At 35.3% G+C, this 72089-nt stretch overlaps 3 protein-coding genes and 3 pseudogenes across 3 annotated transcripts; all 6 read right to left on the bottom strand.

The window, feature by feature from the left end:
* Positions 1 to 12134: 12134 nt before the first annotated feature.
* LOC133092957 (olfactory receptor 5H2-like) lies at positions 12135 to 13183 on the bottom strand (annotated as a pseudogene).
* A 6206-nt stretch (positions 13184 to 19389) lies between these two features.
* Positions 19390 to 20310, bottom strand: LOC133093252 (olfactory receptor 5K1-like; annotated as a pseudogene).
* Positions 20311 to 23374: 3064 nt separating this feature from the next.
* On the bottom strand, positions 23375 to 24347 carry LOC133092956 (olfactory receptor 5H8-like). The gene is given in 2 exon segments (XM_061192715.1): positions 23375 to 24026; positions 24028 to 24347. Coding segments are annotated over 2 exon segments (972 nt in total).
* Positions 24348 to 38129: 13782 nt separating this feature from the next.
* LOC133093251 (olfactory receptor 5H2-like) lies at positions 38130 to 39063 on the bottom strand. The gene is given in 3 exon segments (XM_061193008.1): positions 38130 to 38668; positions 38671 to 38961; positions 38964 to 39063. Coding segments are annotated over 3 exon segments (924 nt in total). The 5' UTR covers positions 39058 to 39063.
* Positions 39064 to 52326: 13263 nt separating this feature from the next.
* LOC133092955 (POU domain, class 5, transcription factor 1-like) lies at positions 52327 to 55376 on the bottom strand (annotated as a pseudogene).
* A 2113-nt stretch (positions 55377 to 57489) lies between these two features.
* Positions 57490 to 58413, bottom strand: LOC133093250 (olfactory receptor 5AC1-like). The gene has a single exon (XM_061193007.1). The coding sequence runs from the start codon at positions 58408 to 58410 to the stop codon at positions 57490 to 57492; it is 921 nt and encodes a 306-aa protein (XP_061048990.1). The 5' UTR covers positions 58411 to 58413.
* Between the last annotated feature and the right edge of the window lie 13676 nt (positions 58414 to 72089).

The following is a 72089-nucleotide window of genomic DNA, read 5'->3' as shown; positions in this document are numbered from 1 at the left end:
CCCAGAACTGTCTGTAAATGACAAAACACTTAAAGATGACCACGGTTAAAGATTTGATGAAAGTTCATAATAATGCAATTGACAAGGAAATTTAGTTATTTCTGAGATATACATTTTAAAGTAATAACTAGAATTATGACATAACATTATACCAGAATATATAAGATTTTTAGAAATTTCATGTAATGTCTGAAACATTTATATTAACATATTTCCATACAAATAACCCAAAGAGAGTTTAGTATTAATTGTTTATTTGTTGTTTGTTGGTTTTTTTACACTGCAGGTTCTTATTAGTCATCAATTTTATACACATCAGTGTATACATGTCAATCCCAATCGCCCAATTCAGCACATAATAACTTTATTTTATTTTACTTTATTTTATTTTATTTTATTTTATCTTCTCTTCTATTTTCTTTCTTTTTTTTCTCCCTTTTATTTTGAGCTGTGTGGAGGACAGGCTCTTGGTGCTCCAGCCAGGCATCAGGGCTGTGCCACTGAGGTGGGAGAGCCAAGTTCAGGACACTGGTCCACAAGAGACCTCCCAGCTCCACGTAATATCAAACGGCAAAAATCTCCCAGAGATCTCCATCTCAACGCCAAGACCCAGCTCCACTCAATGACCAACAAGCTACAGTGCAGGACACCCTATGCCAAACAACTAGCAAGACAGGAACACAACCCCATCCATTATCACAGAGGCTGCCTAAAATCATAATAAGGCCACAGACACCCCAAAACACACCACCAGATGTGGACCTGCCCACCAGAAAGACAAGATCCAGCCTCATCCACCAGAACACAGGCACTAGTCAACTCCACCAGGAAGCCTACACAACCTGCTGAACCAACCTTAGCCACTGGGGAGAGACACCAAAAACAACGGAAACTATGAACCTGCAGCCTGCAAAAAGGAGACCCCAAACACAGTAAGTTAAGCAAAATGAGAAGACAGAGAAACACACAGCAGATGAAGGAGGAGGTAAAAACCCACCAGTCCTAACAAATGAAGAGGAAATAGGCAGTCTACCTGAAAAAGAATTCAGAATAATGATAGAAAAGATGATCCAAAATCTTAGAAATAGAATGGAGAAAATACAAGAAACGTTTAACAAGGACCTAGAAGAACTAAAGAGCAAACAAACAGAGATGAACAACACAATAAACGAAATTAAAAATTCTCTAGAAGGGATCAATAGCAGAATAACTGAGTCAGAAGAACAGATACGTGACCTGGAAGATAAAATAGTGGAAATAACTACTGCAGAGCAGAATAAAGAAAAAAGAATGAAAAGACTTGAGGACAGTCTCAGAGACCTCTGGGACAATATTAAATGCACCAACATTTGAATTATAGGGGTCCCAGAAGAAGAAGAGAAAAAGAAAGGGACTGAGAAAATATTTGAAGAGATTAGAGATGAAAACTCCCCTAACATGGGAAAGGAAATAGTTAATCAAGTCCAGGAAATGCAGAGTCCCATACAGGATAAATCCAAGGAGAAACATGCCAAGACACATATTAATCAAACTATCAAAAATTAAATACAAAGAAAAAATATTAAAATCAGCAAGGGAGAAACAACAAGTAACACATAAGGGAATCCCCATAAGGTTAACAGCTGATCTTTCAGCAGAAACTCTGCAAGCCAGAAGGGAGTGGCAGGACATATTTAAAGTGATGAAGGAGAAAAACCTACAACCAAGATTACTCTACCCAGCAAAGATCTCATTCAGATTTGACAGAGAAATTAAAAGCTTTACAGACAGGCAAAAGCTAAGAGAATTCAGCACCACCAAACCAGCTTTACAACAAATGCTAAAGGAACTTCTCTAGGCAGGAAACACAAGAGAAGGAAAAGACCTACAGTAATAAACCCAAAACAATTAAGAAAATGGTAATAAGAACATACATGTCGATAATTACCTTAAATGTAAATGGATTAAATGCTCCAACCGAAAGACATAGACTGGCTGAATGGACACAAAAACAAGACCCATATACATGCTGTCTACAAGAGACCCATTTCAGACCTAGGGACACATTCAGACTGAAAGTGAGGGGATGGAAAAAGATATTCCATGCAAATGGAAATCAAAAGAAAGCTGGAGTAGCAATTCTCATATCAGACAACACAGACTTTAAAACAAAGACTATTGCAAGAGACAAAGAAGGACACTACATAATGATAAAGGGATCAATCCAAGAAGAAGATATAACAATTGTAAATATTTATGCACCCAAAATAGGAGCACACCAATACATAAGGCAAATACTAACAGCCATAAAAGGGGAAATCAACAGTAACACAATCATAGTAGGGGACTTTAACACCCCACTTTCACCAATGGACAGATCATCCAAAATGAAAATAAATAAGGAAACACAAGCTTTAAATGATACATTAAACAAGATGGACTTAATTGATATTTATAGGATATTCCATCCTAAAACAACAGAATACACATTCTTCTCAAGTGCTCATGGGACATTCTCCAGGGTAGATCATACCTTGGGTCACAAATCAAACCTTGGTAAATTTAAGAAAATTGAAACCGTATCAAGTATCTTTTCTGACCACAATGCTATGAGACTAGATATCAATTACAGGAAAAAATGTATAAGAAATACAAACACATGGAGGCTAAACAACACACTACTTAATAACCAAGAGATGACTGAAGAAATCAAAGAGGAAATCAAAAAATACCTAGAAACAAGTGACAATGAAAACACAATGACCGAAAACCTATGGGATGCAACAAAAGCAGTTCTAGAGGGAAGTTTATAGCTATACAAGCCTACCTTAAGAAACAAGGAACATCTCTAATAAACAACCTAACCTTACACCTAAAGCAATTATAGAAAGAAGAACAAAAAACCCCAAAAGTAAGCAGAAGGAAAGAAATAAAGATCAGATCAGAAATAAATGAAAAAGAAATGAAGGAAACAATAGCAAAGATCAATAAAATGAAAAGCTGGTTCTCTGAGAAGATAAACAAAATTGATAAATCATTATCCAGACTTATCAAGAAAAAAAGGGAGAAGACTCAAATCAATAGAATTAGAAATGAAAAAGGAGAAGTAACCACTGACACTGCAGAAATACAAAGGATCATGAGAGATTACTACAAGCAACTATATGCCAATAAAATGGACAACCTGGAAGAAACAGACACATTCTTAGAAATGCACAACATTCTGAGACTGAACCAAGAAGAAATAGAAGATATAAACAGACCAATCACAAGCACTGAAATTGAAACTGTGATTAAAAATCTTCCAACAAACAAAAGCCCAGGACCGGATGGCTTCACAGGTGAATTCTATCAAACATTTAGAGACGAGCTAACATCTATCCTTCTCAAACTCTTCCAAAATATAACAGAGGGTGGAACACTCCCAAACTCATTCTGCGAGGCCACCATTGCTCTGATACCAAAAACAGACAAAGATGTCACAAAGAAAGAAAACTACAGGCCAATATCACTGATGAACACAGATGCAAAAATCCTCAACAAAATACTAGCAAACGGAATCCAACAGCACATTAAAAGGATCATATATTATGAGCAAGTGGGGTTTATCCCAGGAATGCAAGGATTCTTTGATATATGCAAATCAACCAACGTGATACACCATATTAACAAATTGAAAGAGAGAAACCATATGATCATCTCAATAGATTCAGAGAAAGCTTTCGACAAAATTCAACACCCATTTATGATAAAAACCCTGCAGAAAGTAGGCATAGAGGGAACTTTCCTCAAAATAATAAAGGCCATATATGACCAACCCACAGAAAACATCATCCTCAATGGTGAAAAATTGAAACCATTTCCACTAAGATCAAGAACAATACAAGGATGTCTACTCTCACCATTATTATTCAACATAGTTTTGGAAGTCCTAGCCACAGCAATCAGAGAAGAAAAATTAATAAAATAATACAAATTGAAAAGAAGAAGTAAAACTGTCATTGTTTGCAGATGACATGATACTATACATAGAGAATCCTAAAGATTCCACCAGAAAACTACTAGAGCTAATCAATGAATTTGGTAAAGTAGCAGGATACAAAATTAATGCACAGAAATCTCTTGCATTCCTATACACTAATGATGAAGAATCTGAAAGTGAAATTAAGAAAACACTCCCATTTACCGTTGCGACAAAAAGAATAAAATATCTAGGAATAAACCTACCTAAGGAGACAAAAGACCTGTATGCAGAAAATTATAGGACACTGATGAAAGAAATTAAAGATGATACAAATAGATGGACAGATATACCACATTCTTGGATTGGAAGAATCAACATTGTGAAAATGACTGTACTACCCAAAGCAATCTACAGATTCAATGCAATCTCTATCAACCTACCACGGGCATTTTTCACAGAAGTAGAACAAAAAATTTCACAATTTGTATGGAAACACAAAAGACCCCGAATAGCCAAAGCAATCTTGAGAAAGAGTAACGGAGCTGGAGGAATCAGGCTCCCTGACTTCAGACTATACTACAAAGCTACAGTAATCAAGACAGTATGGTACTGGCACAAAAACAGAAATATAGATCAATGGAACAGGATAGAAAGCCCAGAGATAAACCCACGCACATATGGTCACCTTATCTTTGATAAAGGAGGCAAACATATACAGTGGAGAAAAGGCAGCCTCTTCAATAAGTGGTGCTGGGAAAACTGGACAGCTACATATAAAAGAATGAAATTAGAACACTCCCTAACACCATACACAAAAATAAACTCAAAATGGATTAAAGATCTAAATGTAAGGCCAGACACCATCAAACTCTTAGAGGAAACCATAGGCAGAACACTCTATGACATAAATCACAGCAAGGTCCTTTTTGACCCACCTCCTAGAGAAATGGAAATAAAAATGAAAATAAACAAATGGGACCTAATGAAACTTAAAAGCTTTTGCACAGCAAAGGAAACCATAAAGAAGACAAAAAGACAACCCTCAGAATGGGAGAAAATATTTGCAAATGAAGCAACTGACAAAGGATTAATCTCCAAAACATACAAGCAACTCATGCAGCTCAATATCAAAAAAACAAACAACCCAATCCAAAATTGGACAGAAGACCTAAATAGACATTTCTCCAAAGAAGATATACAGATTGCCAACAGACACATGAAAGAATGCTCAACATCATTAATCATTAGAGAAATGCAAATCAAAACTACAATGAGATATCATCTCACACCGGTCAGAATGGCCATCATCAAAAAATCTACAAGCAATAAGTGCTGGAGAGAGTGTGGAGAAAAGGGAACCCTCTTACACTGTTGATGGGAATGTAAATTGATACAGCCACTATGGTGAACAGTATGGAGGTTCCTTAAAAAACTAAAAATAGAACTACCATACGACCCAGCCATCCCACTACTGGGCATATACCCTGAGAAAACCATAATTCAAAAAGAGTCATGTACCAAAATGTTCATTGCAGCTCTATTTACAATAGCCAGGACATGGAAGCAACCTAAGTGTCCATCAACAGATGAATGGATAAAGAAGATGTGGCACATATATACAATGGAATATTACTCAACCATAAAAAGGAATGAAACTGAGTTATTTGTAGTGAGGTGGATGGACCTAGAGACTGTCATACAGAGTGAAGTAAGTCAGAAATAGAAAAACAAATACCGTATGCTAACACATATATGTGGAATCTAAAAAAAAAGAAAGATAATGGTGAGAAGAACCTAGGGGCAAGACGGGAATAAAGATGCAGACCTACTAGAGAATGGACTTGAGGATATGGGGAAGGGGAAGGGTAAGCTGGGACAAAGTGAGAGAGTGGCATGGACATATATACACTACCAAACATAAAATAGATAGCTAGTGGGAAACAGCCGCATAGCACAGGTAGATCAGCTCGGTGCTTTGTGACCACCTAGAGGGATGGGATAGGGAGGGTGGGAGGCCGGGAGATGTAAGAGGGTGGGAGATGCAAGAGGGAAGAGATATGGAGACATATGTATATGTATAACTGATTCACTTTGTTATATAGCAGAAACTGACACACCATTGTAAAGCAATTATACTCTAATAAAGATGTTAAAAAAAAAAAGATAACAGTGGATCACTATTTTCAATAAATTCAAGGAAAAGAGGATTTTATATCTATTTAAGCTACATTTTGCAATTAATATGTGTAGAAAAAATCGGAAATAGAAAATTCCTATGAAAGTACAAAGTAATAATTGCTATAGGCAAGATCCACTGATGCAAAACTTAAAGGAGAAACAAGATATCTTATAGTCTGAAAATATCTCTACCAAATATTTATTAATTCCTGAGGTGGTGTTAACATATTTTCATAGATTTTTTGATTCTCCTCCTTCCAGGCGATAGAGCATAGTATCTCTTGTTCCTGATCTTAGTGGAAATGCTTTTAGCTTTTCACCATTGAATATGGTGTAAGCTGTGGGCTTAGCATTTATGGCTTTTATTATGTTGAGGTATGTAACCTCTATACCCACTTTCTGGAGAGTTTTTTTCATAAATTGATGTTGAATTTTTTCAGAAGGTTTTTCTGAATGTATTGAGATGATCATATGATTTTTATTCTTCAATTTTTTTGCTGTGGTGTATCACATTGATTGACTTGCAGATATTGAACCATCCTTGCATACTTGGGATAAATCCCACTTGATCATGGTGTATGATTCTTTTAATGTATTGTTGAATTTGGTTTGCTAATATTTATTTGAAGATTTTTCTGCCTGTATGTTCATCATTGATATTGACCTGTAATTTTCTTTTTTGTGATATATTTTTCTGGTTTTGATATCAGGGTAATCCTTGCAATGTAAAATGAGTTTGGAAGCTTTCCTTCCTCTGTAATTTTTTAGAATAATTTGATAAGAATGGGTGTTAACTCTTCTCTAAATGTTTGGTCGAATTCACCTGTGGAGCTATCTGGTCCTGGACTTTGTTGGGAGTTTCTTTTTTTTTTTTTAACTGATTCAATTTCTGTACTGGTAATTGGTCTGTTCATATTTTCTGTTTCTTCCTGGTTCTGTCTTGGGAGATTGTACATTTCTAGGCATTTATCCTTTTCTTCTAGGTTTTCCATTTTATTGGCATATAGTTGTTCATAATAATCTCTTAAGATCTTTTGTAATTCTGTGGTGTTGATTGTCACTTATTCTTTTTCATTTCTGGTTCATTGATTCAGGCCCTCTCTCTTTTTCTCTTGATGAGTCTAGCTAAAGGTTTAACAGTTTTGTTTATCTTTTCAAAGAACCAGTTTTTAGTTTCATTGATCTTTTCTATTTTTTTTCTTTTACTCTCTATTTCATTTATTTCTGCTCTGATCTGTATGATTTCATTCCTTCTAGTAACTTTGGTTTTTGTTTGTTCCTTTTTTCTAGTTCCTTTAGGTGTAAGGATGGGTTGTTTATCTGAGATTTTTCTTACTTCCTGAGGTAAGCTTGTTTCGCCATAAACTTTCCTCTAATAACTGCTTTTGCTGCATCCCATAGATTTTGGATCACTGTGTTTTCATTTTCATTTTTTCCTGTTTTTTAAAATTTCTTCTTTGATTTCATCATTGATCCATTGATTGTTTAGTAGCATGTTGTTTAGCTTCCACATGTTTGTGTTTTCTGGAGGGATTTTTTTCTCATTATTGATTTCTAGTCTCATAGCATTGTGGTCAGAATGCTTGATATGATTTCAACTTTCTTAAATTTCCTGAGGCTTGTTTTGTGCCCTACCATGTGTGATGTATCCTGGAGAATGTTCTAAGTGTACTTGAAACAATGTGTTTTCTTCTGTTATGGGATGGAATGTTCTATATACATATCTATTAAGTTCATTCAGTCTAATGTGTCCTTTAAGGCCAGTGTTTCCTTACTGATTTTCTGTCTGGATGATCCGTCCATTGATGTAAGTGGAGTGTTAATGTCCCCTACTATTATTGTGTTATTATCAATATCTCCCTTTATGTTCACCAATATTTGCTTTATGTATTGAGGTGCTCCTATGTTGGGTGCATACATATTTACAATTGTTGTATCTTCTTGGATTGATCCCTTGATCATTATGTTATGTACTTCTTTGTCTCCTATTACAGTCCTTGTTTTAAAGTCTATTTTGTCTGATATAAGTATTGCTACCCTAACTTAATTTTGATTTCCATTTGCATGGAATAACTTTTTCATCCTTTCATTTTCAGTCGCTGTGTGTCTTTAGATCCGAAGGGAGTGTCTTGTAGGCAGTATAAATATGGGTGTTGTTTTTGTATCCCTTCAGCCATTTTACATCTTTGGATTAGAGCATTTGGTCCTTTTACATTTAAAGTAATTCTTGATAGTATGTACTTACTGCTATTTTGTTAATTGTTTCAGGGTTGTTTTTGTACTTCATTTTTGTTCCTTTCTTCGTTTTCTTCCCTTATGATTTGATGACTGTTTTTAGTGTTATGTTTGGATTCCTTTCTATTTTTGTGTGTTGTATCTATTATGATTCTTGGTTTGTGGTTACCATGAGGTTTATATGTAGCAATCTATATAGGGGTATAGGTCTTGATTATACCACAACTCTGCCCCTGTTACCTATCTCTATGTGGTTCCTTCTTTATATCTTTAGTTGTAGTAGATATTTTCTGGTAGATTCTGGTCTTTCTCATCATGTTCTGTAAATAGATGTAATTTTGATGTGTCTGTGAGAAGAGGTGAGCTCAGGGTTTTTGTACTCTGCCATGTTGGCACAGGTAACCTATTGTCTCTGTTTGAAGTTTAAATATACTTTAAGAAATTATGTGTGGTAGCCAAGTTGACAACAGGTGGACTTGTGATGGTTAATTTTTTGTGTCAAGTTGACATGGCCTAGGGATGCCCAGATATCCAGTTAACATTATTTTCGTGTGTGTCTGTGAGGGTGTTTCTAGAACAGATTAGTATTGAACTAGTGGACTAAGTAAAGTTGATTGCAGCACCCTTTGTGGGTGGGTGTCATCTCATCCATTCTGGGCTTGAACGGAACAGAAAGGCAGAGGAAGGCTGATTGATCAGGAACATGAATCTTATTTTGCCCTCCATGCTCTTGTTTCTCAGGGTTTCATACATGTAGTGGAATATATACCATTGGCTCTCCAATTTCAAGCCTAAAACTACCATCAGCTTTCCTGGATCTCCACCTTGCAGATAGCAGATCATGGGTCTTCTAAGCCTCCATAATAAGGTGAGTCACATCTAATAATACAAGTCTTTAGATATAGGTGTAGATATGGTTATGGAGGTACATGTAGATGTAGATTTATATAGAGAGTGATATAGGTTGATCTCTATATCTGTCTACATGTATGTGTATATATGTGTGTATATATATTGTAGAGATAGATATAGATATAGATATATATCTCCTATTGGTACTATCCTGGACAATCCTGACTAATACAAACACTGAATATTTAGTGAACCACATTCTTTATATTGAAAAATAAATGGAAATATGCAGTTGTTAACTGTAACCCCCAAATGAAGCTGACTTAGAAGGTACCTTCTCAAGCAAGGTATCATCATATTTTTATAGCACAAGGAATAACTTGTATATGAAACTTCTTTGAGAATGATGGTCCAAAATTTGATCCAGCCTGACAACTAGTTTTTTCTAGTGAAATCAGTGTATCTCTCCTGGAAGTTGACCTGGTCTAATCTTGTGCCCACCTCCTGAAATATGTAATAATGACATTGTTGGAAATACTTTAATCCAAAATCTAACTAAAGGGCTTCTCTTGATATATCCCAGGAGCTAGTCTTCATGATAAAAAGAATAAGATTAATTCACTTTATGTGTATGATACTTGTGATTATCTTAAAAGAAACAGGGTGGTGAACTGACATGCAGTAGCCATCCCAGGCAAAGTGATCTCCCTGAACTCATTACAAGATTGAAAACAAGTGATGCACTCCTACTTCATCTGAAGCATTTTTTTTTTTTTAATTTATTTATGGCTGTGTTGGGTCTTCGTTTCTGTGCGAGGGCTTTCTCTACTTGCGGCAAGTGGGGGCCACTCTTCATCGCGGTGCGCGGGCCTCTCACTGTCGCGGCCTCTCTTGTTGCGGAGCACAGGCTCCAGACGCGCAGGCTCAGTAGTTGTGGCTCACGGGCCTAGTCGCTCCGCGGCATGTGGGATCTTCCCAGACCAGGGCTCGAACCCGTGTCTCCTGCATTGGCAGGCAGATTCTCAACCACTGCGCCACCAGGGAAGCCCCATCTGAAGCATTTTTGAAGTCATATTTATTTCAATTGTTTGTATATTTCATAAGTACTTATTTAGGACCTCATATGTGTAAATAGCTGTGCTAAGCACCACAAAAGATTGAAGAATAATCAGACTTGTAAGTCATAATCTGAAAAAAAAATGCTTGTAGGCCAAAAATAAGTATTACACAAGGTCATTTGTGGTCTAAAAGAACAAATAAACTACTCAGTGTTTCAAACGAGGAAGCATTCCTATTCTCTCTGAGGTAATCTGGAAATGCATCATGGAAACTGTAACATTTAAGATAGACTTTGAAGAAAGGACCATTTCAATTGTAAACGAAGACAGATGCACCTGTAGAGAGCATTCTCAGTGGACAGACCTGTATGAACAAAACCATGTACCTGAGAGGAAGGTTTGTCCAGAGGCTGTCAGTAATTCATTTTGGGTATAACATATGGTCCATTAGGAAAATTGTGGAGGCAGAGATTTCAGAATTAAATCAAATCTGGGGGGAAAGTCCTCAAATAATGCCAGCATAAGCAAATGCAAGGTAATATATTTAGATGTAGATGTGTTTATTATCATGTTATCTATACATAGATCTGAAAATTAAACATATGTTTATTCATATATGAAGTTCTGCATACAGGTACCATATATACACATAATCTGGTAGCAATGGCAATCCACTAAAATTTATTGAAGAGGAATATTATTTAATCAGAGTTTTGTTTATGAAGAATAATCTTACACTAATGTTTGGGAAGTAAGAGAATATCAACACAATATAAAGGAAGTAACAAGACTATTGCAAATGACAAATATGAGTAATTTTAGGGTGAGGGCCTCAGTGGTGTCAGTAGGAATGTATATGGAATCAGTGATGAGATTGGAAGGTCAGAGATGGACCTGAAGATGAATCACTTATTATTCATAGAGTATGGAGTGGGACAAAAGCTAACATTTAAGGACTTTGGGGGCACAAATCATGTAAACTCTCGTTCATTTTTATGTCTTTTCTAGCTACTCACTGGACTCTCCAATATCATATCATCTTAAAACTATTTGAACTTTGGTAATATGCATTTGAAGCCTCTTTTACTCAACAATATATTCTAATAACCTTTACATATTACTTCTTTTTTTCTTATCAGTCTCTTTATTTTTAAATTGTAGGAACGATTAATCCATTTCCTTCCTATTCTGTCATTTCTCTTTTCCTCTCTATGCCCATCCCAATTAAATCTGAAATCTCATCTCTTAGCTTTCTGAATTAGTAAAGCTTTTCAGATTACCATATAACATACAAGAAAACTGGACAGTGCCTTTCAAGGCATCATAGACAGTGAGAGGCAGCTTCCCTCTTATTATTTATAGACACACACTGAGCTAAAAGCATCCTCTTACAATTTGTTCTGACTTTCACTTATTTAACTCCTTTCTCATTTTTTCTTATTGCCTTCTCATTTCTGCTGATTTCTCTGTGTAATATGAGAATTAAGTCCCCACAAGAAATAAATTTCACCATGTCCCAAATAGAACGTAATGAAAGTCCTTTTGGTGGCTAGCAAAATTCCTGTAATTGGCCTGTTTCCTTAAACACAAACCTGCCTCCACTGTGGAGGTAAACATGATATGAGCTTCCAGGCTGCACAGCTGTTTTACTATCAAAAAAATCATATTCAGTTTTTTTTCAGAGCAATTGTGCTATTATAGTGCATCGTGCATTTATGGAGCCACATTGAGAACATATGTGTAAAATATATTAATTTATTTTCCTCTTTAATTAATTTGACTTGAACACGTGATTAAATTTTTCTATGGTTTTTATGCTTTTGACTAATATATGCACATATTTTAATATATTTATTAGTACTCCTACCTTAAGTCATAAAATCTCTAGGGCAATTGTAAGTGCAAAAACTTTGAACACTAATCAACACATATCTAATCTGCACACTTATGTGACTTTTAATGAATGGAGAACAGATATTAGTGTGAGATCTAAGTATTTTCTTTAGCATTTTTTCCAGAGAACCTATGATTTTCTTATTTCCCAGACTATAGATGACTGGATTTAACAAAGGAATTATGACAGTTCAAAATAGAGAGTCCACTGTATCTTGAGCATCTGCTTCTGCAGATCTAGGGAGCACATACATGGAGAATAGAGGGTCATAGTATAAAGAGATAGTTAATAGATGGGCTCCACATGTGTAGAAGGCTTTCCTTATGCCTTGTACAGACTTCTTTTTTAATATTGTAAAGAGGGCAACTTTATAAGGGACAAGAACAGTCAGAATTATGCACAACTGTATTGAGCCATAGAAAATAAATACAATCAGAAAATTAATGGAAGGGTCAGTACAGGGAATTTTAAACAATGGTACAATGTCACAGTATGTGTTCTCTATTATGATAGAATTATAGAAGGTTAATCTGAATTTAAAAACATTATGAAGTATGGCATGAACAAGGCCACCTAAAAATGACAAAACCAACAGCTGGATGCTTAGTCTATTGGTCATAATTACTGGATAAGGTAACGGTTTGCATACAGTCACATAGCGATCATATGCCATCGTTGCCAACAAAAACACTGATTACAAAGGGAAAAAATTGTATCTTCCATTCAGTGAGAGATATCATTTTGCTCTTGGCAAAGAAATTCACCAACATCTGGCTGGGGCCAGGAGGAGGTCACTGTGGATGATATCCAGGCATCCACAAAAGCCAAATTCCCAAGGAATAAGTACATGGGGATGTGAAGATGAAGGTCATTACATAAAAAAGCAATCAGACCAAGGTTCCCCATGACAGTGATGAGATATATCACCAAGAACACCAGTAACAAGGGGATTTGCCATTTTTGTTGATGTGTAAGTCCTATGAAAATAAACTCTATCAGTAACATTGCATTTTCTTTTTCCATCTCCTCACTGGGCAGTGTCTGAAATACATGGAGTAAATGAAAGGAATAGTCAGTAAGAAATTATAAAGTGAAACTATGGAGGAAGAGAGTTGAAATGAAACATGCACTTTGGAATTTCCTCTTAATTTTGTTTATTATACCTCCTTAATAGATGGGATCTGTTTTTCTGGGGGGGGGATGGAAATAAATGCAATCATTTAAATTCAAAAAATGTGAATCAATGGACAGACTTAGAAAAATGAAAAACATGCTAAGTATGTGCTAAATTTATGGACTTCATTATGTTGAGATATGTTCCCTCTATACCCACTTTGAGGAGAGTTTTTATCATGAATAAATGTTGAATCTTGGCAAATGCTTTTTCTGCATCTATTGAGATGATCATATGATTTTTATCATTCCTTTTATTAATATGGTGTATCACATTATTTGTGAATACTGAACCATCTTTTCATCCCTGGAATAAATCCAACTTGATCATGGTATATGATCCTTTTTATATTTGTTGGATATGGTTTGCTAATATTTTGTTGAGGATTTTTGCATCTATTTTCATCAAAGATATTCGCCTATTATTTTCTTTCTTTAGTGTCTTTGTCTGGTTTTGGTATCAGGATAGTGGTGACCTCATAGGATGAATTTGGGAGTGTTCCCTCCACTTCAGTTTTTGAAATGGGTTGAGAAGTTTAGGTATTAGCTCTTCTTTATATGTTTAGTACAATTCCCCAGTGAAGCTGTCTGGTCCTGTACTTTATTATTTTTTTTAATAGATCTTTATTGGAGTATAATTGCTTCACAATACTGTTAGTTTCTGTTGTACGCCAAAGTGAATCAGCCATATGCATACATATGTCCCCATATCCCCTCCCTCTTGAGCCTCCCTCCCATCCTCCCTATCCCACCCCTCTAGGTCATTGCAAAGTACTGAGCTGATATCTCTGCTATGCTGCTGCTTCCCACTAGCTAACTATTTTACATTCGGTAGTGTATATATGTCGATGCTACCCTCACTTCACCCCAGCTTCCCCCTCCCACCCTGTGTCCTCAAGTCCATTCTCTATGTCTACATCTTTAAATTGCCTGTTTCTTCTTGATTCAGTTTTGGCAGGGGGCAAATTTCTTGAAACATACACCCTGCCAAAATTGAATCAAGAAGATGCAGGACCATTGGTCCTGTATTTTGTTTGCAGGGACTTTTTAAAATTACAGATTCTATTTCACTGTTGGTGACCAGTCTGTTCAAATTGCTTGTTTTTTCTTGATTCAGTTTTGGCAGGGTGTATATTTCAAGAAATTTGCCCATTTTTTCTAGGTTGTCCAATGTGTTGGCACATGACCATTTTTAGTATTAAGATTTTTTGTATCTCTGTGTTATCAGCTGTTATTTCTCCTCTTTCATTTCTTATTTTATTTATTTGGGTCCTTTCTTTTCTTATTGGTTAGCTTGGTTAATGGTTTATCAATTTTTTATCATATCAAAGAACCAGTTCTAGGTTTCTTTGATCTTTTCTATTGTCATTTTGATCTCTATTTTGTTTATTTCATCTCTGACCTTTATTATTTCCTTCCTTCTGCTAACTTTGGGCTTTGTTCTTCTTTTTCTAAATCTTTTAGTTGGTAGGTTAGGTTGTTTATTTGCTTTTTGTTTGTTTGTTATTGAAAATGGCCTGAATGGCTATAAAGCCGCCTCTTAGAAATGCTTTCACTGAATCATATAGATTTTGGAGTGTTGTGCTTCCATTTTCATTTGTCTCAAGGTATTTTCTGATTTCCACTTTGATTTCATCATTGACCCATTGGTTTTTTAGTAGCATGTTGTGTCATCTCCACTTGTTTGTTCTTTTCTCATTTTTCTTCTTGTAATTGACTTCTAGTTTCATAATGTTGTGGTTGGAAAAAATGCTTTATATAATTTCTATTCTCTTAATTTTGTTGAGACTTGTTTTGTGGCCTAGCCTGTAATCTGTCCTGGGGAACATTCCATATGCACTTGAAAAGAATGTATATTCTGCTATTTTTAGCTGTAGTGTCCTGTATATATCTATTAAGTTCTACTGGACTTACATGTCATTTAAGACCACTGTTGCCTTATTGCTTTTCTGTCTGGATGATCTGTCCATTGATGTAAGTGGGCTGTTAAAGTACCCTACTATTATTGTATTATTTTCAATTTCTCCCTTTATGTCTGCTAGTATTTGTTTGATATATTTAGGTGCTCTTGTATTGGGTGCATATATGTTAATGAATATAATATCTTCTTGTATTAATACTTTGATCATAATATAATGCCCTTCTTTGTCTTTCATTATAGCCTTTGTTTTAAAGTCTATTTTGTCTGATGTGAATATTGCTAACCCCCACTTACTGGTCATTTCTGTTTACATGAAAAATCTTTTTCCAACCCTTCCTTTTCAGTCTGTTTGTCTTTATCCCTGAAAGCAGTCTCTTGAAAGCAGCCTATTGAAGGGTCCAATGAGCCATTCTTTGTCTTTTGATTGGAGCATTTGGTCCATTGTCATTTACAGTAATTATTGATATTTTATTACTTGTTTTCTGGTTGTTTTTGTAGTTCTTCTCTGTTCATTCTTTCTTCTTTTTTCTTCCTTTGTGGTTTTATTATTTTCTTTAAGATTATGCTTGCGTTCTTTGTGTGTGTGTGTGTGTGTGTGTATCTATTGTACATTTTTGATTTGTGGTTACCATAGGGTTCCTAAATGTTGACCTGTAATTATATCTACTTGCTTTAAACTAGTAGTTGTTTACACTCAAACACAATCTAAAAGATCTACATTTTTACTCCTCTACCTAACATTTTGTGTATTTGATGTCATATTTTATATCTTCATGCTTATCCCTTGAGTATTTACTATAGTTAAAGTTGCTGTTACAATTTTTTGTCTTTTAATCTACACACTGGCTTATTTAATTGATTGGTCCTCCCTCCTTACTATATATTTGCCTTTTCTAGTGAGATTTTTTTCCCTTTCTTACAGATTCTTATTTCTTTTCCATTTGGAGAAGACCCTTCACCATTTTAGTATTGATGAATTTCTTTAGTTTTTGCTTGTTTGAGAATTTCTTTATCTCATTCTATTCTAAATCATAATCTTGAGAGGTAAAGTATCCTAGGTTTCAAGTTTTTCCCTTTCAGGACTTTGAATACATTATGCTACTCTCTTCTAGCCTGCAAAGTTTCTGCAAAGAAATCAGCTGATAGTCTTATGGGGATTCATTTGAATATAGCTCTCCTTTTTCTCGCTGCCTTAGAGTTCTCTCTTTAACTTTTGTTAGGATATATCCTGGTATGGGTCTATTTGGGCTCATCTTCTTTGGGACCCTCTGTGCTTCATGTACCTGGATATCTATTCCTTCTTCAGGTTTGGGAGATTTTTAACTACAATTTCCTCAAATACATTTTTGTTCACCATTTTCTCTATTTTCTCCTTCTGGAACCCCTATAATGTGAATACAGAAACACTTCATGGTATTCCAGAGTGCTTTTATTTTTTAAACTTGTTTTTCTTCCTATTGTTCTGATTGGTTGATTTTCATTATTCTGTCTTCCAAATCACTTATGCATTCTTCTGTATCAGTTGGTCTACTATTCATTTCTTCTAGTGTGTTTTTTATTTCACCTATTGAATTATTCATTTTTGACTGGGTCTTTTTTATACTCTAGTTCCTTGTTAAATTGTTCAGTGTTTAGATCAATTATTTTCCCTAATTCCGTTCACGTTTTTACTACCAATGTTTGAATTTTTTATCTGGTAAATTGTTTATTTATGTTTTATTATTTATTTTTTCAGAAGCCATGAGGATTGGGCTTTGAGGGGGCCCTGTTCCCTTTAAGTGTGTCTTTTTCCCTCTCCCTGTGCTGGAACCTTTGCTCCAGCAGAGGGGAATGTTAAAATGAGTGGGTCACATGCACAGAGGTTCAGTGTGCTGCCTGTGTAGGTGTCCATTACTCTGCTAAGAGATCTGGGTGGCTTCTGAGGTGCCACTTTAGTAAGTGCCATCAATGGCCACCACTGTCCCACTCAGGCTCTACCCTGGTCCCGGATGACCTCTAAGTCCCATGATCAAGATTCTTCCCCAGTTGTGGCCACCCCAAATCTAATCTATTTTGTTTACTGTCCTCCAGAAAGACTGTATCAATCTTAGAATTACAACTGCTCCATTATATTCCCACAAATTGGCTATCATTATCCTTTTAAATGTTTTCCAAACTGATAGCTCTTCTTTCCCCTCACCCCATAGAAGTAAAATAAATAAAACAAAAAATTTTTAATTTCATTTATTTAAATTGAAATAAGTTAAATATATTTCTTAAACTTATTGGATATTTTTAATTCTTCTGTTGAATGTTCACTGGCCCTTCCTTCCATTCAGATCTTTGCATGTTTTAATGAATTGTAAGAGTTCCTTATATATTAAAGGTGTTAAACTTTTTCTTTCCCTCATAAATGTCTTAAATATTTTTTCTTGTATTTTTATGTGGCTGTTAACTCTTCTATTTTACTATTATATAAAAGTTTTTAAATTTTATGTAGTCATTGTAAGAGGAACAATTCAAGAAAACAAAAACCTTGCCCACTAGTTAAGAAGAGAAAATTTAATTTAGCAAACGGTTTGAAAGTGTTGTAAAATCAAAAAGTCAAACAGGGAATAGTAAGGCAGCCCAGAGATTACTAATGGTAGGAAGCTCCCATGAGGATGAGTGGTTAGTTAACAGAACCCATGATTTGACCCGCATGAGCATTTTCCCTGCAGGAGGTGGACTCAGTGATAAGATGCAGCTTGCGCTGGAGACACTCCCTACAGCAGTGGAACAGGGGAGAAATATTGTGGGTTTCCCCCCACTCTTTAGTTACAGTGCTCCTCATTGTCTGAATCTAGCCAGAAGACATTTGAAAGGGAGGGAGTCTGGGAAATAGAGTTTACAGTGGTCCTTAATTATAAAACAAAACACAGGAGAGGAAGTTGGAAAATGGATTGAGGCCAAAAGGCAAATGATCAGAGAATCATATACATCAATTAATCTGCTTATTATTTCTAGATTTGGTCTTTTGGTAATAAATCCTTTCCTTGATATTTCAAAGTATGAAATTTTTTACTGAGGAAAATCATGAAAAATCATGTCTAACTCTTTAGTAGGTAACATATATGAGTTCTAGCTTAGTGCCTAGCAGATAGTAGGTTCTCAGTAAATTTTTTTTTCTTTCATAATTGTACATGTAAGGATCAATAAGTGTTTTTGTTTATAAATGTAGAATTTTTAACATTTTATATCTCAATATGCTTGATCAGCATCTCCAGGTTTTTGTTAATGCTATGCATACATCAATACTTATAATTGGAATCAGTCCAGGTTAGTGATATTCCTAATAACAAGCAAGTGACATAATATCAGAGAGAAAAAAACTTTTATTTAATTAATATATTCAGGAATTACACTGTCATATATGATGGACTGCCAATCAAAAGCAAACAACATGATAATATCAAATACATAAGGGATGTCAATGTAGGTAGCAACATGTTCAACTACAGATTGATAAATCACCAATTTGTTCAGATATTCTATTTCAGAGAACTTGATAGAAAATTGACTAACAATTAAGAGGAAAATGTTGTTGATTAGTGAATAAATATTGTACATGAATTCATATTCAAATATAATCTCTTAAACTCAAAATTCAGATTCAAATGGAAATATATAGTTTACTTCTGTCACACAGTATTGCTTAAGAAGGGATTAATTTTTAAGAACTTGAGACATGGGGAGTTTGTTAGATTATGCCTTCAGATTGGAGAAATTTGCCAGCAATATCAAATGGAGGCAACCTTTGTATATAATGACTTCTACTTCTAGGGTTTGTTGGGTTTGTTGAAAATTGTAACTCATTATACTCTGAAACTAAGAGTAACTGGTGGAACTAATTATACTGGAACATAATTTTGACCTCAAGAGTAATTATTTAGTTTACCCCTGATGAAACCTAGTAGCTTATATTTTGGAATACATTTTAGCAGAAAGTCTCTTTTCTGAACTTGTTTATTTGACTCATACACCAATCATGTGTTAATAATTTAACATTTTATGTATAAAGTTGTCATTTCCCACTTTCTCAGTATTCCTTGATTTTGAAAAAGTTTTATCAAGTTAAAATCCATTGTCCACATAGCATGATAATTGTTTCAGAATGTTATGATATCTTCATAATTTTTTTCACAACATTTATTACTTCCTTATTTCTTAGACTATAAATAAAAGGGTTTAATAAAGGAATCACTAGAGTATAAAAAATAGCAACGGGTATATCTTTATCTTCTTCATTAACTGAATTTGGTCGAATGTACATGAAGAGAAGAGAACCATAGACTATTGAGACAAAGTGTGATGCACAAGTAGATGAAGCTTTCCTTCTTCCTTCTTTAGATTTCCTTTTTGAAAATTGTGAAAATGATGTACTGGTAAGAGATTATTACTGTGGTAATAGTAAAGGTTTGAACTGATCAGCCAGAGATAAATATCATTAATTCATTGGTATAAGGGTCAACACAGGAGAATCTGTATAATGGAAGAACATCACCAAAAAAAAGTGAATGACTTGATGAGACCCATGGAGAGTGAAACTAAACAGAAACCCTGTGTGAATCATGGAATGCAGGTTTCCAGCTATGTAAGCCCCTGTGGTCATCTGAATGCAGAGTTTCTTTGACATCATGGTGTGGTACTGAGGTGGGTTACATATGGCCACAAAGCGATTGTAGGCCATTGCTGCCAGGAGAAAGGAATCTGCTCTTTCAGCAAGGCAGAGAAAATAAAATTGTGCCATGCATTCATAGAGCGAAATCATTCTGTCCTTAGAAAAGGACAATATCTCCAGCATTTTGTGGGTAATGGCACAGGAACAACAGGAATCCATCAGAGCGAGGTTACCAAGAAAGATGTACATTCATGTGTAAAGACTATGCTCTGTAAATATCAATGTCACCAGACCAAGGTTTCCCTGATCAGATAGATGGTAAGGAACATCAGAAACAGAAGGGTCTTTTAGCTCTGGGTGATCTGTAAGTCCTATGAGGATAAATTCAGTTGTCAAGGAGCAGTTATCCTCAGTCATCTCTATATTATCTGTTGAGATAAGAATTACGAAGATATAAGATTCTAATTTAGAACATGTATAATTTTATCTTCAAATTTTTCTTTTTACAACAAGGAGAGGAGCTTCTTCAGCTTCTCCTACTGTCTCTGTGATACAGGCACACAAACTCCTAGGGGACTTTCATTCCCCTAACATGTCAGCCTCTACGACCTCAAATCTGAAACTCAGATTCACGAGACTATTTTGATAACTCCAGGGAGGATGCTTACAGTGGAAAAGGTTTGTCTTTATGAATTTGCACAAGTACAGTGTACAAATTTAGGGTATCCATATTTGGTTCAGTGTTCTCAGATAAGTTCAGTGTCAGTATTTATATTAAAGATTTAAAAAATAAATTTAAAATCAGTTTTTCTTTACATACTTATTCTTTTTCATTGAGCAAAAGTTTTCATATAATCTCCCAGTGGAGAGCCTGTTTGAAAAAAGCATACAATAAACATGTTAAAATTGTATTTTAGGAACTGCATGAAGATCACTAAGGTTAAGGGGACGACTATTCAATTGTAAAAACAGTAATCTTGGCTAGCTAAGGAATTAAATATCCATTGATTATCACCTCCTTTATTCCTTTTCCCAATGTCATACCCATTTCCATTAACACTGACTCTGTCCATGATTATTTCTGTTGATTTTGCTCATATATCTAAATCATTTACTCCTTTATATAAAGCATAATTTATATATAAGGCTACTTAATAAAGTTTTAACTAAATTCCCCAGACCACACTGATCTCCATTTTCTCTGCACTCAAACATGTCTTATACACTCAACACAATCTAGAATGCCTTATGTATAATCTACCTTTCTTATATGTGAATGTATAACTTCCTCATTAAATTATAGGCATTTTGAAGTTAACTGTGACTTGTACTTCTTATGACAGCTGTACAGTGTTATGGGTAAAAAGTGATATTGATTCCAGTCCTACCTCTATCGCAGTGACCTGGAAGGGGTGAACTTGTTTTCAGTGTCCTATCAATGATCCTTAGTGACCTCTTCTGAAAATTGACTCTATTAATTTTGAAGAAGAGTCTACAAAGACAATTATTCAAAACTCATCATTTAAAAAATTAAGGGTTAATATTCAAAATGTGTAAGGAACTCATACAACTCAATAGTAAAAGTACAATCTGATTTAAAAATGTGCAGAGGAACTAAAAAAATATTTTTCCAAAAGACATTCAAATGGTCAACAGCACATGAAAGGATGTTCAACATCACTAATCATTAGGATAATGCAAATCAAAACCACAATGAGATATCACTTCACACCTCTCAGAATGCCTGTCATCAAGAAGGCAAGAAATAACAAGTATTGGCAAAGATTTGGAGGAAAGGGAACTCTTATACACTGTTGGTGTGAACGTAAATTGGTTTAGCCATTATGCATAATATGTATTTTCCTCAAAAAATTAAAAACAAAACTGCCATATGTTCTCTAAGTTCCACTTCTGGGTATATACTCAAAGGAAATGAAAACAAGTTATAAAAGGGATATCTGCACTCCAATGTTTATTGCAGCATTATCAACAATAGACAAGATACAGAGACACCTAAGTGCCCATCATAGGATGGATGGATAAATAAGGTGTGGTATATAGTGTGGTGTATATATGTATGTATGTATATATATACACACACAATTGAATATTATTCAGCCATCAGAAAGAATGATATCCTACCATTTGTGAAAACACGGATGGACCTTGAGGACATTATGCTAAGTGAGATAAATCAGATTGAGAAAGACAAATACTGTATGATATAACCTACATGTGGATATAAAAAAGCCAAACTCATAAAAACAGAGTAAAATGGTAGTTACCAGGAGATAGGGAGTGAGAGAATAGGAGTTGTGTTGTTTAAGGTACAAACTTGCAACTAATAGATAAATAAGTGCTGGAATCTAATGTACAGTATAGTAAATGGAGACAAAAATAGTTTATTATAATCATCAAAAGTACTAAGAGGCTAGATCTTAATTATTCCCACCACAAAAAAGAAATGACAATTATATGATGTGATAGAGTGCTAGCTAATGTTACAATGGCAATCAAATTACCATATACAAATGTATCAAATCAACATGTTATATACATTAAACTTAAACAATGTTTTATGATAAATAATACAGTATGTATAAGAATCCTTTCATCCGAATTGACTCATCTACAATTTTTCTGATTCTAAGAAAATTGTGTAAAATTTTCCAAAGTATATCAGAGTAGATTAAAAGCTTGTTTTTATACTTTAGTTTTTCTAACATTTAGAAGAGAAAACCCTTTAAATCTTAATATAATTTTTGAGGACAGCTTTTGTTTTTTGTTTGTTTGGAGGCCCAACCTCCAGCCTGGGAACCAAGATCCCACAAGCCATGTGGCTCAGTGGAAAAAAAGAAAAAAGAAAAAAAGGAGCAGTACAATAACAAAGAATAAAAAATAAAATAAAATTAGTAAGGTAAAAAATGTATTAAGAAAAATAAAAATATAATTGAAACAACTGCAACAGGGTAAAACAAAACCACAACAGAAAAAAGAAAAAAAAAAGAAGGGGGGAACAAGCCAAAAGGAGCAGAACAATAACAAAGTATAAAGAATAAAATAAATTTTGAAAAATAAAAGATTTATTAGAAAAAATAAAAATATAAATGTGTCAACAACAACAAGGCAAAACAGAACCCCAACCTCAGGGGCGCCAGTCCCGTCCCGCCTCCACTTCTCCTCCCCCTTCACTCCTCCCACGCTCCATGTCCTACCCAGTCGCTAAGGGTTCCTCCTGTCCCCTAGGTGTCCATGGTACCTCACCAGTGCCTGGTAGGTGCCCTAGTGGACGAGGAATGTGGACGCAAATTCCGCATCCTCCTACTCCGCCATCTTGCCTCCACCCCCTCCTTACATATTTTTGAATAAGATATGCAAATACTTTAAGGAATTTGTTAGGCAGTAACATCTTAAGTCATTAAAATAGTAGGACAATTATAAATGCAAAAAACTTTGAACACTAGTCAACACATAGCAACATCTAACCTGAACAATTATGTGCTGTTTTAATGAAAAAAGAACACCTATTAGCATTTCTCTTTAACATTTTTGTCAGTGAATCTATGACTTTCTTATTTCTCAGGCTGTAGATAATTGGATTTAACAAAGGAATTATGACAGTGTAAAATAAAAGGTCCATCATATCTTGATCATCTGCTTGTGTGGATCCAGGGCACACATACATGAAGAGAAGAGGCCCATAGTATAAAGAGACACATAGGAGGTGGGCTCCACAGGTGGAGAAGGCCTTCCTTATGCCTTCTACAGACTTCTTTTTTAAGGTTGTAAAGAGAATAAGTGTGTAAGACACAAGAACAATGAAAATAGTGAACAACTGTATTGACCCAGAGAAAATAAAAATCATCAGAAAATTAATGGAAGGATCAGTACAGGAAATCTTAAACAATGGTATAATGTCACAGTAAAAGTGATGTACTATGATGGAATTGCAAAAAGTTAATCTGAATAAAAAAGCATTATGAAATATGGCATGGAAAAGGCCACCTAAAAATGACAAAACTAATAGCCAGATGCATAGCCTAGTCATCATAATCACTGGGTAATGTAATGGTTTGCATATGGCCACATAGTGATCATACGCCAATGTTGTCAGCAAAAAACATTCCATGGTTACAGATTGCAATGGAAAAAAATTGTATCTTGCAATCAAAGAGAGAGATCATTTTGCTCTTGGCAAAGAAGTTGACCAGCATCTTAGAGGCCACTGTGGGTGATAACCAAGTATCTACAAAACCCAAGCTCCCAAGGAATAAGTACATGGGAATGTGAAGGTGAGGGTCATTACAGATGAGAGCAATCAGACCAGGGTTTCCCACAATGGTGATGAGGTATAGCATTAAGAACAGCAGGAACAAGAGGATTTGCCACTCTGGTTGATATGTAAGTCCTGTGAGAGCAAACTCTGTCAGCTCTGTTGCATTTTTCGTTTCCATATCCTTAATAGATGCCCTCTAAAATACAATGCAGTAAATGTAAAGTAACATTTATCAGAAGTTTAAAAAGAAGATTTGGTTAAGCTAATATAAATAAAACCATACACTAGACTGAATGCCATTTATTTTATTTACTCTTTAATACATGAAAAGTATTTCAGGAAATTGCTATATTGGGAAAATGTGATTATTTCAGTTCAAAATATGTATAGGAATAAACAGATTTAGAAGAAAAAGAAATTCTGAACATGAGCAAATTTATGGGGAAACTATTGAATGAGGTAGGGAAATTCTGTGTGTTTGACATGGATGCACATCAAAAAAATGTTAGAAAGGCCTGGATTATCAAATGAATTGAATGCCATGTGAATGATCTTCAATTTTATTCTTCAAGTAATAGGCAAGCACTGAAAACTTTTAAGATGTGGAATGTCATCATCAGTTAGTTTTGAAATTAAATATTTGGTTGTAGAAATAGTCTGCAGGAAGAAGAATCTTGTGTCATGAATACTCTTCAGGAGGTTACGACTCTTGTCAAGTAATTCCCAAATCAGATTACACATCCAAATTGTTTGGGGTAGTTTTTCATGCAAAACATTGAGTCTGAGGTACTACTGTAGAAATTGATTCAGTAGATCGTGAATGTGGTCAAGTAATATGCATTTTTAAATGCTCCCCAGTTGATTAAAATGTATGTGAGGTTCTTAGTTCATGTGTGATATGATTAGGATGATGAGGGAGACAAAGAGATAGATCAAAATAAATCAGAATGTAGAGTCACTAAGACTTGGTGACAGATTAAATGTGAAGGAGTAATTAGTAAAGGAGAGAGAGTCACTCTCTTTAATGACTGGATAGGTAGTCATTAAAAATTGAGATTGAAGACTCAGATGCAGTAGCCAGTTTTTGCAAGGAGCATCCTCTGAACATCCAGGTGAGATAAACTTAGCAGTATGATTCTACAAGTGCTTAATAGAAATAATGACTTGGATATCATTGAGGTGGCTGAAAACATACTTATATATGGCTTATACATTGGACAGTGTGCATAAGGTAAAAAAAAAAGAGGAAGGAATGAAAATAAACTTGAAGAATTTATATTAAAGAGATTAAAAATGGATGTACATCATTTATTAGATGGTTCACATCTGATCCTCTTTTCTACCAAGTGAGTCTTGGTGGCAGACTAAAGCTCTCATCCTCTCTAGAAGCCAAAGTTTCTGGAAACTAACTTTCCCATCCCCCTGGTACCTAGAGTGAGGGGGCTTGATATAGGGTTAGCCCAAAAAAACTCATTTACACTGTATTTGAGATATGGAGAGGGGAGAAAGAGGTCAAATGTGGACAAAGAGAATTTTGGTTGTAAAGTCAACCAAGGAAACAATATCATGACCCCAGAAAATCCTATACCCATAGCAATGGCATTGAGAGTGTGAATTGTGGCATTCAAGTTCAGCAGCAATGAAAACAGGTCTTATTGAGCTAGAGATGGGACATGATTTGGGCTGTTGACTGCCTGACTTCTTTCTTTGTGTCCTGCCAATTTCTCTAGTGGATTTCCCCAACTTCCCTAACATTTCTATGTCCAAGCCAATTTTCATTCAATTAACTCATTTCATCTTGCAGCCAAGAGCTCTGGCTCACACAAAAGGAGAAAAGGAAAGACCAGAAAAGGCTACAGAGCAGAGTGTCAGAGAAGCAGGAGAGAATTGGAAAGCTGAGTGTTGGGAACTTAAACAGAGGAAAATACTCAAGAAGGACAAAGGAAAATACAGTGCCTAAAATGAAATAATTGCTCTGGTAGGATAAGGAGTGAATAGAGATCATTGTGTGTGGGAATTAAGAGATTTTTTAGTGAGAGCAATTTCCATTTAGGGATAGAGTTGAGGTCGGAGAATAATGAGAAATGAAAGGGAAGCAAGTGGCACAGCAGTGAGGAGAATGAAATAAAGTATCTAAGTTGTGGACAACAGTTGACATTTGTTTACCACCACCCATAGACAGATGTGATATTTTCCCTTATAGAACAGTGTCATGAAAGTTTTCAAAAGAGAGAGAAGAGGGTATTGAGATGAGAGTGGGTAGAGAAGTGGAATGGAAAATTTGTGTGGGTGAAAACAAGGAACAACAAAAAACTGGAAGAGACAAACGAACATAGATGAATAAGTGTAGGAAAGACAAGCAAATAGAGAGAGGAAGTATCAGAGGAAGGTTGAAGATGAAATAAGGGGAAAGTCTCAGCGTTTGGAGGATAAATATCTGTCAACTCTGGCTTCAACAAAAGTTGTCAACACAGGGTCACCTTTCTTTTTCTTTTATTAAAAACTCCAAGTTTATTTTCCTATGGAATTTGTGTATGAATTAGAAACTTTCATTTTTTTTTTTTAGGTTTTTTAATTAAGAATTTTTTTTTAAACATCTTTATTGGAGTATAATTGCTTTACAATGGTGTGTTAAAAACTTTCATTTTAATTTTACTTTTTGCTCATAAATATACTAGCATGGCCTCAAAGTTCTTTTCATATATAAAAGATGCTTTATCTTTGTTATTACTATGATTAGAGCTGACTTTCTTTAGAAATCCTCCTGGTTTGCGATTAAAGCATTTGCTTCTCCACAAGTTTTATTAGTGGTATAAAACTGATCCAAAGACTGGAACTTAATACAGGCAATATAAATTACCAGTGCCAATAACTGCAGTTGTTAAATGTACATTTATTTCGAGTGAACATCCTTCCATGCAATCTCAAATCACTAAACATTTCAAAAATTCTCAATTTGATGTGTGGGTACTTATTAAGTCATAAATCTGAGAAAAGCACTGCAGAAACATTTTCTTCATTTTTCTGTATATATATATGTATATATACATGTATGTATAATGAAATTATTGTCAGAAGTGGGTGAAAGAATAGAGAGGTTACTATTTAAGTGATTTAACTTAAAATTTAATCAGAGAATATGGTTAATTAAATCAAATAAATATTTTGAACACAATTATCAGAAAGATTTCGTATGTAGAAAACATTGACCTAAATCCTTAAACTACTGTTCATTTGTTTAAAGTTCTAATTCACCAAAACTTATCCTATAGAGTCATTATAAGTATGCTAACCAGATGATTAAATATTTAAAGAGTACAATGTGTTCTTAGAGCTATTTTGCTCATCCAGATTTTACTCACAATAATAAAGCATGCAGATTATTCACTATTTGTTTTCCATTTTCAACTGGCTATTTTGGTATCTTGTAAATCAAATCAAAATTATTATAAATTTAACAGTATTTTAACTTTCTATGAAAAAATAATGAATATTACAAGAAGCATTCTCTCATACCTATATCTGTTGGAAATTGTTGAGCTCCTTTCAGTGTTTGGCTTTCTGAAGTAGAAACTAATATAAGAGCACTGCAATGACAATAACACAGGTGACAATCCTTTACACACTGATTCACTTTGGAGGCTTCATTATCCAAGCTCAGGAAAATGTTGTTTACATAAGTTTATATAAATTGGTGATGAACACAAGAGTTAACCAATTGTATAACTGTGTGCTTTTGCCAGAAGAGGAAGGAATGAAGAACTAAAATTCCCCTGATAGCACCAATTGATTACCTTTTGGACAAAGTTAAGCTGTTCTTCTGGGCATTGTGGATTTGGACATGTATGAGAAATCCAGGTTGCTGCACGGGGCACCACAGTCTCTGAAATCATAAACGTCAGTCATTGCAGACAGTTCTGGTTTTAACAATAGAAATTACACTTTATGGCACTATTTTCAACCACAGAGGACACTTCTGACATGTTTTTGCAAACTCCAGTTTATCAATAAATGTTGATGCTCTGAGTGCTTTGATCAGTATGGTCTTATCTGAGCTAATCACACATGATTTTAATGAGGCCTAATTTCTAGATTCCTGTCAAGACCCAACCCCAAGTAAATTTGTCCTCACGCAAACTGTAGCTCACGTTCCAGACCCATACCTAACTCCCAACTTTAAGCTGAAATCTGGTGAGAAATCTTACCAAGCAAAGGTCTGGGGAAGGAGTAAAGGAAAAACAAAACAAAGGACCACAGTGGGAGGTAACCTATAGCAGTGCTTCTCAAATTTGAATGCCTGTGAGTCTCCTGGAGATCTTGTTAAAAAGTGAATTCTGTTTCAGTAGATCAGTGGTGGGGCCTGAGCATCTTCATTTCTAAGAGGTGATGCCTGTGAACAGGTGCCATCCACAGGGCCTTTATCATGCAGAGCCTAGATTATCAGAGAGCCTAGATAATTGGAGAAGCACAGCATGGTAAATGTAGCTGGCTTGCAAAGAGGGATGCAGGGAGGAGCCAGATGGGTCAGGGAGGCCAGCATATGGGGGTAACACAGGGCCTTGGAGGCCAGATCAGGGACTTTGTTCTATACCTTAATTTAAAGGAAAGCTATTGAGGAGTTTTGAAATGGTGGTACCATGATCAGATTTGCCTTTTTTGCATTAACAGAGAAAATTGTCAGTGTACATTCATTCAGAAAAATAAAACTTAACTTACTTATTTGTGGTATTTTGGTATGATATCTGAGTAACAAAAGAAAATGCTTAACCTCCACTTGGGACTTGGATGGCTAGATGGGGGAAAGCAAACAACATCATTTTAGTAGATTGATTGATCAATTAATCTGCTTCCTTACAATTGTGCTGATGAAAGCCAAAGTAGAGGAGAAAATAACATGGAAGAGAGGAGTCCTGTGAAAAGTGCACAGAAGAGTGGAGTGGGGAGTATGACGTGCAGAGGTAGCTTCAACATAACCAACACTTGACTAAAATTTACTGCCCTCTTCAATTTTGTGTAACTATCTCCTAACTTATTTGGTTGCCTCTCTCTGAGCACAGAGGCCTGTATTACTGCTTCCACTCTGGGTAGTCTTTTCAATTTTGGTCATTTTAATAGGTAATATCTCATTGCACTTTCATTTGCATTTCCCTAGTAACTAATTTTATAAAGCATCTTTTTGTATCCTTCTTTGATGTCTGTATATCTCTTTTGGTAAAGTGTTCAAATATTTTACCCATTTTTAATTGGTTTAGTTGTTTTTTATAATGAATTTTGAGAGTGCTTCATATATCCCGGAAACAAGCCTTTTATCACACATATGATTTGTAAATATTATATCACACTCGTCTGTTACATGGATGACATTGTGCTGATTGGTCTTAGTGAGAAAGAAATCATATTTGTTAGTTAGCCATTTGTAGGACAGAGGTGGAAAACAAATCTGACAAAATTTCAGGGGCCTTCTACTTCAGTGAAATTTCTAGGTGTCCAGTGATATAGGGCATGTCAAGAAAACCCTTCTAAGGTGAAGGATAAGTTGTTACACCTGGCCCTTCCTGAAACCAAAAGAGAGGCACAACACATAATGTGCCCCTATGGATTTTTTGGAGCAGTATTAGCATTATTTGGGTGTGTTACTCCAGCCCATTTACCAACTGCTAGTTTTGAGTGGGTCTCAGAGCAAAAGAAGGCTTTGCAACATGTCTTGGCTTCTGTGCAAGCTGTTCTGCTCCTTGAACCATATCCAGCAGATCCAGTGGAGCCTGAAATGGCAGTGGCAGATGCTTGGAGCCTTTAATAAGCCTCTAGAGATTGATAACAGTGCAGGCCTTTAGAATTTTGAGCAAAGCACTGCCATCCTCTGTGGATAATTACTCTACTTTAGAGAAACAGCTGTTGGACTGCTAGTGAGCCTTGGTAAAAAATGAATGTTTAACAATGGGCCACCAATTTGCCATGATACCAGAGCTGCCCTTGACAAACTGAATGTTATCTGACCCACAAACCATAAAGTTCAGTGTGCACAGCAGCATTCCTTCATCGAATGGAAGTAGTAGATGCTTGATCAAGCAGGAACAGGCCCTGAAGACACAAGTAAGTTACATGAAGAAGTGTTTCAAATGCTATAGGCCTCTACTCCTGCTGCAATGGCTTCTGTCTCCCAGCCTGGACCTGTGGTCCTATAGGGAATTCTCTATGATTAGTTGACAGAGAAGAGAAGACTGGGGCCTGATTTACAGATGATTCTGCAAGGTATGCAGGCACCATCATAAAGTGGACAGCTGTTGCATGACAACTCCTCTCTGTGACATTCAGGAAGGATGGTAGTGAAGGGAAAACCTTACAGTGGGCAGTCCTGCTTCCACCAGGACACACAACAGTGCTTCCATTGAGCTGAAAGTAGACTGCCCCTTGGTCCCTTTGACTTTACGTTCCTTTAACTCATCAGACAAAGAAGTGAGTTACTGTGCTGGCTGAGGTGATTGATGGCAACTACCAAGGGGAAACTGGACTATTCCACAAGGAGGGTAAGGAAGAGTATGTCTGGAATACAGAAGATACCCTAGGCTATCTCTTAACATTATCATTCCCATGATTAAGATCAATGGAAAACTTTAACAGGCCAAACCACATAGTAGTTCTAATGGCTCAGACTCTTCAGGAGTGAACGTTTGCGTTATTCCACAAGGTGAAGAACAATGACCACCTGAGTGAGGTGTTTGCTGGAGGCGAAGAGAATGCAGAATGGGTAGTGAAAGAAGTTAGTTAAAATACCAGCAACAATCACATGTCCAGTTACAGATATGAGGTGTAATGTGCCAAGAGATTTCCTTCTTAGTTTGATATGAATACATTTGTGTGTGTGTATAGCAAACAGCTTTGTTTTCTTTCCACTCTTATTCCCTTATCATAAGACATAAGATGCACTGACTTTATAATATAATAATTGAGTGTTGTTAATTTGACATCTTAGTATTTGTATTACCAGATATCAAGGAGAATCAATAGTAAACATCACTCAAATATTTTACCTCCACTCCGGGGAAGAAGTAATACATTTTTGGTTGTATACAGCATAGTTGTATCTTGTTAGGTGACCTTGCTATTATCATTATTTAGAAATAGAATAGTTTTAAGATATGTGTATGGGTGCTAAGTTGACAAAAGGTGAACCTGTAATGGTTAATTTTATGTGTCAACTGGTCCGTGGACTGTCTAGATATCTAATTAAACATTATTTGGGGATGTTTCTGTGAGGAAGTTCCAAATTAGTGTGGAATTGGTGGACTCAGTAAAGCTGATGACTCTCCGCAGTGTAGCTGGGCATTAGCCAGTCTGGCGTGGGCTTGGTTGGAACAAAGAGGCAGAGGAAGGTGGAATTCACTTTCTGTTTGACTGGTTAGCAGTGATATTCTCCTGCCCTTGATGATCTGATTCTCAGGACTTCATACTCAGAAAGGAATCTATACAATTGGCCCTACTGCCTGAGACCTTTGAAGTAGGACAGTGCTGTCCTCACTCTCCAGCTTGCAGAGGGAAGATCATGGAACCTCTCAGACTCCATATCCTGTCAGCCAATATCTTATAATAAATGTCTTGGTACAGATACAAATAGATAGATAGATAGATAGATAGATAGATAGATAGATAGATAGATAGATGATAGATAGGGAGGTAGTGAGATAGAGAGATAGATAGATAGATAGATGATAGATAGATAGATAGGGAGGTAGTGAGATAGAGAGATAGATTCTCCTGGTTCTGTTACTCTGGACAACCATGACTATAACCAAAACTCACTGTATGTTTAGTGAACGTCTTGTTTTATCTTGCAAAGTGAGGGAAATATCATGATGTAACTGTTAGCTATTGCTCTAAATAAGTCTCACTATGAAGGTACCTTTTCAGAAGAGGTAAACATCCCATACTACAGCATAAGGAATATTGTGTATATGAAGTTGTACTTGAAAGGGGTGATCTAAATGCTGATCTGGCTTGGTAATTAATTTTTCAAAAGGGAAAGAGAACCCTCCCATTAACCATACTGAAATTAGACAATGTGGTTTTTATTGGCTATCATCACTATCAATCATGGTTCCCGAGAAAAAATTATTTAAAAATCCACAATACTTCATCCTTTGAAATAGATGCCCTGTTTGCATCTTTATGTCCAAAACTGAAAGGAAAGTATAAACAGAGGGTGCAAACTGTCAAAATGTTTTCAGAGTGCTGTTTAAGTAGGGAATAGAGTATATGGAAACTCCATTTCATCTGATATCTAAATATCCTAATACTATAACAATTTTGCTTCACTGATTATTTTAAAACAGTGATTATCTTAGCTCAGGCTACTGTAACAGAATATCATAGACTGTGTTGCTTATACCACCAACATTTATTTCTTACATTCTGGAAGATGGGACGTTCAAGAACAAGGTGCCAGCAGATATTTATTGTACGTGGTGAGAGATTGCTTCCTGGCCTAGTAGGCAGCAGCTTTCTCACTTGGCCTTTGCAGGTTGAGTATTCCTGGGGGTGGTGGGGAGGAGTTAGTTCTCTTGCCTCTTTCTCTTCTTACAAGGGCACTACTACCATCATGAAAACCTGACCCTTATGATCTATTCCTACCCTAATTACCTCCTAAAGTCCTCATTCCAAATACCACCACATTAGAGGATTAGTGAGTGCTTCAATGTATGAGTTTGGGGGGAAATCAACATTCAGTCCACAACAGTAGTTTGCTATGTATAGTCCCAAAACAACAGCATTAGCATGACTGAATTAGAAACTCTAATGATAATGCCCATCAGTCTGTGTTTTCATAAGCTCTCCAGGTGATTCTGATGCCCACTAAATTTTTCAAACCTTTGTTTTAAAAGACCAACAAAAAGAGCTAAAATGAAAGCCTATACCAGAGAGGTTTTGACACTTTCCTAATACTACATGTACTAAGACTACATGCCATAATTAGTCAACAAAACAGACTTTAGTTATACAGTTCTAATTTTGATTTATATTTGTTTGTTTTTGCCTAATCCTAGTTATGTTATTTCTTTGAACACAGTCTAGGATAAAATTATCAACAATCTTCTGAACAGTAGAAGTCTTACTTAGTAGAAGGTATTGGAAGGCAAAGAGAAAAAAACATATGCACGTATACATAAAGAGAGATAATTTATTATGTATTCTTTTCAATCTCCAGGTTAAGAAAATGAATACAACTTCATAATAAAGAATATCTCAAGTATATTATTTGTATTTCCAACAAATGATCTAATCTAGCATCAGCAGTGTCCAGACAACTGGATGAACTTAGCAAAATTATATCATCCTTTAAATCTAAATAACCGTTAAACAATACAGATTTCATTTCATAGTTTCTTTATAAAGGAATCAGCAGAATGTCTTGTCCAAAAATGTGGATTTTTCACAGGTGTATCTTTTACCTCTTTACCAACATACCATTGAAATGACAAAACAATGTACAAATGAATAAATCTATAACAGAAGTGAATGGGATCACATCATTTGAGTAGGGATTGATAATTTCTGGAAGGCATAAAGTAGTTGAGATTGTACTGAAGATCAATACAGAGCAGAGGAATCTGTAGACTAGATGTCTACAAGAGAAGGCTTCAAGGAAGTCTGCATTTCTGAGAGGCCTCCAACTGTCTCTTTTGTACTCAGCAACCTAAATTAAGATGTGATGGGTTATACACCGACTCATATACTCATAGCTTGACACCAGACTTCTCATTCAAAGAAAAATTCATTAGGAAACACTGCTAATAATGGCAGAAGAAATACATACCACTGCCTATACTTTCAGTTAGTCTTTGGGTCATTACAATGTATGAAGAAGCAAAAATCTAAATAATTGAAGGAATCCATCTAAACAATGGAAACCTTATACAGTAATAAAAATCACTGAACTATGTACATATGCAATAACAATGATTCTTTTTTATTATTTTTAATTTTTTTAAATTGAAGCATAGGTGATTTACAATGTCGTGTTAGTTTCAGATGTACAGCAAAGTGATTCAGTTATACATATATATGTATCTATTCTTTTTCAGATTCTTTTCCCCTATATGTTATTACAAAATATTGAGTAAAGTTCTGTGTGCTATACAGTAGGTCCCTGTTGGTTATCTATGTTATACATAGTAGTGTGTATATGTTGATCCCAAACTCCTAATTTATCCCTCCACCACCTTCCCCTTTGGTAACCATAAGTTTATTCTCTATGTCTTTGGGCCTATTTCTGTTTTGTATATAAGTTCATTTGTATCATTTTTTAAAAGATTCCACATACAAGCGATATCATATGATATTTGTTTTTCTCTGTCTGGCTTACTTCACTTAGTATGGTAATCTCTAGGTTCATTCACATTCTGCAAATGGCATTATTTCATTCTTTTGTACGGCTGAGTAATATTCCATCGCATATATTATACCACATCTTCTTTATCCATTCATCCATTGATGGACATTTAAGTTGCTTCCATGTCTTGGCTTTTGCTGCAATGAACATTGGGGTGCATGTATCATTTTGAGTCATGGTTTTCTCCAGATATACGCCCAGGAGTGGGATTGCAGGATTGTATGGTAGCTCTATTTTTATGGAACAGGATAAAAAGCCCAGAAATAAATCCACACACCTATGGTCAATTAATCTATGACAAAGGAGGCAATAATATACAATGGAGAAAAGACAGTCTCTTCAATAAGTGGTGCAGGGAAAACTGGTCAGCTACATGTAAAACCATTAAATTAGAACATTCTCTAACACCATACACAAAAATAAACTCAAATTAGATTAAAGACCTAAATGTAAAACCAGTTACTATAAAACCCCTAAAGGAAAACATAGGCAGAACACTATTTGACATACATCACAGCAATATTTTTTTGGATCCACCTCCTAGAGAAATTGAAATAAAAAATAAACAAATGGGACCTAATTAAACTTAAAAGCTTTTGCACAGCAAAGGAAACTATAAACAAACCAAAAAGACAACCTACAGTATGGGAGAAAATATTTGCAAACAATGAGACTGACAAGGGATTAATCTCCAAAATATACAAACAGCTCAGATAACAAAATATCAAACAAACAAACAACACAATCAAAAAATGGGCAGCAGACCTAAATAGACATTTCTCCAAAGAAGATATACAGATGGCCAAAAGGCACATGAAAAGATGCTCAGCATAGCCAAATATTAGAGAAATGCAAATCAAAACTACAATGAGGTATCACCTCACACCAGTCAGAATGGCCATCATCAAAATGTCTACAAATAATAAATGATGGAGAGGGTGTGGAAAAAAAGGAACCTTCCTGCAATGTTGGTGGGAATGTAAATTGATACAGCCACTATGGAGAACAGTATGGAGTTTCCTTAAAAAAAAAAAGACTCTTTAGGGAGAAACAGTAAAAGCAACTGGAATGTGATGAATGCATTCCCTTTTTGGGACATAGGGGGATGTCTCAGAGGAGTAAAAAGAAAGCAGATGACCTGGTCTAATCTTGTGACTTGCACCTCCAGGAATATAGAGTAATGATTTTTGTTTTAAATAATTATATGTCTTGTATCTTTAAACCAAACCTCTAATTAAGGGCTTCTCCCTGATATTTTGTCATACTCTATCCCAGGAACCAATCCTACTTATAATATTTTCAATTGTCATGAAAGAAATTTAAGAAGGTGAGCTGGCATGCAGCAGCCATGCCAGGCCCAGTAATTTCCCTGGGCTCAGTACCGGGTTGAAAAAGAGTGATGCACTCTTACTGTATTCCATGTATGTGTGCTGTCAGATCATTTTAAGTTTATAAATATTTTGTGAATACTTATTTAGGAGCTCATGTGAGTAAGCCACTGTGCTATCTACTACAAAAGACAGAAGGATTTCTAAATTGTAATTTAAAAGAGTTTGTAGGCCAAAAATATTATTATACGAGGCCAAGTGTGACCAAGAAGAATAAATAAACTGCTACACATTTGAGATGAGTGAGCATTCCTATTACCTTTGAGGTACACTGGAAAAGCATCTCAGAAGTTGTAAAATTTGAGAGAGACCTTGAGGAAATGATACCTTTTCAATTTTAAATGAAGATAGAGAAGTTGGGTGGGGAGGATTCTCTGTGGAGAGACCTGTGTGAGAAAAAGCATGAACCTAAGAGAGAGAGGTTTGTCCAGAAAGCTTTCAGTAACTCAGTTTGGGTATAATGTAGAGTCCACAGGAGAATTGTGGAGGAAGAGCCTTCAGAGTTAAAGCAAGGTTTTATTTGAATGCCGGGATGAACAAATGCAGGGTGAAATATGAAGAAAGAAAGAAAGAAGAAAGAAAGAAAGGAAAGAAAAAGAAAGGAAGAAAGAAAGAAAGGAAAGAAAGAAAGGAAGAAAGAAAGAAGAAGGAAGGAAGGAAGGAAAGAAAGAAAGAAAGGAAAGAAAGAAAGAAGAAAGGAAGGAAGGAAGAAGTCTGTATATATAGATATATATGCATATATATGTACTTGTATTTATATACCATGTAATCTTAACATATAAATGAAGAAATAATCATAATGCATATGTACATATACAGCTCTAGATACATTTCCCATATATGTGAAAAATCTGGTAGCAATGACAATCTATTAAAAGTTATTGAAGAAAGATATCATGTAATCAGAGTCCTGTTTATAAAGGTTAATCCTGCAGGTATGTTTGGAAAGGAAAAGAATATCAGCAGGATGGAAGGGGTAAATAACAGAGGTCGGTAGTTTTGAGGGTTAGGACCTGAGTGGTATGGAATGTGTATGGAATTTAAGTGTCGGGAGAGGAAAGGCAAAATGGCTCTGAAAATGGATGGCTTATTATACTTAAATAGTACAGCATGTGAGGAGAACAACCTTTCAAGGACTTTTAGAGCATGAAACAGCCAAATTCTTGCTCATTTTCAAGTATTTCTCAGCTACCCACTGGGAACTATGGCATCATATCATCTTAACATTATTTGAGCTTTGATAATATGCATTTAAAGCCCCTTGTTGTCAACAACACATTTGAATAACTTTTACATACTACTGATTTCTTTATCTTACAAACTTCTTTCTTTTTTTAATTTTAGGAAGATTGAGACCATTTCCTTCCTATTCTGCCACTTCTCTCCTTCCCACACCCATCCCAATTTAGTTATTCAATCTGAACTCTTAGTGAAACTTTTTACATTACCCAACAACAAATAAACAGGTAGAAAGGGTCTTAGAAAACATCATAGAACGTGGGAGGTAACTCACTCCTTCTAGTTCCTCATAGAAGCACACTGAATTAAGAGCATCCTCTTATGGTTTGGCCTGACCTTCGCTCTCTTAACTCCCTTTTCATGTTTTTCCTCATTGCTTTACCATTGCGTTTCTTTCTCTGTGTGACATGAGAGTTGAGTCCCCACAAGAAGTGAGATTCAACATATTGCAAATAAAGTGGAATAAAAGACCTTTGATGGCACGCAGAATTCCTGGGATTTGCCTCTGTTCACTCAAACACAAACCCACGTCCACTGTGGAGTTAAATGTGATATATGTCTCCAGGCAATACAGCTATATTACTACCAAAGACATCGCACTCAAGTAATTTTCAGAAGTACAACACTATTTTAGTGCTTAATAAATGCTTAATAAATTCACATATAAAGCCATACTGAAGAATATACAAGCATGTAAAATGTTTTCATTTATTTTCTGCTTTAGTTATTTTAATATGATATGAACACTTGATTAAAATTCCTTTGTGTTTTTGAAAAATATATACACATATTTTAAGGAATTTATTAGAAACTAACATTTTAACTCAAAATAATAGGACAGTTATAAATACAAAAAACTTTGAACACTAGTCAACACATAGCAATATCTAATCTGCACAATTTTATGACTGTTTTAATGGAAAGAGAACAGACATTACTATGGGGTCTAAACATTTCTCTTTATCATTTTTGTCAGTGAATCTATGACTTTCGTATTTCTCTGGCTGTAGATAATTGGATTTAACAAAGGGATTATGACAGTGTAAAATAGAGACTCCATCATATCTTGATCATCTGCTTGTGTGGATCCAGGATGAATATACATGAAGAGAAGAAGTCCATAGTATAAAGAAACAGATAGGAGGTGGGCCCCACAGGTGGAGAAGGCCTTCCTTATGCCTTGGACAGACTTCTTTTTTAAAATTGTAAAGAGAACTAGTGTATAAGAAATAAGAACCATCAGAATGGTAAACACCTGAATTGAACCAGAGAAAATAAAAACCATCAGAATATTAATAGAAGGGTCAGTACAAGAAATTTTAAACAATGGCATGATGTCACAGTAAAAGTTATATATCATGTTGTAATTACAGAAGGTTAATCTGAATAAAAAACCTATATGAATAAAGGCATGTAGGACACCACCTACAAATGATGAGACTAACAGTCGTATACATAGTCTATTGGACATAATCACTGGATAAATAAAGGGTTGCATATGGCCACATAGCGATCATATGTCATACTTGCCAAGAGAAAACATTCCGTGGTTGCACTGACTGTAAAGGGAAAAAATTGTACCATGCATTCAGAGAGAAATATCATCTTACTCTTGGCGAAGAAGTTGACCAGCATCTTGGGGGTCACTATGGATGATACTGAAGTATCCACAAAAGCCAAACTCCCAAGGAATAAGTACATGCGGGTGTGAAGTTGAGAGTCATTCCAGATGAGAGCAATAAGACCAAGGTTCCCCACAATGGTGATGAGGTATATACCAGGAATACCAGGAACAAGGGGATTTGCCGCTCCTATTGATACGAAAATCCTGAGAGAACAAACTCTGTCAGCAATGTTGCATTTTCCTTTTCCATATCTTCACTGGATGTCCCCTGAACTAAAATGCAATAAGTATAAAAATAACATTCACTATGGATTTATGAATTGAAAACTTGTAAAGTGGAGTCAAAATCATACTCCTATCAGAATGCTCTTTTAATTTCATAAAATATTACTATATAAACTGTTTGGGGGATTTGAAGAAATGCCAATCAATACAATAATTTCAGTTCAAATAATGTGCAGAAATTAATAGATTTATATAAAAGAGACATTCTAACCATTTGCTAAATTTGTGGGGACCTGATAGAGTGTGGTAGGGAAATTCTGAGTCTGGGACATGGATTATTAGTCAAGGGAATAGATGTTTAAGGGATCTGGATGATAAAATGAATTGAATGCCACGTGAAGGATCATGAACTCTTTGCCTCAGGTAATATGTATGTACTGAAAATTTTCAAGACAGGGAGAGGCCTCAGAAAGTATTTTAAATTAATTTTTTGTCAGCACAGAAAATAGGTGTCATGGAGGGAAAGCCGGAGTCAGGGATACTATTCAGGAGATATTGCTATTTATTGTCCAGTGGTTTTCTAACCAGATTACACATCAGAATTGATCGTGGAGCTTTTTATGCAGAATATACATTGTGAGACATTACTATAGAAATTAATTCAGTGGGTCAAGATTGAGTTCTAGGAATCCGTACTTTAAAAGTGCTCCACAAATGCATGTGTAGTGCCTAGTCCGTTGGTGATGTAACTTCAGTTGTCATGAGGAGGACAGAGAGATAGATGCAAAAGAATTCAAAATGCAGAGTCACTAGGACCTTGTGACATTAGATGTGAAAGGGGTGGTCAGTGAAAGAGAGAAGAGTCACTTGGTGACTGGCTAGATGGACATCAAAAGTTGAGATCAAGATCTCAGCGGCAGTGGCCAGTTTGTGGAGAGAGCATCCTCTGAACATCAAGATGAGATGTACTTAGTAATATGAGTCTACAAATTGCTTAATAGAAATAATGTCTTAGGAGTTTTGGGGGTAGCTGAAGGCATATTTATTGATAACCTATCCATTGAAGAGTATGCATAAAAAGAAGAAGGGCACAGAAAGAAACTTGAGGAACTTATATTAAAGAGGTTACACAGTGGATACACAGCATATATTAGATAGCCAACATCTGATCCCCTTTTCTCCCACATAGTCGTGGTGGTTGGTAGAGGTTATCACGCATTCAAGAAGCCAAAAGATGATAGCCATAATGACCTATATGGGAATAGAATCTAAAAAGAACAGATATATGTATATGTATAACTGATTCACTTTTCTGTGCAGCAGAAACTAACACAACATTGTAAACCAACTATACTCCAATAAAAAATTAATTAAAAAAAAAAAAGAAGCCAAAGAACTAGACACTGACTTTCCCATTCCCCTTGCACATAGAGTGAGGGAACTTGACCTAGATTTGGCAAATCAAATCCACAAAACCTACATTTAGAATATGAAGAGAGAGAGAAAAAAAAGGTACCGGGACAAAAGAGAATATTAGTTGCAAAGACAGCAATATCAAGACTCCAGCAAACGCATCCTGCATCCACAGCCATGGCACTCTGAGTGTGAGCTGGCATTCCAACTTCAACAGCAGTGGCAGCAGGTCTCACTGAGCTGGTGTTGGGACATGATTTGGGCTGTTGATTAGCTCCTTTGCTTCCTTCTCTTCCTGATCATTTTTTCACCTGATTTCTCCATTGTCTCTTGCATTTCTATGTTAGAGCCATTTCCATTCAATTAACTCATTTCCTGTGGCAATCAGGAGGCCTGTTTCACAACAGAGGAAGACTAGGGAGAGACCAGAAAAGGATACTGAGCAGAGAAGCAGGAGGGAGACTGGAAAGCTGAGTGTTGTGAACTTAGAGAAAAGATATTCAAAATGAACGAAGAGAATGACACGTCAAATGCCAAAATAAATGGTCTAGTAGGACAAAGGGTGATCAGATTTCACTGAGTGTGGAAATTAAGGGATTTTTAGTGGCTTTAGTGAGAGCAGTTTGCATTTTGTGATTGAGTTGAGGCCAGAGAATAATGAGAAGTGAAAGGGAAACAAGTGGGTGGAAGGATTTGGAGTACTCCACGAAAGGTGGAGAACCATTGGCATTTTTCTACTTCTCCTAGACACATATGGGGTTTTTTTTTCCTCTAGAACATTTTAATGAAAGTTTTCAAAAGAGAGGAGAGTAAGGAGTTGAGAGGAGAAAGGGAACAGGAAAAGTGGGAAGAGAATATGTGTTGGTGAAAAGAAAACAGTGGGGAGGTAACAGATGGAAAATATCAGAGACATAGATGGATAAGTATAGGAAAGACAAGCCAAAGTAGAGCTGAGAAGGAAGTATCTGAGAGAGGAAGTATCCAAGAAAAGCTGAAGAGGAAATATAGGTATGCCCCGCTTTTCAAAAGTTTGCTTTACCACCACTTCTCTTTTATGAAAGAACTATGTTAATAACTGTTTTCACTAACCGAAAGAGATCCGAAAAGGATTTTTGCTATTACCAATAGAAGGCAAAAACAGTGTTCAGCATTTCTTTTGCAGCAAGCAGTTATAGAGACAACACACACCCCCAGCAGCCAGAATGGCCCCACCAAGCTCCTTCCCTGGGAACTACATTTATCATTATCAGCATCAAGCCATCATATCTTTGAACTGTGTCTGTATCTGTGCTTTATCTTGATTTATTTTGTCCGTCTGTTAGGAAGATGTGTCTTAAGGTAATAGCTTCTTCTCTTTATGCCATTTTAGCTTTTAAAAGGTTTCATAGGAATGTTCTACTTTCAGATAGCAGGGGAAACCTATAAAGGGAAAGGCTCAGAGACTTGGGGGTGAGTGTTTGTTTTAGCTCTGGTGTTCCCTAAGGTTGTCTGTCCTGAATCTTTTTTTTTATGTAAAGTTTATTTTCGTCTAGAATTTGTGTATGAAAAAGAGACTTCTATTTTAAATTGTATCGTACAAATTGTGTGTTGTTAATAAATATATTGGCACTGACAGAAAGTTCTTTCCATATTTAAAATTACTTTCTCTTTGTTATTAGAGTAATTAGAACTCATCTTATCTAGAAATCCTGCTCATTTAACTCAAGAACACTTTACTCTCCACCAATTGTGGGCTTTTTAGTTTTGGGGGGGAATCAAAAACTGAGCCCAAACTGGATCTTGAATATAGGCGATATAAATAATGAACATCAAGAATTTCAGTTGTTAAGTAGATTTTTATATGAAATTTCCTTCCTTCTCCTCAATCCCAATCACTAAGTAATTGAAAGTTCTCAAATTTAATTTGTGTGTGGGTACTTATTAATTCATAAATGCTGGAAAGCATAGTGGAGAAACATTGTCTATATATTTCCTAACATATATATGTGATTTATATACTTTTTTCATTTATATTCTAATACATGTATATATTTCTATGCTATATGTACAAAATATTCAATAAAATTATTCTCATAAGTATGTGAAGGAATAGAGGAATTAATATTTAAGTGATTGACCTTAAAAGTTTTAATCAGTTAACTAATCAGAGTGGGTCTTTGTGTCAGAAAGCTCTAAATAATTTCTTATATAAGAATCATATGACCTGAAACATTAAACCCAATTTTAAATTATTTAACTTTCTGGTTCACCAGAATTTATCTTATAAGTCTTTATAGTTAGGTTAACAAAATAATAAAACATCATTAAATTAAAGGGAACAATTCTGTCTTACAGCTATTTTACATGTCTAAATTTTAATCACAAAAATAAAATACACAATTAATTCACTTTTTTTCATCTCTACGTGGCTATTTTGACATCTTATGAACCCAATCTAAAATTATTATAAATTAAACAGTATTTTAATTTTTATATAAAGAATAATGAATATTATACAATTCATTTCTCTCTTACCCATATCTTATGAGAAATTGTGGATATCCTGTCAATACATTAGGCTTTCTCTACAACAGCATGGAAATGACAATAACATAGGTAGCAATTCTTTGCACACTGATTCATTTTGGAGACTTCCCAAGCTCAGGAAATTATAGTTTATATTAATTTGCTTTGAACAGAAGAGTCAACCAATTATACAACTGTGTGCTTTTGCCAGAAGAAGGAGGAATGAAGAACTAAAATTCCTTGATACCCCCTGCAAGGATTCCCTTTAGGGCAAAGCTAAGCATTTACTGGGCCCTGTGGACTTGGACATGTATGAGAAAGGCAGGTTGTCCCATGGGGCATCATAGGCTCTGAAATTATAAACATCAATCATTGTAGATAGTTCCAGTTTTAACAGTAGAAACCACACTTTATGACATTACTTTTCACCACAGATGACACATCTGATATGTTTATGACAATTTCAATTTATCTATAAATTTTGATGCTCTGCTTAGTATCCTATTGTCTGAGCTAATCATACATGATTTTAATGAGGTCAAAGTTCTAGATTCCTTTCAGGAGCGAACCCCAAGTAAAGTTGTCCTCCTCTTGCAAACTGTAGCTCACATTCCAGACTCACACCTAACTCCCAACTTTAAGCTGAAATCTGATGAGAAATCTTACTAAGCAAAGATCTGGGGAGGAGCAAAGGAAAAACAAAACAAAAGATCACAGTGAGAGGTGATCTAGATCAGTGCTCCTCAAACTTTATTGCCTGTGAATCTCCTGGAAATCTTGTTAAAATGCAGATTTTGTTTCAGTAGGTCTGTGTGGGGCCCAGGGGTCTTCAACTCTAACAAAGTGATTGTTGCCTGTGGACAGGTCCCATCCACAGGGCCTTCATCACTGGAGGGACTATCAGATTATCAGAGAACCTAGGTAATTGGAGAAGCACAGCATGGTAAATGTGGCTTGCAAAAAGAGAAGCAGGGAGGAGCCCGATGAGGTCAGAGAGGCCAGCATATTTAGGTAACACAGGGCTTTGGAGGCCAGGTCAGGGACTTTGTTCTTTACCCCAACTTAAAGGAAAATTATTAACATGATTTTGAACATGGTGGTAATGTGTTCAGATTTGCTTCTTGTGCATTAACAGAGAAAATTATCCATGAACATTCATAAAATAAACCTTAATTTACTTACTTGTGACATTTTGATTTTATATCTAAAAAGTTTTTAAAAAATAACTTCCAATTGAAATGTGTCTGGCAACATACCGGGGGAAAAGGGCATATTGTTTGATAGATGCATTAATCCTTTTCCTGCTTCATTAGAATTTTGCTAATGAAAGGCAAAAATGTGGAGAAAAAATAACATAGATTAAAGAGGATTCACTGCGAAAACTCTGCAGAAGGGCTGAGGAAGCAGTAGGATGTGCAGAGATAACTAGAATGTGCCGAGGGAACTTTTAACATAACGGAAATTTGACATGAATTTACTGCCCCCTTCAATTTTGTGTAATTATCTTCTAATTCATTGTGTTGCCTATCTATGAGTACAAAGGTCTGTATTGCTGCTTCTGGAATGGATTGTTCTTTCAATTTCAGTTATTTTAATAGGTGGGTTGTGGTATCTCCTTGAGGTTTTAATTTGCATTTCCCTGATGGCTAATGATGATTAAGTATTTTTCTGCCCTTATTTGACATCTGTAGGCCATCTTTAGTGAAGTGTCTCTTCAAATTTTTTTGCCCATTTTTAGCTGTTTCAGAGTTAAAATTTGTTTTCTAATTTTTGAGCTTTGAGAGTTCTTCACATATCCTACATATGAGTGTTTTATCAGATATATGATTTAAACATATTTCCTGAAATTCTATGGTTTGTCATTTCATTTTAGCAATTTTTAACAGCAATATATTTAATTTAATTCTTTATTTAATGAAGTAAATTTATCAATATTTTTTCTTTTATAGGTTGTGCTTTTGATGTCATATTTCTTGGTTGTTCATTTAGGTTTATGATCCATCTTGAGTTAATTTTTGTATATGATCTGGATTATAGTTCATTTTTCTTCATATAGGTATCCAGATGTTCCAGCATCATTTGTTGAAAAGACTATCCTTTCTCTGCTGAATTACCTTCTCAGCTTTGTTCAAAATCAGCTATCCATATATTTATGAGTTTATTTCTGGACTGTATTCTAGTCTACTCATCTGCTTGTCTATCTTTACAACAATTCCACACTATCTTGATAATAAAGTTCTATGTTAAATCTTAGAATCAGATAGTGTTAGATCTCTAATTTTGCTCCTTTTTCAAAGTTGTCTTGGGTATTCTATATTCTTTGCATTCCCATGTGAGTATTAGAATCAGCTTGTCAATATCTACAAGAAATTCTGCTGGTATTTTGATTGGAATTTTATTAAATGTATAAATGCATTTGGGGAGAATTGACATTTTTTCAATATTGAATCTTCTAACCCATCTTTCCACTTATTTAGGTATTCTTTAATTTCCCTCAGAAAAGCTTTTGTTCTTTTTCCATTTATAGGTCTTGCACATAATTTGCCAGATTTAAAACTAAGTTTTCATATGCTGATTATAATTGTACACAGTATTTTAAACTTCAAGTTCTGAATGTTTATTACCACTATACAGAAGTGCAGTTGATTTTTGAATATTGATCTTGTATTCTGGAAACTTGCTAAACTCATCTATTAGTTGTAGTAGCTTTTTGTGGATTCCATTTGATTTTTCTGCATAGATTATTATATTATCTGTTTAAAATACATGTATTTCTTTTCATCCAATCTGCATGCTATTAAGGAAAAAAATCATTCAGTGACACTTGTTGAAGATGGTAAGGAAGACTTTATTCAAGCATAGGCTATTTTACTAGGTGTAAGGACCACTTCAATAGGGGAGAGATGTTGAGCTCAACTCTGCATATAACATAAGCAAGTGGGTATTTATAGCCAAGGAGCAGGGAGGGGGGCAGTGGATGGAAAATTACCAAGAAGAAACAACAGAAGTAAGGGGATTCTGGCTAGACCCACCTCATAGTATTGCTGAAGGCAGGCTAGGGTGATCAGACATCACCTGTGGGATGGTGGAGGATAAGGAACCTAATTATGTATCAAGGATGATCAGATATCAAGGGTAGGGGTACTGGTCAGACTTAGCAGGAGTTTTGCTAAAACTGGACAATTCAGGAATGAATACAGAAGTCCAAAAATCAGGCCTGGTTGAAAAAGAGCTCAAAGGAAACTGAGTAGAGTTTGATCAATGACAGAATCTTTGTCAATATCTTCCATTCACTCTAAAATTATTTTATTTCACAAATAAAACTGTCCATTAGAGAAATATTTGAAACTATTGATAAGCAATAAGAAAATAAAAATATTTTATAATCATCTAGAAATATATACTAATATTTTAGTATGAATCTTTTAAATTTTTCTATCATATATTATACAAAAAATGCATGTTTTCAGATAAAGAAATTATGCAAATACATACAGTTTTGCAACCTGCTGTTCCTGATTACTATATTTGGAGTGGTAAGAGTGAGAAAGGGGTTCAAGTTCCTACTCTGATCCCTTTTGCACTTCCCTTTTTCCTTCTCCCAAAGTAAAGAGATATTAATGTGTTGTGTGAAGTAACAAGATTCTGGTGGGACCACATGCGTGGGCTTAAGGGGCATCCAAAAGTCAGACTGTGGTTTTGATTTACCATAGCTTGTCTCTTCTTCTAGCTTGTCATTCTGTTAAAACAGAATGCTAAATAGTCCCCAAGCATGCTCCCTTGAAACAGGCCAGTCACCTCTTCTTTTTTTTTTTTTATTTCACTTTTCTTTTTCTTCCAGTTTTATTGACATATAATTGACATAGAGCACTGTATAAGTTTAAGGTGTACAGCATAACGATTTGACTTAATACATCATGAAATGATTACTACAATAAGTTTAGTGAACATCCCATCATCTCATATAGATAAAAGTTAAATAGAAAAAAAATTTTCCTTATGATTAGAACTCTTAGATTTACTCTCTTAACAACTTTCATACATAACATATAGCAGTGTTCATTATATTTATCATGTTGTACATTACATCCCTAGTAACATCTCATTTTATTTTTTACATTTTTATTTTATATTGCAGCATAGCTGATTAACAATGTTGCGTTAGTTTCAGGTGTACAGCAAAGTGATTCCGTTATGTATGTACAAAAAATAATTATGTACATGTACATGTATCTCTTCTTTTTCGAATTCTTTTCCCATTTAGATTATTACAGAATATTGAGCAGAGTTCCCTGTACTATATGGTAGGTCCTTGTTGGTTATTTATTTTAAAAATAGTAGTGTGTACATGTCAATCTCAAACTCCCAATCTATCCCTCCTCCCACCCTTCCCCACCATAACCATAAGTTTGCTCTCTAAGTCTGCAAGTCTGTTTCTGTTTTGTAAATAAGTTCATTTGTATCATATTTTTTTTTAGATTCCACATATAAGCGATATTGTATGATATTTGTCTTTCTCAGTCTGACTTACTTCACTTAGTATGATAATCTCCAGGTCCATCCATGTTGCTGCAAATGGCAGAATTTCATTCTTTTTCATGGCAGAGTAAAATTCCATTGTATATATATACCACATCTTCTTTATCCATTCCTCTGTCAATGGACATTTTGGTTGCTTCCATGTCTTGGCTATTGTAAACAGTGTTACAATGAACATTGGGTTGCATGTATCTTTTCGAATTACGGTTTTCTCCATATATATGCCCAGGAGCAGGATTGCTGGATCATGTGGTAGCTCTATTTTTAGTTTTTTAAGGAACCTCCACACTATTCTCCATAGTGGCTGTACCAATTTACATTCCCACCAACACTGTAGGAGGGTTCCCTTTTCTCCAACATCTCTTCTTCCTGACTGGAGAGATAAGCTCACCCTGGACTTTTCCTTCCAAACACGGCCAGCTCCACTTCACTCTTTCTTTTCCAAACTGGCCACCAGGTTTTGGTCTGGCCAGTGCAGGCCAGATTTGTGCACCAAGGCTTAACTTGTACACCTTTGGCTCCATCTCTTCCAGAGCTAGAAATCAAGATTCAGATTAGGCTTAACAGTGAAAAATTCCTTGGACCTCTAGTCTAGGCCACAATATTCTGTCTTATTTTGACCAAGGCTCAGGTAGCAATACATTTTACTTTGCTTTCTTTTCCTTGCACTTATATCTTTCTCTAGAACATCAAAAAGAATGTTTAGGTACTTTTCCCCAAAACTCCTAGAAGATAATTTAGCTATTTCTGCTTATTTGTTTTATATAAAATATATGGACTTGGACTTTTTTGGTTTGAAAACTTTTAACTAAAAATCCAAATTTTAAAAAAGCGTATGAATATTCAGATTACCTAGTTATTCTTAAATAAGCTTTGATATTTTATATTTTTTCTAGGGAATTTGCTCACTTCATCTAGATTGACAAATTTTCAGACATAAAACTGTTCAAGATATTTCTTTGCTGTCCTTTAAACATTATAGCCTCTGTAATAATGTTCCTCTTTCTCTTCTGATGTTTGCATTTTCTGTCATTTAGTAATTTAAGTTTTTTCTCTTTTTTTTTCTTGGCCAGTTTGGCTAGAAGCTTATCAATTTTATTGATCTTTTCAAATAACCAGCTTTTCATTTTATTTATTTTCTCTATTACTTTTGTTTCAATTTAATTGATTTCTGCACTTACATTTATTATTTATTTCTGCTTGCTTTGGGTTTAATTTGCTCTTCTTTTATAGTATGTTAATGTGGAAGCTTAAAACATTGATTCAGTCCTTTCTTCTTTTCTAATGTACGTATCTAACACTATAGATTTCTCTTTAAACATTCTCTTAGCTATACTCCACATATTTAAATATTTGTATTTTCATTATCATTGAATTTAAAATATATTCTTATTTTCCTTGTGACTATTCCTTTGATCCATGGATATTTAGAAAGATGGTTTTTAATTGCCAAATACATGGAGATTTTAGAGATATCTTTCTCTTATTGATATCTAATTTAATTATGTTATGGGTTTATAGCTTGTATTAATTCAATTATTTTATTCTAATTTTTTAATCTTTAATATTTAAAGCCCATTATTGAAGTTGAAATGGAAAAATTATCAAAGTATGTTTTGCTATTATATTCAAAGACTTGGTATCTATACAAAATACCTTAAATTTTTTTTTGTTTTCTTTTTTTTTTCCTTTTTTAAAAGTTGAGGTATAGTTGATATACAGTTTTATGTTTCAGGTGTATAACCTAGTGATTCACAATTTTTAAAGCTTATACTCCATTTATAGTTATTACAGACTATTGGCTAATATTCCCTGTGCTGTACAATATATCATTGTACCTTATTTATTTTATTCATAGTAGTTTGTACCTCTTAATCCTCTACCCCTATATTGTCCCTCCCCCCTTCCCTCTCCCCATCAGTAACCACCAGTTTGTTCTCTATCTCTGGGAGGCTGTTTCTGTTTTGTTAAATTGACTAGTTTGGTTTTTTTTTTAGAATCCAAATATAAGTCATATCATACAGTATTTGTCTTTCTCTGCCTGACTTATTTCACTTAGCATAATGCCCTCCAAGTCCATGCATATTTGTACAAATGGCAAAGTTTTATTCTTTCTTATGGTTGAGTAGTATTCCATTGTATATATAAACTGTATCTTCTTTGTTGATGGACACTTGGGTTGCTTCCATATCTTGGCAATTGTAAATAATGTTGCTATAAACCTTGGGGTGCATACACCTTTTCAAATTAATGTTTTCACTTTCTTCAGATATATACCCAGAAGTGAAATTCCTGGATTGCACGGTAGTTCTATTTTGAGGAACCTCCATATTGTGTTCCACAGTGGTTGCACCAATTTACATTCCCACCAACAGTGTATGAGGGTTCTCTTTTCTCCACATCCTTGCCAACATTTGTTATATGTGTTCTTTTTGATGACAGCCATACTGGCAAGTATGAGGTGATATTTTATTGTGGTTTTGATTTGCACTTCTCTGATGATTAATGACATTGAACATCTTTTCATGTGCCTGTTAGCCATCTGTATGTCTTCTTTGGAAAACTGTCTATTCAGGCTGTGGGCTCAGAGGGTCTTAAGGCAGCCTGTCTGCTGATGGGTGGGGCTGTGTCCCTGCCCATTTAATTGCTTGGCCTGAGATGTCCCAGTACTAGTGCCTATGGGCTGGTGGGCATGGGTGGGGCTGGGTTCTGAGGTTCATAAGCTAGAAGGAGGATTCCTAAATGGTGAATGCCAACACCAGTGTCCACATGGTAGAACAAGCTCTCCAAAATGGCTTCTGCCAGTGTCTATGTCCCCAGGATGAGCTGAAGTTGCCTTCTGCCTCTCCAGGAGATTCTCCAGATCAGTAGGTGGGTCTGACCCAGACTCCTTTCAAATTACTGCTTCTGCCCTGGGTCCCAGTACATGTGAGATTTTGTGGTGTCCTTTAAAAGTTGAGTCTCTATTTCCCACAGCCCTCTGGAACTCCTAAAATAAGCCCCACTGACCTTCAAAGCCAAACTTTCTGGGGTCTCATCTTTCTAGGACGAACCCCTGGCCGAGGGAGCCTGATGTAGGGCTCAGACCCCTTACTCCTTTGGGAAAACCTCTGCAATTGTAATTATTCTCCCATTTGTGGGTCCAAGGGTATGAGAATTGACTATATCACGACTCTGTCCCTCCTACCCATCTTGTTGTCATTCCTTCTTTATATCTTTAGCTGTAGAAGATCTTTCAGGTAGGTTCCAGTCTTTTTTGTTGATGGTTGTTCATGTAAATAGTTGTAAATTTGGTGTGCCCGTAAGAAGAGGTGAGCTCAGGGTCTTTCTACTCCATGATCTTGGCCCTCCCCTAATTCAATTATTTTAAATATTACACAGAATAGAGTTTATTTTGGTGAATGTTCAGTGCGCACATAAAAAAATAATGTGTATTCTACTGTTGTTTGATATAGTATTCTATAACTATCAGGTTGGTTGATAATGTTCTTTAGGTCTTCTCTACTTTCACTGATTTTCTCTCTACTTGTTCTATCAATTATTGAAAGAGGAGTATTGAAGTCTTAATCTGTAATTGTCTCTTTCTTCTTTGTCTCTTTCTCCTTCCCATTCTATCAGTTTTTGCTTCAAGTATTTTAAAGCTCCATTGTTCAGTGCTTACAGACTTAGTATTATTTTGTCTTTTTGATAAATTGAATCCTTTATCATTTTGCAATGTCCCTCTTTATCTCTGGTAATATTCCTATTTTGTTTGCTAGCCACTCCAGCTTTCTTCTGATTAGTGTTGGCATAGTATGTCTGTTTTTCATACTTTTATTTCTAATTTATCTGTGTCTTTGTACTTGATGTGTGTTTCTTCTCAACAGTATATAGTTATAGTATGTGGTTAGATCTTGCTTTTGAATCCAATCTGACAATCTGTCTTTTATTTGGTATATTATACCATTTATATTCAATGAATTATTGATGTGATTGGATTAAAATCTATCATTTTACTGGATATTTTTCTATCCATTCCATTGTTCTTTGTTCTTCTTTACTCTTTTCCTGCCTGCTTTTGGAGTATAGAAACTTTTTTATGATTCCATTTTATATCTACATTTGGCTTATTATTTATATATTGTCTATCTTTTGGTGATTCTCTTAGTGTATGAAATATATTATTTTAATTAATTACATCTACCTTCAAATAATATCATACCACTACATTTATAGGGCAATAATCTAACAAATTGTAATTTCTCCCTCCAATCTTTTCTGCTATATTATCATATATTTTACTTTTATCTGTAAAGGCACGATATATTGCTACTATTTTGGCATTCAGTTACCTCTTAGATTAATTCATAAGAAGAAAGAAAGATCCTTTTTATATGAACCTTAATTTTTAACTATTTTCAGAGATGTTTGTTTGTGTAGCACCAAGTTTCTCTTTGATATCATATTCCTTCTTCCTGAAGAACTTTCTTTCATAATTTTTTTTTCCTCTAGGACTTTGGGTAATGATTTTTTTTTTTTGGTTCTTGTCTTAAAAGTTTTTATTTTACACTTTTTTTCCCACTGTGTCCCAGGCTTCTTTATTTAAAAACAAAGTGATGACTGACATTGTGTTTAAAATCAAGAACATCAATGAATTTTACCTTCCTTCCGACTATTTCCCTCAAAACTCCCTGCCCCCGTTCTTCATATTCCCAATTAATTGAATGTTTCCTATTTATTAAATGAAAAACCTAACTCCAAAAGCCCTGGCACAAATCCCAGCGTCCTATTTCCCCAGTTTCTCCCGCTTTCCTCATCCCCCACTCCTGCCCCCACCCCTCAGAGAAAAGCAGGCACCTCAGTTTGAATGCATGAGAAAGCCCAGAGTGGTGAGCTGGACAAAAGGGAACACTTCACCCTCAAAGGTCAAAGGGACCAAGGAGTACAGGATAGTGAAGTGAGAGCCCCCATAGTCTAGGCTACTGAAATGGGCCCTGGTGCCAGAGAAAAGCACACTGGTGCCCCCATGAAAGGAAACTCAGCAGCCTCAAAATACTCTCATTGGGAATAGTTCCTGCTTGATTGACTGCCCTTCTGGTACCAGGTACAGAGCCACACTAAGACTATGTGCTTGTTGATGCCAAGCTACTTAATTCTCAATGCTTATCTGCTCTCCCTTTCGAGCCTGCTGCAGGAGGGACTCCTCTTTGCCTTTCCTCTGAAGATTCTCCTTGTTGTCATCTTCCTCCACCTATTTCTGCAACAGGGGGCACAGCTTACACACATTACTGACACTGAGCTGCAGAGTCTCAAAACAGCAGTTGCTCCTTTGGCTAAATACCTTCCCACAGGGTGATCCTCTTCTGCTTTGGAGCTCCTGTAAAGTTCTGATGTCCTGAGACCCTTCCAGGTTTTGCTGCAACTTCACCTTGTCCTGCTTCATGCCACCAGGAAGACAGCACAAGGCTTGGGGGAGGCCCATTCAGAGTTGCTCTCAATCCTGGCCCCAGACTAGACTTCAGGCTGAGAAGTTTCCAGCAGCCTTGAGGATCCAGCCCTATTCCAACCTAAAGGACCCACTACACCATCCCTCTGCAGAACTCACATAGCACTGAGTACCCCAAAAGCTTCAGCTACTCTCCAACCCCTGCCCAATTCCTGGACCATATTGGAGGAGGCACAGAAAAGGGGTGTTGGAAGCCCAGTCAGGTGAGAAGGTCAACCCAGCCCAGCTCCAACCCTCCTGACCCATCACCTATACCTACCCCTACATGTGTGGAAGTAAAAAGGCAAAATTCAAAAGCAAGTAGGTATCCTGAAATGGGGAAGAAAGTCCCCCAAGCTGGGGACCTGGACCACATTAATTTTGGGAAGTTATTTTTTGTTAGGTAAAATTCTGAGTTGGCAGGTCTCTTTCCCCCACAGTTTGAAATATGTCAGTCAACTACTCAGTTATCTTCTGGCTGTGTGCTTTTTCCTCCCCTCTCACTACCTTCAAACTTTTCTCTATCTTTGGTTTTTAACCACTTCAATATAACGTGTCCAGGTGTTTTTGTGTTTTTATTTTCTTATGATTTGGTTTCTGTCTGTTTTGTTTATTCTGCCTCAGGTTCTATGTTTCTTGCTTCTTTGGTTTGATGACTTTCATTATCTTTGAAAAATTCTTGACCATTATGTTTTCCAAATATTCCTTCTGCCCAACTCTCATTCTTTTCCTCTAAGTTTCCAGTTACACATAAGTTAGATAACTTGATAGTCCTTCACAGTACTTGAATATTCTGGGTTTTTTTTTTTTTACTCTTTTCTTTCTTTGTGTTTAATTTTGATATCTATTGACCTATATTCAACATCACTGTTGTTTCCTCTACTGTGTCTAATTTACTGATGAGCTCACCAAAGGCATCCTTTATGTTTGTTCTCATGTTTTTAAAAAATTATTTCTACCATTCTCACTTGACTTTTAAAAAACACTTTCTATCTGTCTAGCTCTAAATTCTCTCTAAATCTGATCATGCATGGAAACTTTAACATATTAATCATGATCATTTTAAATTTCCTGACTGATAATCCCAACTTCTGAGTCATATCTGACACTGGTTCTTTTGATTGTTTTGCCTTTTGACATTGGGTTGTTTCTTTCTTGGTTTTTTTTGTTGTTGTTGTTTGTTTGTCTCACAAGTTTTATCTGAAGTCTGGTCTTCATGTGTAGGACAATAAAAATGGAAGTAAATCGTACTTAAAGGACAAATGAAATATCCGGAATTATAAAAACTTAAAATTCTTTTTATTAGCTGAAGTGTATATTTCAGATACCAAGTTAAAATGGACATTGACTATAAACTTTGGTAGAATGTATTGTATATGTATGTGGTGGGGGTCAGACTCTTAAAGGTATGAGGTAAAAGGAAGAACCACTTTAAGATTCTGCTTAGATCTGAATAACATCTGGATAGATGGGGCATATCCAAGGTAGTGAGAGGACCCCCAACCATTGAGATTTCTGTAAAGTAATAATCGCTTCATATGAAATAGTATAGTACATGTATGCCTGGTGTCTATATAAAACATTCAATTCTACCTTAGGGGAAAAGGGGTAGGTATCTTAGTTTGTGTTCTGCCACAGACTGAGACATTGTTTGAGTGCAGTAATTTATTTGTGAATAGTTGATGAGTGAGAAAGTGATGAAGTGAGACAGGAAAGGGAATGCAGCCAATAAAGGGTAATTTACCAAACAAGTTACAACTGTGGGCAATCAAGCTTAATCATTTTTGGAAACACCATGAGCCAGTATAGAGCATGAACGTCAAATTTATATCAGCCAAAGGGCAAAGGATCTGAGGTATTTATTCACCAACTCCTGCCAATCATTGGTTGATAAATTTTCTGGGGGAGAGTCTATGAACAGTAGTCATTTCCCAGTTCCTCCAATCTGCCTTAAATTCCTCTGGCCATCAGAGAAACCCCTCAGATGAAGATGTATAGTTAGAAAAGACATGGGCAGGCACCAACAGTATCTGTGACAGGGAATATATAGGAATCAATGGACAGTGTGATCTGTGACTCACATTGAATGAGTCATTCAACACTAGCTATTATAGTGAGTCAGACTATCTCTCAAGCAACCCATTCTCAAAAACATTAAATTTAGGTTTGTCCACATATAACAAAAGAAATGATGAAAATTGCTCTTACAGGATTAGAAAAGTGGAAAACAGTGTTTCAAAGTGAGTCATGGCATACAATTTATACTATGTAACACTTAACATTAGGGCCTTTTAATTGGAATAAAGTTTCCTCTGATAGTTGCCAAAATTCCCCTAAAATAGTGATGGAATGTTATTTAATTTGTTTTGTAGTCTTTAAATATCTAGGCAAATACTCTTCCCAGTCACATCATCATCATCCATTGCGTCATTGCTTATGGTGTCTAATACACAGGGCAGCCAGCAATACAATATTGTGTTGTGAATAGTGCCCCTGAGTTAAGCAGTGCACACAGTTTGCATGGCCATTCAAAATTCCTCTGTACACACTTTGTTATAACACTATTCATGGAAAACATTTTTCTCTCAGTAGTTTATAAATGTTGTTCCATTGTCTCTGTACTTTCAGTGCAACAAATGGGAAGTCAAATATTACTGTACTTATCTTTACTTTGTTAGTAACCCAGTCTCTCTATCTAGAAGTTTATAGATCTTCTCTTTACCCTGAAATCTGGGACTGTTTGCCAGGAGCATAGTCTTCTTGTGGTTGTTATAGTATCAGTGCTATCCATTGCAGATTATTTAGCTTAGGAATCCAAGATTTCCTTTGTTTCTAGGAAATGGCTTGATGAGCTATATTTTAGAATGAGTGAGCCTAACTTGCCAATTCTAGAATCACCAGTTTAGAGGGTGTAAATACACAATAGACTCCCTCCAGTGGTCAGTTCTCCCCAAAAATACTCTCAAAAAATAAATTCTTCTATATATGAGATTTTTCTGATGAGTTTGAATATTATATGGGTTTACAGCACTTGTGCTTTGAAATAACAGTGTCCTTTTTCACAAATCTAAACCCTTTCTCCCTATCTGGTTGAAGAGAGGACAGGACACCTTGTAGAAGCATGGATGGATTAGATACTTTGATCTCTATCAGCACCAAAGATGCCCCTATTAAGTTCTTCCACTTATACAACAAGGAACATTTTCTCCCAGAACTGATTTGATTTGTAGAATTTTTTAATTCATTTGGCTTCAATGTGTTCATTCCTCTTGTCATTGCCTGTTTAGATGGCCGATTACATTTATATAATCATTTTAAGTTCACGTACTCTCTGTGCCCTGAAGATAGTCTAAGACAGGGCAGTGGAGCTGCATTTCTGGCTTCAGTTCTCAACCTTGCATCCTCCTACCTTGCATACCTGTTGTGTCTATACATCAGGTTTTCTGTATATGTAATTCTTCCTCTTAATTCTTCCTCACTGATCAGCAATATCAGGTCGTCACCTAAGGATTTTGCAACAGCAGTAGGTAGCCAATGATGATATAAATTCAAACAAATTTTACATTTTCTACCTTAGAGTTCCTTTAAATTTAGGAGATGGCCAACAGAGAAAGTCACTACACAATGAAAGAACAATAAATATTACATTGTAAGTTTTTACAATCACTTCAGAAATGAGAACCATTCCATACTGGCACTTACCCAAATTAAGAAGTGTTGCATCATGTAATTGCAGAATTAAATTATTTTTACTTAAATGGTAAACATGCAAGAGATTATAAGAAGTATGAAAATTATGTAAATTTATGTTTCTGCCTTATTAAACATGTAAAGATTAATACAGTAGACTGCTAATATCTGAGGAAATATATTCTGAAATCTTTTAATATCTGCAAAGTCTTGAATACCACTATTATAATTTTTCTGATAAAATGTACTATGTACTTGCATATATTTGAGCCATGTTCAGTAGTTCACTTTTTATTTTATCCCAGCTTCCATTATTCTCCAGTAAAATCCACCAGTCTCTTATATTCTGTGCTTTTTAAACATTTTCTTTATTACAAAGAAATTTTCCTCTTCAGGGACAATCTCCTCCAAGAAGTCACTTCATCTGAGTCTCTGAACAGTTGAGAAGCAGCAAGAATTTTGATATGCAAGCTCTAGACAATTATCTTCACTCATTCACACCAAACTCAAACAAAGAAACATACAAATGTCTGCCACAGCAAAATTACAAACTACTATATCACTTTAGAAGGAATTTACAGAGTCAAACATTGAAAATTCTAAATCCTTTGTTTTAACAAGGATGTTCTATTTTTCATTAAAAATTCAGTTTTCTGTGGTATGAAGACCTCCTGCCATTGAAACAAATATCCATTGAAGCTGACTTTCATCAGACAGCACTCAGAAACTACCCTAGACATGCCTTCTCTTAAAATTATAAAGCCAAGGCTAATTTGCATAACTACAGACCCCTTGTATTTTGCAAAGTTTGAAAAGAACAAGTTTGAATTTTGCCTTAAGAACTGTTTACTTATTCATTATTCTCCTCAAGGCACCTATAACCTCTTTGTTCCTCAGACTATAAATAAAAGGATTTAGCAGAGGAATTATGATTGTATAAAATAAAGAATATAGTTTATCCTGATTTTCAGCTGGTTCAGACCCAGGATGCACATACATGAAGAAGAGCGTGCCATAGAACAAGGAAACAGAGAGCAGGTGGGCACTGCACGTGGAGAAGGCTTTGCTCCTGCCCTTTTCACACTTCATTTTCCGGATGGTGAAGAAGACATAGCAGTAAGAGATAATGATACTCATAAAAGTGAAAGACTGTATAAAGACTGAAAATATAAAAACCAGGAGCATATTAACTCTAGGATCAGTACAGGAAATCTTAAATAGTTGTAAAATTTCACAGTAGAAATAATCTATTACATTGGACTTGCAGAAAGTTAATCTAAATAACAAACCCACATGCATCAGAGGATGAAGAAACCCGATAATATAAGAGACACCTAATAATTGAGTGCAGAAGATATTGGAAATCACCACTGGATAAAGCAAGGGGTTGCATATGGCCACATAGCGGTCATAGGCCATCACCACCAGGAGGAAACATTCTGTGTTTGCACTGGAAGCAAAAATATAAAATTGGGAGATGCACTCAAACAGGGATATCATATGATTCATAGATAAGAAATTCATTAGCATTTTGGGAGTCACAGAGGATGAAGAACAAGCATCTGCAAAGGCTAAACTGCCCAGAAATAAGTACATGGGTGTGTGAAGATGGGGGTCCTTCCAGATGAGAAAAATCAGTCCAAGGTTGCCCACCATCGTGGTGAGATAGATCACCAAGAACACCAGGAACAGGGGAACCTGCAGCCTTGGAAGATCTGTAAGTCCAGTGAGAATGAACTCAGTCACCAGTGTCTTGTTTGCCACCATTATATTCACTCAGTCTATCACTGCAGTAAACGGGTAGGTGAAGAACACAGTAATGAAAGACCATGAAAATAATCACATTTTATTTGAAAAAAATACATCTTCCTTGTTTATGTATCCCCTTTAATCAGGACATTTACCTTTTATCCTTGAGTAAATATTCTTTACAAAAAATAAGTATTTGGGAAACTGGTCCCATAAACAAGGGGGGAAAAATATACATATATATATATACATATAGTAATGATTTCATGACTTGTATAAAAGAAGTGAGCTTATTTTGTAATTTGGAAAGATTGATTGTAATTTAATAATCATCTTCTAATATAAAAATCTTTAAAAATAGGTATAGAATCTAGCTATTTAAATATGCTAAAGAATAGTTATCAAAACTAATAGCACACATTCTAAATAATACAGCATCTCCCTTCAAATTAAGAACAGATATAGAATATGATATGGCATGGAAGTAGGAAAGTATAATAGTAAAACAAAACAAAGACTCCAAAGCAGATTCAAGTATATATTGGAATTTAATATATTACATGGGTGATTTTTCAATTGAGAAAAGTGATGATTTATTCAATCAGTAGTATGACTATATTTGCCTATCTATCAGGAAAAAAGTAAGAATGACTCCCTTTCTTATGCCTGTTTTAAATCTGCTGCCAGATAAAGGACTTAAAAGTTAAAAAATAACAAAACAAAAATAAACAATTAAACGCTCTAAGAAAAGTCATAAAATAAATATAATTTAAATATATTACAAAAATTTTTGACTAATGTAAGAAACCCATAAATTATAAAGAAATATATAGGTATATTTAATCTACTACTTCATGAAAATCAAGTATATATCAAATCTATAATAAGGTAAAAGATTAATAAAATTTTGGAAGAAATATGTATAATAAATTAAGAGAAAATATCAGTACCTATCACATACAAAAAATATTACAAATTGATAAGAAAAGTCAAATAATTCAATAGAAAAATGAAAATGGAATTGAGTGGGCGAGTCACAGAAAAATATGTCAACATATATTCAAAAAATGTAGGAAAAGTTGCTCTCCTTCCTCAATACTCAAGATGTGCAAATAAAATAGCAGTAAGACATCACTTTTCACTCCTCAGATTAGCAAAATTTATTGCTTAATGAAATTTGGAAATGGCCACTCTCACATTTACTGGTGAGAATATAAATTAAGCTTTTTAAAGACAATTTGGTTTCTTAAAAATAAAATATACATACTCATCAACCCAGCAATCCATGTCTGCAACCCATTCTATAGCAATAGCATATCATTTCACAGGAAGAAAAGTCTACTGCAGCATTGTTCATGGTGGCAAAAGACTGGAAATAATATGAAAACCAATCAGGATGAAGCAATGGTTGAACAAATCCTGGTGTAATTATATTAATCAATATTATGGCAGTCATTTCAAAATGAGTTATTGACCCACCAGTTGACTGAAGGAAAATTTCACAATTAATAAGGAAGTAAGAAGAGTAAGATACAGAGAACTATATATGAGAGGATCACATTAAACAGACAAAGTCTTAAAATTCTCACTCTCTGTATATCTTCGAACACATGCACACATATATATTTGTATATAACCATCTGAACATAAAGACTGTGTGAATAGATAGACTCCAGGTTGTTAATATTTATGATCTTCGTGTAGGTGAGAAAATAAAGGAGGGGAGGAGAGAGATAAACATTCCCTCCCAAAAAGTGTTTGTGATAAAAACACAATATATGTTATCATCCTATTTATACAATTATATATATGAATATATGTACAAAGATATTTTTACTGATAGTCATAAGCCTGTTAATAGTGAAGATGAGAAAAAGAGAAACAATAAAAATGTTATTATTGTATTTAGTAGGTAGCAATAAAAATTTTAATTAAAAAATAGGAATTCATTACAAGTAACATTTTTTGTAAAAGCATATCTTCAGTTTAGTAATTTTTTTGATTATGTGGATATGCTTTTGAATATTTTCAGTGATATCTGACTTCAACCATTAAGAGTGATTTCTTTCTCTCTCTTTTTTTGGAATACTCAAAAGGTATTTTGTAAATGAATAAAGTTAGGTATACAAGTACAGTAAGTTTTTTGTTTGTCTTTATAACTAAGTACATTTCTTTTTGGATATATTGATAAATGTTTTATAATTTTTGTCAATGATGCAAATGAAATATTTGATGTAATCTTTTAATAATTTGAATTTCTTCTGTGACATGTAAATTTTGCCTAAAAGTAAATCCAAAAGAAGAGATCCTAAGATATTTGGAGGTGAACATAGAGATTCTTAGATTACCTAGAAGGGGAAAATCCACCTATAATTTAGTGTGTAAATTCAGCTATTTCTCAAAATAAAATGAATAACACAATTTTATACATGCACTTTTTGTTGATTAAAATACATACAAAAATTTACCTATTTTCCAAAATTGTATTAGTTTAACCTTAAAATAAGTCTTAGTTTTTATTTTCCATCTTCACTGAGATTAGAACAAGAAAAAAATTAGCTTTAAGAATATATCTTTTATTTTAAAAAAATAAAATTAAATAAAAAGGAATATATCTTTTAAAGTATATACCTGCAAGGAAACCTGGAAACACAATACCAGTAGCAAGAAGATTGACTGATATGTCTCTGCTGAAAACTGGCCTTATGGACAGTGAGTACAGATCATTTAGTTTCCAAAGTGGACATTTTGTCCTGACTAAACCTACTTAGCTTTCTTGCCAACTCTCAACCTATAATAGATATTTCCAGATTTCATAATTAGGTCAAGAGGTATTAAGAATTTTGGATCTTTCACCCTAAGATATAGATGATAGCTAGCTAGCTAGCTAGCTAGATAGATAGACTGATATCCTCATCCATTGGGAATTAGTGATTTTATCTCATCCATGAATAACTCAAAGAAGTTTGAGCAGCACAGTTTAGTTGTCCATACCCTGACAAGAAAATTTTCTATAGATTATGAAATAATCTCTGAAACTTTTGAGTCATTATCATTTTCCCATTTGTTTTACTCTTCTATTATTCCAAGTTTACTGTTAAAAAAAAATCTTATTATGCTTTTTTCCTTAACAGTAAAACATCTAGTATTTATGACAGGCATATGAAATTGTCCTGAAGATAAACAGAAAATCCCATAGGATTGCCAGGATTTTTAATGCTTACCTGGATATTTCATTATCAGATAGGCAAATTGAAAAACTATAAATAATTAAAATTAGACAGATCCCGGTGTCCTCACTCAGTTTCTGTAAGTCTTGGGGAGAATGAGAAAATGGTTGTTTTCTTGAAGGAAAGATGATGATTTTTCATAGAAAGTAATGAAAAAAATGTATATTTCCCTCTACAATATTCTACATTAAGGCCAGAGTAATCTTTACCAATTGCCAAACTGATTAGGCCAGCACTGTTTTCACATGTATGGCTGCATCTCTTCTTACAACCCTTAAAGGAAGAAAAGCGGAAGGTGTAGAATGAAGCAGTGTTGTGCAAAGCTTTTCCTTGGAAGCCTCAGTTGCAGGGACATCTTTATTTGTACTCTTTCAAATCTATTCATGAAAAAGTAAAAAGAATCTTGGAATTCCCTCAATGAAAGTTACCAATGGATTCCCTGTAGGATGAAGGCAAAGTCATTCTACTGGGCATTATGAACCAATCAGCGAGCAAATCACCCCAGACATACCCAAGTGTAACAATTAGAAACACACTTTGTGTCATTAGAGTTTACTGTGCAGGCAACTTGAAAAACTGCCTCTGAGTAGTTTTTAGGACATATTAATTTCCTCTAACTTGTCACTATTGATGTTGCCAATTCCAATGACCTGATAATTTCTTCAAACATCTTAAAGACCCATCAACCTCAACATGTCCAAATCCAAATTTAGAGTCTTTTCAAACCTATCACTAAACATGGACCTCATCCAGCCCTCCCATTCTCAAATAATGGCATTATCACCTACCCATTTTTAAAGAAACAAACCTGAGAGTAATCTCTCAAATCCATGTCAAAATCATTATCAAATCCACAGCTTGTATCTCTTCAATGTCTGTTGAAACCATCCACTTCTCTCCAAGTTCAGGAAAACTTGATCTCCTACCTGGAATACTGACATAACCTTTTAATATTCTATGTGTATTTTCTAACATTTTATCCTATACCAATTCCCTACATTTGGGCCAACATCATTTTTATAAAAAGACAAACTGCTGAGATCACCACTGTTCTCACACCCATGGCTACAGCTCCACCTTAACCCTTAAATAACTTCCAATGGCTCTTAAAAGAAAAATCAAAATCCTTAGCCCATATATCCCTTTCCTCATCCAAAAACATATCCAATACTCTTCTATACAAAGTTTTTGTTCATTGTAGTTCATAGATTTTTTAGGTGAATGATTCTGACATTTCTTTGATAATAAAATCAATCTAGGAGTTGAAGTTAAAAATCGTAATTTCATTTGTGACTTCTGTATGTGGTATTGCTGAGAAACAAAATTCAGAGTCTATCCCTTTATTTTTCTAATCTTATCATAAGAATGAAAAGAGTTCTCCTCGAAAGGTACCTAAATATCTCTGGATACCCATTAGACTTCTGCCTGACATGCTGCCCCTGTGACGGGAGGAACACACATTCTTTGATTGAGTCTGACAGAGCTCATGAACCCAGGTAGAACTCTGAAAGGGTCAACCATTGGCACTATGTTGTCTTCAATAATGTAAGCAGGCCATGGAAGTTTTCAAGTCTGAAAATGACAAAGAATTATGAACTTATCCTTTTATTTGCTGGGAGTTTTTAAATTACTGATACAATTTCATTACTGGTAATTGGTCTGTTCATATTCTGTGTTTCTTCCTGGTTCAGTCTTGGGAGATTGAACCTTTCTAAGAGTTTGTCCATTTCTTCTAGGTTGTCCATTTTATTGTCATATAGTTATCCATAGTAGTCTCTTATGATCCTTCGTATTTCTGTGGTGTCCGTTGTAACTTCTTTTTTTTTTTTTTAACCTTTCTCAGGTTTGTAACTTCTTTTTCAAATCTGATTTTATTGATTTGTGCCCTGTCCCTTTTTTTCTTGATGAGTCTGGCTAAAGGTTTTTCAATTTTGTTTATCTTTTCAAAGAACCAGGTTTTAGTTTCATTGATCTTTTTTAAATTATTTTTTTAGTCTCTATTTCTTTCATTTCTGCTCTGAACTTTATGATTTCTTTCCTTCTTTTAACATTGGGTTTTGTTTGTTCTTCTTTCTCTAGTTCCTTTAGGTGTATGGTTATATTGTTAATTTGAGATTTTTCTTGTTTTCTGAGATAAGCTTGTATCGCTCTCAACTTCCCTCTAGAACTGCTTTTGCTGTGTCCCATAGGTTTTGGATCATTATGTTTTCATTTTTTTTTTTTGTCTCTAGGTATTTTTTAATCTTCTTTGGTTTCTTCATTGATACATTGCTTGTTTAATATTATATTGTTTAGCCTCCACGTGTTTCTGGTTTTTGCAGTTTTTAGTCTTGTTATTGATTTCTAGTCTCATAGCATTGTGGTCTGAAAAGTGGCTTGGTCTAATTTCAATTTTCTTAAATTTACCAAGGCTTGTTTTGTGGCCTAGCATGTGATCTATCCTGGAGAGTGTTCCATGTGCTCTTGAAAAGAACGTATATTCTGCTGCTTTGGGATGGAATGATCTCTCTCCTCTCTCTCTCTTTACATGTATATATATATATATATCAATTAAGTCCATCAGGTCTAATGTGTCATTTAACGCCAGTGTGCCCTTATTGATTTTTTTGTCTAGATGATCTGTCCATTGATATAAGTGGGATATTAAAGTCCTCTACTATTATTGTGTTACTCTCTATTTCTCCTTTCATGTATGTTAATATTTGCTTTATATATTTAGGTGCTCCTTTGTTAGATGCATATATATTTATGATTGTTATATCTTCTTGGATTGATCCCTTGATCATTATATAGTGTCCTTCTTTGTTCTTGTAACAGTCTTTATTTTAAAATCTATTTTTTCTGATATAAGTATTGATACTCTGGCTTTCTTTTGATTTCCGTTTGCATAGGATACCTTTTTCTATCCTCTTACTTTCAGTCTCTGTTTGTCTCTAGATCAGAAGTGAGTTCTCTTGTAGGCAGCATGTATATGGGTCTTGTTTTTATATCCATTAAGCCACTCTGTGTCTTTGGTTGGAATATTTAGTCCATTTACATTTAAGGTAATTATCAATATGTATGTTCTTATTGCAATTTTGTTCCTTGTTTTGGGGTGTTTGTTTTTTAGGCCTTTTTTTCCCCCTTTCTTTTTCTCTTGTTCCCTTCTATTATTATTTAATGACTATCTTTAGTAGCACGTTTGGATTCCTTTTTCTTTTTTGTGTGCATAGCTATTGTAGATTTTTGTTTTTTGGTTACCATGAGGTTTTTATATAGCAGTTTCTCTCTCTATATATATACACATATATATGATTATATATAATATATGTATGATATTAAATATAATCATATATATATGATTATTTTAAGTTGCTGATCTCTTAATTTCAAATGCATTTTTTAAACCCTACATTTGTATTCTTCTCCCCTTATGATTACTATTTTTGATATCATATTTTATATCTAATTGTTTTGTGTATCCCTTAACTGCTTATTGTGAATATAGATAATTTTACTATTTTTATCTTTTAACCTCCCTACTACCTTTGTATGTGGATAATTTCCTACCTTTACTGTATGTTTGCCTTTACTGGTGAGCTTTTCATTTGGTAATTTTCTTGTTTCTAGTTGTGGCCTTTTCTTTTTCACCTAGAGAAGTTTCTTTTTTTTTTTTTTTTTTTTTTTGTGTGTGCTAGCTTCTGCTTTACAACAAAGTGAATCAGTTACACATATACATATGTTGCCATATCTCTTCCCTCTTGCATCTCCCTCCCTCCCACCCTCCCTATCCCACCCCTCTAGGTGGTCACAAAGCACCGAGCTGATCTCCCTGTGCTATGCGGCTGCTTCCCACTAGCTATCTATTTCACATTTGGTAGTGTATATATGTCCATGACACTCTCTCACCCTGTCACATCTCACCCCTCCCCCTCCCCATATCCTCAAGTCCATTCTCTAGTAGGTCTGTGTCTTTATTCCCATCTTGCCACTAGGTTCTTCATGACCTCTTTTTTTTTTTTTTTCCTTAGATTCCATATATATGTGTTAGCATACTGTATTTGTTTTTCTCTTTCTGACTTACTTCACTCTGTATGACAGACTCTAACTCCATCCACCTCATTACAAACACCTCCATTTCATTTCTTTTTATGGCTGAGTAATATTCCATTGTATATATGTGCCACATCTTCTTTATCCATTCATCCGATGATGGACACCTAGGTTGCTTCCATGTCCTGGCTATTGTAAACAGAGCTGCAATGAATATTTTGGTACATGACTCTTTCTGAATTATGGTTTTCTCAGGGTATATGCCCAGTAGTGGGATTGCTGGGTCATATGGTAGTTCTATTTTTAGTTTTTTAAGGAACCTCCATACTGTTCTCCATAGTGGCTGTATCAATTTACATTCCCACCAACAGTGCAAGAGTGTTCCCTTTTCTCCACACCCTCTCCAGCATTTATTGTTTCTAGATTTTTTGATGATGGCCATTCTGACCGGTGTGAGATGATACCTCATTGTAGTTTTGAATTGCATTTCTCTAATGATTAATGATGTTGAGCATTCTTTCATGTGTCTGTTGGCAATCTGTATCTCTTCTTTGGAGAAATGTCTATTTAGGTCTTCTGCCCATTTTTGGATTGGGTTGTTTGTTTTTTTGTTATTGAGCTGCATGAGCTGCTTGTAAATCTTGGAGATTAATCCTTTGTCCGTTGCTTCATTTGCAAATATTTTCTCCCATTCTGAGGGTTGTCTTTTGGTCTTGTTTATGGTTTCCTTTGCTGTGCAAAAGCTTTTAAGTTTCATTAGGTCCCATTTGTTTATTTGTGTTTTTATTTCCATTTCTCTAGGACCTGGGTCAAAAAGGATCTTGCTGTGACTTATGTCATACAGTGTTCTGCCTATGTTTTCCTCTAAGAGTTTGATAGTGTCTGGCCTTACACTTAGGTCTTTAATCCATTTTGAGTTTATTTTTGTGTATGGTGTTAGGGAGTGTTCTAATTTCATACTTTTACATGTACCTGTCCAATTTTCCCAGCACCACTTATTGAAGAGGCTGTCTTTTCTCCACTGTATATGCTTGCCTCCTTTATCAAAGATAAGGTGACCATATGTGCGTGGGCTTATCTCTGGGCTTTCTATCCTGTTCCATTGATCTATATTTCTGTTTTTGTGCCAGTACCAAACTGTCTTGATTACTGTAGCTTTGTAATATAGTCTGAAGTCAGGGAGCCTGATTCCTCCAGCTCCATTTTTCGTTCTCAAGATTGCTTTGGCTATTCGGGGTCTTTTGTGTTTCCATACAAATTGTGACATTTTTTGTTCTAGTTCTGTGAAAAATGCCAGTGGTAGTTTGATAGGGATTGCATTGAATCTGTAGATTGCTTTGGGTAGCAGAGTCATTTTCACAATGTTAATTCTTCCAATCCAAGAACATGGTATATCTCTCCATCTATTTGTATCATCTTTAATTTCTTTCATCAGTGTCCTATAATTTTCTGCATACAGGTCTTTTGTCTCCTTAGGTAGGTTTATTCCTAGGTATTTTATTCTTTTTGATGCAATGGTAAACGGGAGTGTTTTCTTAATTTCACTTTCAGATTTTTCATCATTAGTATACAGGAATGCAGGAGATTTCTGTGCATTAATTTTGTATCCTGCTACTTTACCAAATTCATTGATTAGCTCTAGTAGTTTTCTGGTAGCATCTTTTGGATTCTCTATGTATAGTATCATGTCATCTGCAAACAGTGACAGCTTTACTTCTTCTTTTCCGATTTGGATTCCTTTTATTTCTTTTTCGTCTCTGATTGCTGTGGCTAACACTTCCAAAACTATGTTGAATAATAGTGGTGAGAGTGGGCAACCTTGTCTTGTTCCTGATCTTAGTGGAAATGGTTTCAGTTTTTCACCATTGAGGACAATGTTGGCTGTGGGTTTGTCATATACGGCCTTTATTATGTTGAGGAAAGTTCCCTCTATGCCTACTTTCTGCAGGACTTTTATCATAAATGGGTGTTGAATTTTGTCGAAAGCTTTCTCTGCATCTATTGAGATGATCATATGGTTTTTCTCCTTCAATTTGTTAATATGATGTATCACGTTGATTGATTTGCGTATATTGAAGAATCCTTGCATTCCTGGAATAAACCCCACTTGATCATGGTGTATGATCCTTTTAATGTGCTGTTGGATTCTGTTTGCTAGTATTTTGTTGAGGATTTTTGCATCTATGTTCATCAGTGATATTGGCCTGTAGTTTTCTTTCTTTGTGACATCTTTGCCTGGTTTTGGTATCAGGGTGATGGTGGCCTCGTAGAATGAGTTGGGGAGTGTTCCTCCCTCTGCAATATTTTGGAAGAGTTTGAGAAGGATAGGTGTTAGCTCTTCTCTAAATGTTTGATAGAATTCGCCTGTGAAGTCATCTGGTCCTGGGCTTTCGTGTGTTGGAAGATTTTTAATCACAGTTTCAATTTCAGTGCTTGTGATTGGTCTGTTCATATTTTCTATTTCTTCCTGGTTCAGTCTCGGCAGGTTGTGCATTTCTAAGAATCTGTCCATTTCTTCCAGGTTGTCCATTTTATTAGCATAGAGTTGCTTGTAGTAATCTCTTATGATCGTTTGTATTTCTGCAGTGTCAGTGGTTACTTCTCCTTTTTCATTTCTAATTCTATTAATTTGAGTCTTCTCCTTTTTTCTCTTGATGAGTCTGGCTAATGGTTTATCAATTTTGTTTATCTTCTCAAAGAACCAGCTTTTAGTTTCATTGATTTTTGCTATTGTTTCCTTCATTTCTTTTTCATTTATTTCTGATCTGATCTTTATGATTTCTTTCCTTCTGCTAGCTTTGGGGTTTTTCTGTTCTTCTTTCTCTAATTGCTTTAGGTGCAAGGTTAGGTTGTTTATTCGAGATGTTTCCTGTTTCTTGATGTAGGCTTGTATTGCTATAAACTTCCCTCTTAGAACTGCTTTTGCTGCATCCCATAGGTTTTGGATCGTCGTGTCTCCATTGTCATTTGTTTCTAGGTATCTTTTGATTTCCCCTTTGATTTCTTCAGTGATCACTTCGTTATTAAGTAGTGTATTGTGTAGCCTCCATGTGTTTGTATTTTTTACAGATCTTTTCCTGTAATTGATATCTAGTCTCATAGCGTTGTGGTCGGAAAAGATACTTGATACGATTTCAATTTTTTTAAATTTACCAAGGCTTGATTTGTGACCCAAGATATGATCTATCCTGGAGAATGTTCCATGAGCACTTGAGAAAAATGTGTATTCTGTTGTTTTTGGGTGGAATGTCCTATAAATATCAATTAAGTCCATCTTGTTTAATGTATCATTTAAAGCTTGTGTTTCCTTATTTATTTTCATTTTGGATGATCTGTCCATTGGTGAAAGTGGGGTGTTAAAGTCCCCTACTATGATTGTGTTACTGTCGATTTCCCCTTTTATGGCTGTTAGCATTTGCCTTATGTATTGAGGTGCTCCTATGTTGGGTGCATAAATATTTACAATTGTTATACCTTCCTCTTGGATCGATCCCTTGATCATTATATAGTGTCCTTCTTTGTCTCTTGTAATTGTCTTTATTTTAAAGTCTATTTTGTCTGATATGAGAATTGCTACTCCAGCTTTCTTTTGATTTCCATTTGCATGGAATATCTTTTTCCATCCCCTCACTTTCAGTCTGTATGTGTCTCTAGGTCTGAAGTGGGTCTCTTGTAGACAGCATATATATGGGTCTTGTTTTTGTATCCATTCAGCCAGTCTGTGTCTTTTGGTGGGAGCATTTAATCCATTTACATTTAAGGTAATTATCGATATGTATGTTCCTATTCCCATTTTCTTAAATGTTTTGGGTTTGTTATTGTAGGTGTTTTCCTTCTCTTGTGTTTCTTGCCTAGAGAAGTTCCTTTAGCATTTGTTGTAAAGCTGGTTTGGTGGTGCTGAACTCTCTCAGCTTTTGCTTGTCTGTAAAGATTTTAATTTCTCCATCAAATCTGAATGAGATCCTTGCTGGGTAGAGTAATCTTGGTTGTAGGTTTTTCTCCTTCATCACTTTAAGTATATCCTGCCACTCCCTTCTGGCTTGCAGCGTTTCTGCTGAAAGATCAGCTGTTAACCTTATGGGGATGCCCTTGTGTGTTATCTGTTGTTTTTCCCTTGCTGCTTTTAATATGTTTTCTTTATATTTAATTTTTGATAGTTTGATTAATATGTGTCTTGGTGTGTTTCTCCTTGGATTTATCCTGTATGGGACTCTCTGTGCTTCCAGGACTTGATTAACTATTTCCTTTCCCATATTAGGGAAGTTTTCAACTATAATCTCTTCAAATATTTTCTCAGTCCCTTTCTTTTTCTCTTCTTCTTCTGGGACCCCTATAATTCGAATGTTGGTGCGTTTAATGTTGTCCCAGAGGTCTCTGAGACTGTCCTCAGTTCTTTTCATTCTTTTTTCTTTATTCTGGTCTGCAGTAGTTATTTCTACCATTTTATCTTCCAGGTCACTTATCCGTTCTTCTGCCTCAGTTATTCTGCTATTGATCCCATCTAGAGTATTTTTAATTTCATTTATTGTGCTTGTCATCGTTTCTTGGTTCCTCTTTAGTTCTTCTACGTCCTTGTTAAATGTTTCTTGCATTTTGTCTATTCTATTTCCAAGACTTTGGATCATCCTTACTATCATTATTCTGAATTCTTTTTCAGGTAGACTACCTATTTCCTCTTCATTTGTTAGGTCTGGTGTGTTTTGACCCTGCTCCTTCATCTGCTGTGTGTTTTTCTGTCTTCTCATTTTGCTTATCTTACTGTGTTTGGGGTCTCCTTTTCACAGGCTGCAGGTTCGTAGTTCCCGTTGTTTTTGGTATCTGTCCCCAGTGGCTAAGGTTGGTTCAGTGGGTTGTGTAGGTTTCCTGGTTGAGGGAACTAGTGCCTGTGTTCTGGTGGATGAGGCTGGATGTTGTCTTTCTGGTGGGTTCGTCCACGTCTGGTGGTGTGTTTTGGGGTGTCTGTGGCCTTATTATGATTTTAGGCAGCCTCTCTGTTAATGGATGGGGCTGTGTTCCTCTCTTGCTAGTTGTTTGGCATAGGGTGTCCAGCACTGTAGCTTGCTGGTCGTTGAGTGAAGCTGGGTCTTGATGTTGAGATGGAGATCTGTGAGAGATTTTCGCCGTTTGGTATTACGTGGAGCTGGGAGGTCTCTTGTGGACCAGTGTCCTGAAGTTGGCTCTCCCACCTCAGAGGCACAGCCCTGATGCCTGGCTGGAGCACCAAGAGCCTTTTGGGAGGTCTGACGTCTTCTGCCAGCGTTCAGTGGGTGTTCTGTAGGAGCAGTTCCACGTGTAGATGTATTTCTCATGTATCTGTGTCGAGAAGTTTCTTTAACACTTGTTGTAAAGCTAGTTTAGTGGTGCTGAATTCATTTACCTTTTGCTTGTCTGTAAAACTTTTGATCTCTCCATCAAATCTGCATGAGAGCCTTGCTGGGTAGAGTATTCTTGGTTCTAGGTTTTCCCTTTCACCACTTGAAATGTATTGCAGGACCTTCTGGCCTGCAGAGTTTCTGCTAAAAAATCAGGTGAAAGTCTTACAGACATTCCTTTGTATGTTATGTTATTTGTTGCTGCTTTTATTGATGCTTTTAATATTCTCTATTTATCTTTAATTTTTGTAATTTTAATTACAATGTGTCTTGGTGTGTTTCTCTTTGGGTTCATACTGTTTGGGACTCTGTGCTTCCTGAACTTGGGTGACTGTTTCCTTTCCTGGGTTAGAGAAGTTTTCAGCTATTATGTTTTCAAATATGTTCTGAGCCCCGTTCTCTTGCTCTTCACCTTCTGGTACCACTATAAGATGAATATTTCTGTGCTTGGTGTTGTCCCAGAGGTCTCTTAAACTGCCTTGTTTCTCTTCATTCTTTTTTTTCCTGTTCAGTGTCACTGATTTCCACTACTCTGTCTTCCAGCTCACTGATCCATTTCTCTGTATCATTTTCTCTATTATTGATTCCTTCTAGTGTATTTTTCGTTTTAGTTATTGTATTCTTCATCTCTCTTTGGTTGTTCTTTATATTTTCCATTTCTTTGTTAAAAACTTCTAACTTCTCACTCTGTGTATCCATTCTTCTCCCAAGTACTTTCATCATCTTTACAATCATTATCCTGAACTCTTTCTTGGGTAGATTGTCTATCTCCACTTCACTTAGTTCTTCTGGGGTTTTATCTTGTTCCTTTGTCTGGAACATGTTCCTCTGCCACCTCATTTTGTCTAAGTATTTAGACAATGCTATTTGTATTTTTATGTGTGTGGGTAGTTAGTTACATTTCTTGACTTTGGAGAAGTCGCCTACTGTAGAAGATGTATTATGCTTCCCAGGAGTAGACTCCCCTCTCATCATCCAAGCTATCTGCTCTAGGATTTCCCCCTAAGATGGCTGCATGGGTCCTTCTGTTGTGGCAGGCTAACTATGTGAGTGGTCTGATAGC

This window comes from Eubalaena glacialis, chromosome 6 (genome assembly GCF_028564815.1).
Source record: "Eubalaena glacialis isolate mEubGla1 chromosome 6, mEubGla1.1.hap2.+ XY, whole genome shotgun sequence".
Classification (NCBI taxonomy): Eukaryota; Metazoa; Chordata; class Mammalia; order Artiodactyla; family Balaenidae; genus Eubalaena; species Eubalaena glacialis.
Note: the sequence above shows the minus strand (reverse complement) of the source record. Positions and strands in the feature narration are given on the sequence as shown.

Coding starts and splice junctions, on each gene's coding strand:
- LOC133093250 (XM_061193007.1), bottom strand. CDS start 58,410: ATGGTGGCAAACAAGACACTGGTGACTGAGTTCATTCTCACTGGACTT.